This window comes from Rhamphochromis longiceps, linkage group LG12 (assembly GCF_057381845.1).
Source record: "Rhamphochromis longiceps isolate RC_006_pf linkage group LG12, R_longiceps_female_GT1.1, whole genome shotgun sequence".
Taxonomy (NCBI): Eukaryota; Metazoa; Chordata; class Actinopteri; order Cichliformes; family Cichlidae; genus Rhamphochromis; species Rhamphochromis longiceps.
The window spans coordinates 30,005,078-30,055,553 of NC_140568.1; the positions used below are offsets into that span (position 1 = coordinate 30,005,078).

The following is a 50,476-nucleotide window of genomic DNA, read 5'->3' on the forward strand; positions in this document are numbered from 1 at the left end:
ATGGAGCTGCTGTAGCACTTGTGTTAAGTGCAGCGTCCTTATCCACTTGGCTCATACTCAGACATCCAGATTTGGTTGATTATATACAGAATGATCGGCAGGGCCGGGTATGGAGCGAGAAGGATGAGTAATAAATGCTATCCTACAACACTCAGCGTCAGAGAAAAACAGCCTATGTGTATTAACACTCGACAGATCACTGATGTAACAAAGATGGAGCATCCAAATGCTTTCATAAATATTTAAGCATTAGATGTTTGGTTTTTTGTTTGCTTTTTTGTTTGCTTTTTTGCTCAAATTTGCTTTTCCTCTCATCACGCCTTTTCTTTAGGAAGTTCTACCAAACAGATAAACAACATAAAATGAGCTCTTGTAAACACATAAATCTTACCCCCGGGCTGTTTTCATAACAAAACATTCTCCCAGATGTTTAGTGACATATACCCTTCGGCATAGTCACATAAAACATATAAAATGAGCATTAATGGGAAGTTGATGCCGTATATTAAAATCTTACCGACAGAAGACAACATTTAAAGACTCCATCCCCATTAAATCAACTAAATGTCACCGCGTGTGGTCGTGAATTCAAATTGAAATCCCACAATACCTTGTTCCCAATCCACCTAGGCCTTTAAATTGGTTTATATAAGCTTTACACTGGTGATAATGTTCCTTTCTTCAGAAATCAGTAAACGAAAAAGAAGAAAAAGACCCCTGTTCACCCCCATAGGCACTGAAAAAAAAAGGCCCGTAACATTAAAAGCTTAGAGAAAGAAATAGCTTGATGTAGACTTTTTCTGGGTCATTTATAATTGATAAAATACACATACTGTACAAAAGGGATGCGGTTTCTTTTTATATATATATTTTTGTGTATTTCCCACAACATGAACAATAAAGTCACCTGTTAGTTAACTGATATTGCATAGAGTGAATATTAAATTGCACTGTGTTTCCCCCGACGTTTCACAGTCATGGCACTTAGTTAATATGTATCATAGTTTAACAGAAATCTTTCCAATCTGGCCAATAAGATTGAATCAGACAAGCCAGTGAGCAGCTTTTGCATTAAAAATCCCACCAGGAAGCCATCAAGGCTAGCAGTTAATATATATTGTAAACTTGCAAGATTTTTCACCCAGTCCGACTGAGCGTTAATCAATACAAACCACAGAGGGGGTTGGTGAGAGAGCAAAAGCGGGGCGAGGGAAAGGACTTGAAAGAAATCAGATTTGCAAAAGAATCAGGGATGCACTTAAATGGAAATGATGGCCGAGAGAGAGATGAAGCCAGAGAGAGAGAGATGGAGTGATATGGCATACAGCAGTAGTGGAGTGTGAAACAGATGCTGCTCAGTGGAGAGTAAGAGGCCAATGGAGCTTGTAGCTTCGAAAGGGCAGAGGCTGAATCGATTCAAGCACGCAAACACACACAACGATCTGCACTACATCTGCGTGTGTGTGTGTTTGTGCAAAGTGGGATTGTGGGGGTGAAGGAGAGTGAAAAATGGATGAAGAAAGGAGGGGTGGGTGTGTGGAGGGTACAGTGAGTGATAGCAGCAGGGGAGAGATAGAGGTGGAGATGGATCAGCAGAGAGATAGAGGCTGATTATCACTGAGCACTGACAGAGTAAAGGTCCTGTGGGTGTGTTACTAATACGCATACATCTACACACGCGCGCGCGCACCAACACACACACCCACACCAGGTCTTCAAGTAAACACATGAACTTACGCACTCAGCCACAAAGTGATGGAGATGAAGCAGCCAGTGTGTAATACAGTTAAACCCCCATTTCCACAGGCATCATTACTAAATGCCTGTACCCCCTCCTCTCAGCTCCGCCTCTTTCCTCCTGTTTTCCCCCTCCCTCCGACAGCCTTTCAGCTCCCCCAACCCAAATCATAATCAACTCTCAGTGTTCCTCTGTCTTCAGCATCCTACCTCTTTTCTCCTTCTTTACACGCACCCCTCTTCCTTCTCCCCTTTTCCCCCCACTCCTCTTCTGCTTACTTTATCATAGCTCCTCTCTACGTGAGGGGATTCTCTGGCCCCTCGGAGCAGAAAATGGAGGCTAGTCGAGGGAGACAGCAAGAGATAAAGAAAAGCAAATATGTTGCACTGACACACATGTAGACACAGAGACATACATGCCTCAGAAATGCTCCTGTTCAGTAGTACAAACATCCAGTTTCAGCCATATTCAGTTCAAATCAGTTTTCTGTATATAGTGCAAATTCACAATAAAGGTCACCTCAAAACGCTTTACGGTTAAGATCTTAAATGAATACAGAGAAAACACCAACAATTCGGCAAACCCCTGTGTGTAAGCACTCGGCGACAGTGGGAAGAAAAAAGTCCCTTTTAACAGGAAGAAACAAGCTCAAGGAGGGCAGGTCACATATTAGGAAAGAGACAAGAATACAGGTGAGAGACTCTCTTCTGTGACTCAGCTGAGAGGAGATGAAGGCAAGCAGGCAGCTCAGGGCTACTGTCACGTATGTCACAATCCACCCGTCCGTCAAGTAGCTGACACATGTACCTTTAACTAATCAGTTTTGATGAACATTATACGTTCTGCTTCTCTGTAATTTTTGGCCATTTTAACAAACTAATATGGATATAGCATTACGTGACTTGTTGGCTAGTGAAGTCTAATTATGAGGGCTCGAGCTGACCTTTGCTGAATTAGCCATTATGGTATTTTCAAACCAGGTGTGATGAGGAGGGGTGGATCTGATCTGGTAAAACCTGGGACAGTGCATTTGTATGCCCTGGATAATCCTATTCTAACCACATTTTACCAGTTTAACTTAATTTTGTATTCGATTAGGCCTAAAACTAGCAACTGAGCCCACAATGGATTTACTGGTGTCACAGAGCAAAGGAACTGAGGACTATTTTCAACCTCGAAGATTTTCTGAAACCAGAGGAGTTGCGCTCTGCTGGTTATTAATGTTAAATTCTGGTTTTAGACACTTCCATCTTTGCTTCACCCTTCTCTCATCTTTAATACAGTGGTCCCTCGCTATATTGCAGTTCACCTTTCACAGCCTCGCTGTTTCGCTGATTTTTTTTGTGCAATTTTGCATGTTTTTTTGTTTGCTTGTTTTTACAGCGCATTGTGTTCTGCATCCTGATTGGCTGTAGACCATTGTCAATCAATCTCGTGCTGGGTCTCCTGTACGGTAATGCCTCCAGCATGTCAAATTTACTTAAATCTTCGATCGCTAGCACTGTGACTCTGAAGTACCGAACTGTATGTTTGTAAGTTTTCTCCCCAATGTCGATGAAACGTTTTGCACCGGCAAAGGCACCTGGTTTCATTCTATAATACTGGACTTATTTTTCTGTTGTTCATACCTGTCTGAGAAAAGTGTGTAAAGTGTGTAGTGAGGGGGTTTTAGAGCCTTAAAACATCTATAATAATTGTAAAAAAATAAAAATAAAAATAGCGTTGGCTACTTCAAGGATTTCACCTATCGTGGGTTATTTTTATAACGTAACTCCGGCGATAAACGAGGGACCACTGTACACGTTATTTGATAGTGCCTCTAGTGGCCACCTGAAAAACTGTAGTTTCTTGGAACTTCCTGTTGGCTTCATTTTTCAGTGTGTTATGTTGTGAAATTGATTGTAATTCAACTACCCTTATCGTTAAAGGGATATCTGGCAATTACTTGGATAGAATTTCTAACTTATCCAAATGGAAGATAAATGTACACCTCCCCTTAGCTGGTCTGTCTTTTTCTGTGTTGATTAGAACCTTTGAAGTGGTGCTCAAACTTCAGGTCTTCTTTTGGGACCTCAGATTTCATGGCAGCATGTACTTTACACTGTGGTGGAAAGCTTACGTCACAACATTTAAAACTACAATTGTGTGGGTAAATGTTTTTCTTAAATAGCTAACAGATTGGACATTTGAGTGTTTGGTGTTCCATGTTTGATTCTGCACAGTACATAAACTACAATAATAGCCAAATAATGTCATTTTCAAATAAATAAGGACTTGCTTTGAGACCACAGTGAGAAGGATCCAAGCGTGCTTCATTTAACATGATACAGCAGCATCAGAGGTGACCTGTAGAATTAACAATGTCGACAGATTAAAAGGAAAAAAAACATAAAGCAATCAGAATCCAGTGTTTAATCTCCATTATGATTAGAATTTTGATCAAGTGAAGTCTAGCGGGAATGGAGAACATTACAACGCCCTTTTGTTCTGGATTTGACTGTGAGCATGAAACACCGAGTTTGTCGGAGTGCGAAGAATAACACCTTTAGAATCAGTGAAACAAATGGATGCTGTTTCACAGTCTGACAAAAAGGATGGGATGGGGGCGACAAACAGAGTTCTATCAGAAGAGGAGGATTATGGAAATCAGGTTGTGATCTCTGGTGCGGTAATCCTCGCCACAGCAAGCAATCCCATAAAAAGTGTTAGTGAGATTAACCAGCAGATTAGCCACGTAGCCACACACATGTTTAACTGATTAAAACCCTTAAAAATCCAGACTCTGGGGAAGACCCATTCCATTTAGCGTCTGTATTCAGAGTTTCCTCAAGCATAATTAAAGAAAATTTTCTGAGTTGCCCCCTGAGTGTGTGAGCAGTGGCAGAGGCAGGCTAAAATGAATGAAGATAGAGGATTAGTGTGACCCAGAGAGCGATAAAAGAATTTTAATTCCCTTTGTATCCTGATGATTGATGAGAAATCCCCTTTTCCCCTCCACTCTATTGCTGACTGAAAACATAACATTTTGAATTAAAAATGAAATAAAGAAAATGGAGATATGAACTACGAGGGGGTTTATGCATGTATGTTTAGTTGCTTGTGGTTAGCGATAGCTGAAATGAGTCACGCTAAAGGTAATCGATGTCTCTGATCGGCAGACTCCAGTTTATAGCTATTGACTGGGTGGTCAATACATGATGAGCTTTCAGCCTGCTGGGAAAAACAACCCTGGAGCCGTGTGTTTGAAAGCAGCTCGCCAATTTTCTGATCAATTCCCCAAAACTGGGTGAGTCAAGGGCTGAATGTCGAAAGTTGTTCCACTCATAGGAAAACAAGCTCAGTTAGACTCATAAATTAGAAATATTGAAGAAGCTTGTGCTGGTATATGCTGCAAGTTAAACGCACACACGCACACAAAATAAACAGCAGATAAGGTCAGTGTACTAGGATCAAAGAGCCAGTACATCAGAAGAAGTCTTGCACATATAGAAATGACCCTAAAATAAGACTGAAAGAAGAAGAAAATAAATGCAAGTGCAGTTTTTTCCTTAGTAAACTTTACTGAATATGACTTTTTATGTGGTGCTGTATTTTCAATCGGTCTCTACAGTGCATTATTGTGCAAAGGCCAAGTGAGGTAAATAAAGTCACCTCCCATTACCACCCAGGTAGGCCACGCAAGACATCTGGATGAGCTTACTGTAGTTCTTCTGTGGATTTAGGCTGTCTTAGTGACTTCCGCCTCGTCTAATCCCACATTTACTCAGTGATGCAGAGATCAGGGCTCCATCTGTTGCAGGACTCCTTGTTTTTGTTGTTGCTGAGGAAAGATCTCTGCGTATCTGGGATAAGTCAGACACTTCCCTGATGCTCCTGGATAATGGGCAACAAGTTAAACACCTACGCTGCCTAAAAGTTGAAGTACAGTATTGTGTTACTTCCCACCTTACCAGGATCGCAGATAGAGTGATTATTGTGATGCAGACAACTGTATCCTATAAGTGAATTCAGTGTTTAAACCTACAATGAGTGAGAAAATAGTAAATGTGCAAAGACCGAATCCTTGTGAATGCTATCATCTGTGCCAGTGGCTGAGGTTTCTTAGATACCTTAGCACTATTCACTTACACGGCACTCTAATCATTACCACATTTTCATAAACGATTTATTTTACAAGACTAATCCAAGTTACATTTCTCTGATTATGCAAGTCCAAGGTTAGGAAAACTCTGTGGCTTATTTAATCCTAAAACCTCAACTGACTCAAATATGAAAAACACATTCACATATAATGAATAACTACAATTACACACCCCTTCAACAAATTGCCACCCACAAACTCAATAAATGAAATTTGTGTGGCAGGAGTAGAGATCAGGCTGGAAAGGTGGAGGTATGATCTGGAGAGAAGAGGAATGAAAGTCAGTAGAAAAAAGATAGACTACATATGTGGGAATGAAAGAGAGACAGGTGTAATAGTGAAAATGGAATGAGCAGAGGTTGTGAAGGTGGATAAGTTTAAATCCAAAGCAACGGACAGTGCATATGAGAGGTGATAAAGAGAGTGTAGGCAGGGTGGCATGGGTGGAGATGAGAGTCAGGGGTGTTTTTTGACAGATGGAGTGAAAGGGAAGGTTTATAAGATAGTAGTGAGACCTGCTGCGAGGTATGATTTGGAGACGGTGACACTAACAAAAAGGCAGGACGCAGGATGTTCTTTGGCGTTCGTCTGCTTAACAATTAAGCTCCTAATTAAGACTTTATTGTAGATGACATTTCAGCAGCTGCAGTTCCTCTGGGTGGGGCCCAGGCTGAGGTTTAGCTGCTGGTGCGGACCGCTGTGGTGTGCTTCTTTTTTTTAAATTTTTTCAATAACTCTGACTGACAGTCAGCTTCAGGTGAGGATGCATATTAAAGATGGAAAAGCCTCACTCACATTCACACACACATACACACACAGATGCAAGTACACACCTTTATCTCTGTCCTATTGAATAACTCTCTGATGCTTTCCATATTCCATGCAAGGGATTATTACAGCTTACCCACAATCCCCAGCAGCTGATTATCCTGTGTGTTGACAGGACAGAGTTGTGCTATCGGCCCTGCGCAGCAGTCAGCTGTGTGTGTGTGTGTGTGTGTGTGTGTGTGTGTGTGTGTGTGTGTGTGGTTGAGAAAAACATACCGTGTTTGATGTGTGAATGAACATGAAAAGGAAAAGGAAAGATGTATTCTGCATTTATGTGTACGAGTGTAGCAGAGGAGGAAGAAGGAAATGATTTTATTCTCACGTGTCTGTGTTAATGTGAGTAAAATGGAATGAAAATTAGTGCGTGTGTGTGTGTGTATGTGTGTGTGTGTGTGTGTGTGTGTGTGTGTGTGTGTGTGTAGTAGTAGTAGTCCTGAAACAGGCAGGTGTTTGTGGTTGATACCTGCAGCTCCAGCAGTGCTGATCACCCCAGCATGGTACCTCACCTTGGGAGGGAGGCAACTCTAAGCTTATTAACACGCACACATGCATGCACAGAAACACACACACACACGGGGGGGGATTATTATAATAATGATAATAATAATAGTAGGAAATAGAAAAGTAAAAGGGAAAAATCGAATAAGCTCGGGGGAGAGCGAGGAGGAGAAACCATCGTATGTTTCCAAAGGAGAAGGAGACGTGTGGAAAACAAGTAGAGAAAGATGAAGGAAGGCGCACCAAGCAGGACCAAGCGGAACTATAAGAGAAGAGGAACCACAAAAGGCAAAAGCATCTTAGCTTTGAAAGAAGATAGAACAGAGGGAGGTGGGAAATAAAAATGAGAGTGAGGGCAGGAATAGAGAAAGGAGGAGAAAGAAAAGTAGAAGGAGGCTTGAAGACACAGCATAACAGCATGTAATAGTTTTAGAGGCCCCGGTTTTATTCATGCTGGCAGCACCCGCTCTCTCATTATCCCCTAGTCAGATTTGTGTGAATTTAATTTAATATAGGCATTTTGTAGCTTGTCTTTCTTCAGACTCTCTACTGTATGAGAGATGTCCTCAAACTCTGTGAGGAAAATGTAAACAGCATTAGAATAGAGTAACATAAAGCACACAAGTGATCCCGGAGTGACCATTAATAGTGTTGGAGTGCTTGTGTGACAACATTATAGCTCGTGCTATTATCATCTTTCACATCGAGGTGTCATTTTTCAACTTGAAGGGTTAATTCGACCTAAAAATCAATGTTTCCCCCAGCCTGCAGTGATACTTATTCACTAGATTGTTTGTGTGTGTGTATGTGTGTGCGTGCGTGCGTGCGTGCGTGTGTGTGTGCGTGCGTGCGTGCGTGCGTGCGTGCGTGCGTGCGTGTGTGTGTGTGTGTGTGTGTGTGTTGGCCAGGTTTAGCAGAATAACACAGAATTGGATGGCACTCGGTTTAAAGAGCAGATAAAACAAAATAACTTGAAAAACTATGCAGCAGGTAGACAAAGTTTCACCTCTCTAAAAGCAGAGGTTTGGGCAGGTTGCTGGTCTGGCGCAGTAAGGTGTCAGTGTATACAATTACCAAATAGGAAAGACATCAGCAAGGATCGTTATTGCTGTCTGCCAGTTTAGGAAGGGTTATAAGGTCATGTCCAAACACTTTGAAGTTCTACAGTCAAAAAAATTATTCATAGGTAGAAATCCTTCAGGCTGATGTTAGAAATGATAGTGCAAGAGACTGGCTGGGTTTAGGATTTTTTTTTTTTTTTTTTTATCAGTTTTCTTTCCTTCAGCAGCCTGAATGACGTGACTGCACCCACTTGATTTTTCTCGTTACCGACCAGACCAAATTGAAACAACCTAAGAACAGTTTTCCCATTGCACTACAATTATATGCAATTGTGTTGTTTTGCTGCTAGTTAATGTCCAGCTGCAGAAAGCTGCATATTCATACTGCATTGTAACCATTTCTCATGCCTGTGTGCACTGACATAGTATTGCTATATGATTTTAACTCCTGAAAATGTTGATTTTTGAGGAGAAATTATCCTTAAATACCCATGTGTGCCAACTTTGCTTCCAAGTGTTTAGTCAGGAAGAGTGTCAGATCAAGAGGAGCTTGTGTTTTTTTTTTTTAATCATTTCTTTGTGCCATGCAGCTTTTAACTCACTACAGCAATAACCAGTTTGAGTTGTTATGAAGCTTCCTGGTCCTCTGTCCCCAAGCTTTTCACCGTTACCTTCTCAAAATTATCCACAAAAACAAAACAAAACATGGTGACTCACGTTTGCATGCCAACTTTTTTTTCTTTTCCAGTTTTAGAGGTAGTTGAAGCCTATGATGTTCCTGTCTTTGCTCCTTCTGCCTGTGAGTTAGAATGTAAACCCTCCTCCCTTTGCTTATATCGCTGCTCTTTGACCTCCAGTGAACTCTGTCTAGCTAGCATTGCTATACGCTAACTCAGCATCTTATCTCTTGACCTTGACCGGTGTGCACAGTTCAAACTCCTAACCTTGTTTTGAATGTGATTATGACAATGAAGCAGAAAATACTAAGAAATACTTTGTACATAGTTCAAATTCAGTACTTGGGTAAGTGAGTATGTACGTAGCGTGAGCTAGAAGGTAAAGTTGGCTTTTTAAAAATGATAATTTATCAATAAAAAAATAAAAAATAAAAAAGAAATCCTTCAGGCATTTGCCAATCTTCCCGGGAGTGGACATGTCAGAGAAACTGCAAAAAACATAAAGGCTACATCTCAGACACTACAGGCCTCAGTTAGCATGTTCAATTTTTCATGACAGCACAGTTAGATAAAGACTGGACAAGCCTGGCCTGGGTTGCCAGGAGAAAACATCTTCTCTCTAGTGAGGATGTTTCGCTATAATGCACAGCATCACATTTGGAGGAAACCAAACACAGCATATCAGCACAAACAGCTCCCACCAGCTGTCAAGCACACTGGTGAAGGAGTGATGATTTAAACTTGCTTTGTAGCCACAGCACCTAGACGCCACGCAGTCATTCAGATGACATTCAACTGTATTCCAGTATAAGTAAATGTGTAACTTTTGTATAGGCGACTCCATCTGTCTGACACCTAAAGCTTCCCAAAGCTGGGCCATGCAAGAGGAGAACAACAAGCAAAACAGGAACAGAAAGACTGAAAAAGAAAAGAATCAAGGTGTTGCAGAGACGAGACCTCAACCCGATTTAAATGCTGTGGTGGGAACTTTAAGAGCGCTGTACACAAACAAATGCCCACAAACCTCAATGAACTGAATCAGCGCTGTAAGGAAGAGAGAGCTGAAATTCTTTCACAATGACAAGAGACTGATAAAGTCATACAGAAAGGATTATTGGGGAGTACTTAGTTGTTCACAGGAACTGCATAGTAGTGTCCAGTGAGAACTTTCTTTTTTGCATTGACTATGCATGCCTGAATAATATAAATATTAATCACAATGATGGAACTGACTGTATGAAGTATTTTAAGAGCTTTTTTGGTCGTTCTGATCTTCCAGTCTAAAACTTTACTGTTTAACGTTGAGTTTCTCTGATCTTAACTGAGATTTTGTCCACAGCCAACTGTTTTTAGGCACTCCAAAAATCTGCGATAAAGACAATAACCCACTGTGCACCACCTCGTAACATGAAATGGTCCGTGGCGTTAACAACCAGTAGGTACAGATATGGTGTCACATTTATCAGTTAAAGATTCATGTGTAGAAAACCAGAAAAGATAAAAGAAGAGTGAACATTAAATATTACTAAAAAGGTGGCTAGAAACAAAACTACAAAAGAAAACAAAGCTGTCCTTGTGTCTCTGTGTCATCCGGATAAACATGTTTGCTTTAACATTTAAAGCTGTAATATCTGAGTGCAACTCGTGTCACTTCCCTGAGAGATGGAAGACGCTGATTGTCGGCCTTAAAACACAATAAAGTCTGAATTATGCTGAATCCATGCATTATAGTTTGTGATAAGGTTGAACCCTGCACGTGCATGCATCAGTCGCGTTAACGGAACTTTTTCATTCATCAGTAGATCATTTCTTTCTGTCTCAGGCATGCTGAAGGAAGAAATATCTTGTACCATACATACGCACTTCACCGTATGGGGTTTTTGTATTTGTCTGTATGAACGCTGTAGGAACCCAAATCCAATCTCTACTTGTGTTTAAATCCTTCAACAGAAAGAGCACAGCCTGAAATATCTTATATCCCAAACCGGTCCTCATGAATGTAGAGATTCGTTTCTACATACTCACACCCGTACTGTACACATAAGCTGAGCAGCAGGAAGAGAGCACCTTTTTTATGTGGCGTTGAGATAAATAGGATTAGGGATTTGGGAGATTTAGGGGGAATAATCCGTCTGTGTATCGGAGAGAGGCAGCAGCGGTGATGATCAAAAGAGAACACTGTGATTCGGAGCTCAGACATCTCCGGATGGACTGAAAACTTGGAGTGACATTTTCTCCATTTTTTTCCTCCAAGGATCAGCTCTCATTTTGTCACTGTGAGTGCTGTAATTGCCACATAATCACCTCGTACTGTACGACAGTGTGTTTATGCAAGTGCCAGGAACGGATGGAGAATTATATATTCAAAGTAATTAATCAGATTTACAGTTTACATCGGGGGAAACAGCGAGCTAGTCTGCTTGTTGTTGGTGTTAGTATTAAGCAGGGGATTGGACTTAGTTATTTAACACACAGATGATTTGAACAGCTGCTTTGTTCAGCTGTTATCTATATGTCCACATCAGTACAATACAGACAAAAAATGTTTAAAAAACAACAACTTTTTTTTCCTGCGGACAGATTGTTAAGTGGGCCACCCAACAGCTCCATTCTTCATCTACCCATTTAATGCTACTCTTAGCCATGAGATTTACCCTCAAAGCAATGCACAGAAAGCAGGAAAACACTTCATAGATGGAGGTCAGGTGTTTCTTCTAGTCAAAATGAGTGGTAACACAGGAAGAGGTTAGACTTTAGTGAAATTCAGCAACTTGTTAGCAAGACGAAGGCAGTCAACTGAAGCAACAGGAGAAATGGACGCTGTCACGTACAGATGTGGTCAGAAGTTTACATACACTCATCATGGGTCGTTAATGTCATGGTGATTTGTGGATTTTAATGATTTCTTTGAACTGTTCTTAATTGTACAACATGCATCAGAATTTAAAAAAGATTTTTTCAAAGAGAGCTGGATGCAAAAGTAGGTGGTTATATTTTGTCAAACATCCCAGTATGCAGTTGGACATCCACCAGATGTTTTTGGTAGCCATCAACAAAATTGGTTGGTTTCCTGGCACGGACCCAGCTTTTAAGAATAGTCCACAGATTTTCAGTAGGGTTAAGGTTAGGTTGGTTTTGATGTGTGTTTGTTGAGACCATCGTCCTGTTGGAACACCCAGTTGTGTTTCAGTTTCAGCTATTGAAACTATTGATTTTATCGATTTACCTTAGCTGTTTACTTGAAGAATTTGGAGGTAGTCTTTCATTATTCCATCTACATGCAATGTACCAGTGCCCCTGGGACCAAAGCATGATGCTACCACCACCATGCTTGACATTTGATACAGGGTTCTTAGGTTTGAAAGCCTCCCCTTTACTGTCATTGAGGTCAGATAACTCCGTCTTTTATTGATCTGAAGATAAAAAAAAAACATTCCCCAGAAGGCACCTGACTTTCTCCTACAGACAGCTACAAATTTCAGTGGAGCCTGAAGGTGTCAATTTTGAAGCAGGGCCTTTTTTTTAGTCTGCACCCTCTCAGTTCATGGTGATTTAAAACTCTGAAAACCTTCTATGCCCTTTTGCTTTTAATCATTCAGTGCAGTCTAATACCAAAACATTTCGCTCACTGCTCTTCTTCTGTTTATTTGCTGATGTTGTGCGTTTTCCATTTAGCACCTATATATGTTTACATTTAAGACATCCCATGAGGTTATTCTCCAACTGTCAACACCAGCAGACCCAAACCCAATCCAGTCAGTAATTATGGTCAAAACATACTCATTAGGTGTCTTCCTGTTCAAACAACGTTCAACCCCAACCGGGACAGACTGTGTCACGCCTCCCTTTAGCAATAACCAACTGTAATATACCAGAGTGCTGTCATTAGTGAGTGAAACAGTTACACAACTGCGTTGCCTTAACGGCAGGTCTCACCATTCAGATGTTGTACTAGTGTTGCAATCTTGGATAAAGGTAAGGCCCTGAGGAAGTATTTTGGACAAAGCAAGCACCAGTACATCTCCCAAGTTATTCAGCTGACTTTTCTTGGCGACCCTCTCAAAGCTGCAGTCATCCCAGTTGCTCGTGAAACTTTTCCTGCCACACGTTTCCAGTTAACGTTCAATTTAAATGCTTTGATAAAGTTAATCTGTGAGCAGCCAGCTTTCTGTGGTGTACCCTCCTTGTGAAGAGTATCGATAATCATCATCTAAGCAACTGTCAAATCAGCAGTGTTCCCCATGATTGTGGTTGCATTTATTGAACTTTGTGTTCTGGATGTACTCAAACTTGAAATGATCTATTCTGATCATTTGAGGTGCTGATTTTATGATTTTTATGATCTGTAAAAAGCCTTCAAAGTTAAAACAAAAAAAAGGCTTGCAATATGCCATGTTCAGTAAAGAGTTTCTAAATTATGAAAAAACTATGTTCTCATAATATCTTTTTGTTGTTGTTGTTAGATGCACTGGCATGCTAGCTTCACTTAGGACTGTACAGGTTGGACCTTTCAGCTTATAAAGTAACAGAGGTGACAAAATCATAAGATTTTATCTCGTGTCAGCAGTTATGTGGGAAGCAGCGCACTCTAAATCTTCACTGGATGTTTTTCATGTGACTCCCAAAATAATTATCCTTGATCAGATGCAGTAGGCCAAGTCACAGCTATTCATTTCATGCAAGTTTATAGTGGTAAGATGGCCAATAGGAGCAGACAGGATGCAGCTTTTAGCTAAGAAAAGCAATGTGTTGTATGAGTTACATAATGACACTCAACTACAGTGCATTTTATTTTCATGATTCATCCACAAAAGCCAATAATTCCCTACATCTTCCTCCTTTAAAAACTTGAGTGTTGTTGTATCAAAGTGCAAAGTTAAAAGACACACGTTTTAAAAAAGAAACATTTATTGTCTAGACATTTCAATCATTTCAGACCCACTAGCATTAAGATCACTTAGTATTTCTCCCGATTAGACGTTTCTGCTTCATGTAAAAGACGTACAAAAAGTTTGTTTCTAAAGCAAATCTGGTAAGAAAAAAAAGAACATATGTACATTTATACAAACAGAAACAGATTTAAGAACAAGCTAAGCACAAGGTCGTGAAATTAATGAGCTGAAGTTAACCGACTCCTTCCTGAAGCTGAAGCGCGACTGCACCTTCTCTACCCTCGTCCTTAAGACGACGGTGAAAAATAACGATTTAATCTTTTCTTTAAAAAGTGACATCACATGTTTCATTTCAAAGCTAAACTTTGACCTAGTGTCCAAATTCAGAAATACAAGGTAAAGAAAGTATATAGCAAAAAAAAAAAAAAAAAAAAGTAATTTATTTAGTGAGTATAATCAGAAGTTTTGTTTTGTTTTTTTACCCATCCTAGTCACTTATGATTTTCCAAATACAAGAACATTAAATTACATGTTAAGCCTTAATTTGTTCCCATCCAGGAAATATAATCATCGATTCATACAATAAGACATGACGTGTTTCAAAGATTGGTAAAGGCAGGGTGGGGGTGACTTACAGCGGTAAAGACATGGTGATTCTGAGACATCATTTCAGATCCATTGAGCAAAGCCCTTTCCGACATGCATTTCTTTCCTTTAATCACACAGCTTCATGTCTGAATGCACGAAGCAGCCTGTCACACTAGAATGGAGCCGGAAACACTGAAGTGTCACTTTCAACACAGAACAAAGTCTATTTGTCATGCCACTGTATTAACGGATGCACAAAAACTACTGCTGTCTCTCTCTCTCTCTCTCTCTCTCACACACACACACACACACACCCCTACCTTTCAGTGACTGACAGGGAGTTTTAAACATCCAAATGTAACCACACTAGAGTTAACACTGCCAGTGCAATAAATCTTTTGCACGTATTGCAAAACTCAAATCGGACATCTGCATATATCACGTCTGAATGAATTCGTGTTTACTTTACCACTGCCCACACCCTACAAGTCAAAGAACATAAACCCCAAATATTTTTTTTAAAGTCATTATACTCACTTCACTACCCCAAAGTAGTCAACCTGGAAGAAACAAAAAGGGACCTACAGCACTTTACCAGTATGATGAAGCCATGGAGTATGATGTCTGAAAGGGACTTAACTGTGGGGTTACTCTAAGGAAACACCCACCAACATGCACTGATGGCATAGATTACTGCCATATTGTTATTATTGCCATGCCCCTGCCCCTTGCTTTTGTTAGAATAAAGCTCCATCTAAATATTTCTGTCAATATTGTGGAGATTTTACATTTGTGTAGGACAACTTTAGTGTGAAAATATATGAAACCTATGTAATAATAGAATTTGACAATTAGTTAATCAACTTTTTTGAAAACACCAGGTTTTCACTCTTGCTCTCACCTTTTCCCCTTTTCTTTTTTAAAATTAAGATCACAGAAAGAAGGTTTTTCAGAATAACCCAAGTTAAGCATTCTGTAACATATTACCATTTCCTGTTCTTGAAGCTTATCTGGATTGTTATGCTAATTTTTCTTCACATAGCTGAGTGCTTCACTTTTTCCATTTGAAACTGGTATGGATCTTTAAAAAAACAACAACAAAAAAAACCCTATCATGTTACATGAGGATCAAATAAACTCATGACAGATGTTCGTGGCAGCATAATGTGAGACAAGTCATCATAGCCTTCAGCGTGTTTTAAAAAAATGTACCATTTGGACATTTTAAGTAGTTAAGTACAGCGTGTAGGTGGAAAGCTACAACTACAGTGCAGTTAGTGAGGATAGGACTTAAGGTAAAGACAGAGAATGTACTTTTCAGACAGAGTAGGCGTATCAGAACAGTAAGCTGAGGTTTTAAGGTCAAACAGCCATAGCTAAGAGGAACGAAAGGCTGTGAGCGTCTTCTGAACCAAAATACAAATCAACATATTCCGCATTCACTGTTTGAAAATGTCCCTCCATTCTGTTGTTCCTCTTTTTCTACCATCTTTCCAACATGATGCCAATTCTTGTCCATTCTTCCTTTTCCATTTGTCGTTTTTTTTTTTTTTACACAGTCACCCTGCAGGCCTGAGAGGTTGTCCAAATGTAGTTGTGCTGACATTTAGTGTGTTTCAATATCTGATGTTCAGCAGTGTTGTCTGAAGAGCTCGTTTCAGAGTCCCCTTTGGTCCTTCTCTGATTCGTGTAAATGATCCCAGGTTAGCCCCCAGCAGTAAGCAGATATCTGAATATTTCCTGTGCTTCCATTATCATCCACTTGCTCCAGTTTATTCCCAGCTGAGTTGGAGTCATGTACACAGGCACAACAGATCAGTGCATATACAACATGGGTCTCCTTAATGTGTTTCTCTGAAGGTTTCTAACAGAATAAAGAATGTGCCATCAAGGTCCACCTTATCTGTGGTGTGTTTCTAGAAACACAGAGCATATTGGAAAAAGAAGAAATGTCCCAGCTTTCTTTCCATATATTTAGTAGATGACCTCATAAACAGTGGCCTTCTTGTCCCCTGAACCAGTAACAATGTACTTGTCATCCACAGATATGTCACAGCTTAGTACCGAGGATGATTCTTTAGACTGAGGAAAAAAGAGATAGGGGAAAAAAAAAAAAGTCAGTAATGAAACATTTTAAAAGAAAACTAGAAAATAAATTCATGTGTGTTTGTATGGAACACAGTGCTTAAAAGTTTTAAAGTTGTGCTTTTAAAATTTACTGAATAGTACTGAAAGTAATATAGGAGCGACTATGAGACTGCGAGGCTTTTACCTCAGTACTCATATTCAAAGTTTAAGCACGTTTTTCTGTATAATTCTCTTTAAACAACCTCCTTTGTTGGACAGCACTGACTGTTTCATAGCATTGACTCAGTTACTGCATGGATGCAAAACAGTGCTAGTGGATTTTGCAGGGTGGTTTATTAAAGCCAATGCAGCAACTTTCGAGGAGCACATTTTGTGTCATTTATGAAAATATATAATACAATGAATGTACTGATCAATTGCCACCAACCTGGAATATGCTCGCCCCATAAGGTGTCCTCCATGCATTCAGTAAGTTGTCCTTTCCTGTGCTCACAAACCATTTGCCTAGTAGAAGAGTAAATACAAGCATGCACAATATAAAAAATGAAAGCACTGTAGAATGGAACATACAACGTACAGACATAACTTCAGTGAAACCACTGGGCTGGGGGTGTCTTCACCTAACAATGGATTCCAAGCCCACGTTTTTTTTTTTCCACCTCTATTTTGCAGCTCATTTAATATGCAAGTTGCTTACCACAGTAGGCAAACTGCAGGGAGAGCACACAGCTCTCATGTAGATGAAGCTGGTATTTATCCGGTTTGGTTACATGAAGGACCTCAACATTGCTACTCTCCATTCCAACAGCGAGCCATTCTCCTGTCGGACAGTAGCCGAGCGAGAAGATCTGAACACAAGAGAAAATAAATATTAATAAGTCCTGTCAGGATTACAAATTTAACCAACTGATACACACAGATTTTGTTTTAGTGGGGATGCTACTTTAAAATAAAAACTGAAACTTGTGGATTTCTTTTTAAGTAAATGACTGAAATAATGTTCAAATGCCTGTATGATTGTGCACCTGTGATGTAAAGTCATGCTGCTGCAGCTGCCGTCCCTCCCTCAGATCCCAGGAGCGGACTGTGTTATCCAAGCCTCCGGTCCACAGCTTGGTGCCATCATTGGAGATGTCGATACAGCTGGCTCCATCTGTGTGGCCCTGGAACTGCCTGTGGGATACACACATACATTCTCAATTAAATAAAGACGGACATTTTGGAACAAGGCACCAACCATGAGCTGTGCAGGGCAGTTGGTATGCATCACATGTTACCATATGGAGAGTGCTTACAGCATTTCTCATCAGAAGCCACTTTTGTAGTACTAACACTACAGATTGTCTGCCTCTTGGTGCTACAATCATAAAGGTTAAATCAGTCAGGGGCTGAGACTGCAAATTAAAGGTCAAATCTGTTGCTTAGAGGAGATTAGAAAAGCCAAGCAGTGATTGTAGATGTCCTTAACATTTAGCAGAGGCATATATTTATTTGCAGCAATCTTCTGAAGAGTGACAGAAGTAAAAGCATACAGTTATCTTTTACCTAACGAGTGTCTGGTTGTGCAAGTCCCAGACTGCAATGTTTCCATCGCTGCAGCAAGAAAAGCAAACTTTGGAGTCTGGGCTAATTGCCAGAGCGTAGCATGCTGGTGCTGATGATGTTAACTCTGCTTTAATCCTGGGAGTAGGCGTGGCCAAATCCCAGATTGACAACGTGCTTGCCTCGCCTCCCACAATAAGCGTCCGACCATCAGGGAGAAGACGGCAAGACCGGATGTAGTTGTCTCGGTTCTAATTTGGTAGGCACAAAAAAAGTTAATATTTAGTACAATATACAACATTTTATTGTGTTGTATATTCACCACATACATTTCATTCACTATTCTGCAATCTAGAGCACAAATTCTAGTCTGATCATTTCTGACAAACAAGTGTTCCTCAAACTAATACTCAACTATATATTATAAGGCCATTACTGTAGTCCTATCCCGGAAGGAGTATAGTAAGTAAAGCTAATTTTTCATGGGGATTCGACAAATTTGGCCTGTCCAAACAGTCCAATACTTTTTGTTATATGGACTGATCACCATCAAAACACTGCCAAGTGGTCAAACCAAGTCTGGACAGGTAAAAGGGAAGCTGTTGTCACCACACGAATAACACAGACAGGCAGAATAACAACAAATTAGTGTTGTAGAACAGTTTTCTCCGCTATGCATGTTGATGGCAGCTGGCCAGTCTCCCCTCACAGCTTCTATGTTTGGCTTTGTTTTGTGCTCATGTTAATTTCCCTTTTACTTCTGCAAAATAAACTCATTGTTATATGTGGTCTCCTCTTTTGAGCTAGTCCAAAACCCTATTGTGGCAGGAAATATTTTCCACTTCTGCACCTCAACAGGCCTTGCAGCAAAAGTACATTAACTTTTGGGTGGTGCAATTTTGAGAGTCTCAAACTGGTAGGCCTGGGAAGACTTGTTTTGTTAGAATTCATTTGCTGCTACAACTCGCCTTGCTCTTGTGGCGGCTGATTCCTTTGCAAATTATCCCCTAAATTCTAACTTAAGCTATGTATATATAGAAAAATTCTCCTGTGTTTGTAAACTGCTATCCACTTTATGCAAACCATGAGCCAGCTCATAACAATACACCTCACTCACCAGACAGTCTAGCTGGGACACAGGACTCTTGTTTCCTGGGTGACTAATGTCCCACACCTTGACACAGCCCTTTCCTCCTGTGTACACATGTCGGGTGGGGTTACTGATGGTAACGGCACACACCACCTCTCCGTGGTTCAGTGTGTTGATCTGACGGGCATGGCGAGGGATCCCAGGCCCCACCAAAGCATCTGGAGGAAATGGAACTGGCTGCATCTGTCCGTCGGCCGCGACATGAAATGAATAAGCACTGATGACAGAGTGGAAAAAGGATCAAGAAAAAGAAATCATCATTGTCACCATCATCATGGGAATTATAAGACTAATTAGTTTTACAACTATACTTACGGTTTGCCACCAGGGATTCCTGTCAGACTAGGAGGCATTCCAGGAACTCGCATGTGAGGATGAGGATCAAAACCAACCTTTTGGACAGAAAACAGACATTTTATAAGCCCAGGACTAACAAATACCCATGAGAATTGGCAAAATGCTCACAGGTCAATACTAACCTGTGAAAAAGAGCATAAACACTCATGAGCGCAAAGCTAACACATACTCTCAAGCACACATTAAACTGCTTATTCTAAATGACAACTACAAGAGACAGCAAACACACACAGGCAGATCTGTAGGTATTTGTGACTGCCTCCCACCCCATCCTCATCCAACAAACAAACAAACACACACAGCTGCTAAGTACACAACCTGAGTTGCTATCAAGTGTTGCTCAGACACTGCTGTGTGACTACTAAAGATATTTAAACAGTGTAATGAACACTATGCAAATACAGCAAAGAGTAATGTGGCGAATGTACTGCACATAGGTATGCCATCTGTATAAATACTATCCAAAAGAAAGCAGGGACATGAAGCTTTGCAACTATTCACAATTTAATAGTAGGTTTTTGCTGTTGTTTTGATTCTTGTTTTAAAAGTATTCACATTGATTAATGTCACTTTCTTTAAAATAAAATTTCCATTCTTTTGAGTATTTAAATGCCCTTTTAAGTTACAATGCATGACACGGGAAACTACAACATAATGACTATTTCTTTAGAGGGGTGTAAGTTCAATGAATGTGGTAGAGATGAAAATCTGCCTGGAGCAGGTTACAGAGTTTTATGGCTGAGAGGTGACAACAACTGCTGCCCACCTGCTTCAGGTATAATAGCAAAGAGAAAGGCACAGTTGAAAAGTTTCATGTGAAGGGAGCAGAACTCAAAAATGCACTCTGTTCTTTTCACACACATTCACTGACATGAAAATTCATAAAACTAAAGAATCCAGAAGTGCAAACCTGACACCAGGCTAACATAACTCTAGCATCTGAGTTTCTGCCAAAGTTCTATCTTGGCATGCAATCCATAGACATACACAGATTTAAAGGGTCACCTCATTTTATCACGTTAGTCTTGTTCTTCTACTCACCATTGGTGACCGCCCGTATGCGGCCACTGCAGCTGCCGCTGCAGCACTCATCTGAGGTGACATGTTGTGCAGCCCAGCAGCATAGGCTGCAGCTCCAGCTGCACCAGCTAGCTCCCCGTTCATTCCTGCTGTGTGGGGCAACATGCCAAATGCACCTGGATATGGACCTGGTACAGCCAGGGGAGTTCGCAAACCTGCAGCTGGAAACAAGCACAAGAGGATTAATTAGTTAATGTCTAAGAATGCAAGTCTACGTCTTTTCACCATGCACTTACCAGACATTACTGCCAACGCTTGACTAGACTATCATGTAAAAGCAACTTAAGCCTAGGTAAACTGAGATTTCTAACCAGATATCTTGCAGTCACACTTCATATTAAGCTGTCTCTAGGATAAGGTTTTAAATATCTTCCATGAAACTGACTGAACGAGCAGACTTCTGCCTGAAGCAAGCAAACTCATTTTATTTGCCTCTAACAGAAAACTACATCATTTTTATAACCATTTATTAAGTAGTAAGTTTAAATGACCTACTAGGTGGATGTGGTATTTCCATTGAGGGGGGTTTTGAAAGATTTGGTCGGATTCCAGGTGTGGAGCTGGGCCCGGGGGTGGAGTCACCTCTAGGCGTGGGTGTGCTTGACTTCAGCCCAGGTGTACCTGCCTTATCTCGCTGCCAAACACCAAGGAATAATTATAAATATACAATAAATAAATAAATCACTCCATTTACTGGGTTTATTTATATAAAACAAATAAGTTTTTCTTTTCCATTCCTACCATTGCCATCTCTTTAGACTTTAAGGAGGAGGAGCTGGCTGATGATGCAGTAGAGGCTGGACTACAGGGGTCTTTCTTGAGAAGACGCGCTTTATCCAAACCATTTTCTCTAGGAGAAGGAAGAGGTGTGCCACGAGGGGAGGCTGGATCCTGGTGAAGTAACAAGAATTCTGTTAACTATTTGGGAGTTCAACTTAATACAATCCTTGAAAGAAGAAGACCACAGACGCCTGAATATGATGCACATCTTAAAAATGGACCATTGATGTAATGTAATTTAAGCATGTACCAGACAGCACAAAAACTAACATTTATAAAATATATTCAAATGTACTGACCTCATTTGAGACATCCACCACCAAATTGTCATCACTTTTCTCTGCGTCACTATCCTAGGGAAGAGGATCAGTTAGATAATCAAATTAGTCCATTGACTGGCTGTATAATTAATAAAATATGTTCAAATGAATGAAGACATTCCTTTTCCTTTGTCACGTTACATTAAAGACACAGGTACCAGAGAGATTCCTTACATAGTGACTTGAGTCCTTGTCATCCACCTTTCGCTTTTTGGTGTCATTTGAGAAGTCAGGTCCGTTGCGTCGCTTATCTGAATTCCTAAGACTTTCTGGCAGCAATGAGTTACTCTGCGAATGAAAGCAACGAGGAGGATGAGAAGGGCAGAACACTGCCGTTCATAAAAATATGAAAAAGAAAAAGGACAATTTGGAGGATAAAGACAAATTTTGCCATTTACGGTTCTGATTTCACTCAGTTGTGTATGCATCCTGCATGAGCTCACTAAAGTGTCTGATCCGTCTACCACTAATTACAAGAGCTATTCAGCTATGTAGAGCAGGTTAGAAAAACATACTCCTACTTGCAAATAGGTTAATAGTTCACAGAAGCATGAATTAAGCAGCACTAACACTTAAACAGCAACCTCTTTTCTCACTTGACCAAAGCCCGTCACAGCCACACACAAACACATGCCTCTGAAGTTGATGATTACATTAAGTGGCTCTCAAAATCTATCAGTGCTCCCTCTCCTGGCTCTGACAAGCTGCACTGGCTGTACTGAGAGTGTGGGTGAGAGTGTGTGTGTTTGTGTGCACAGTGTGTAATTGACTGTGAAAGCCTGTGTGTACGAACAAGTGTGTAACAGACTGTGAGTGTGTATTGCTTGCATAACACTCCTGTGTCCCTGCGTCCCAAGACTACACATACACACAGAGCTGCCTCCCCCTGGCCTCCTGACCAATGGATCCTATTGTTAATGGATTAAAGCTTCATGTTGAGTCCATTATAGTCTCAACCTGTCAATGAAATGTGCATCCAACATACACAAACACATGCGCATGCACAAATCAAGCAAGGGAGTGAGTGCTTGGGCTTTGAGGGGGGAAAAGGGTAAATGAAGGAGGAATGGAGGGAGGGTGTGAGAGTGTGGAGGAAAAGAAAGGGTGACAAGAGACGAGGGACGGAAAAGAGTTTCGGGGGGGGGGGGGGGGGGGGGGGGAATCTGTATTCTGCCAAAGGCCCCTTCCTTCATACCCCCCCAAACCTCCTTTCCTCCCCTCCTCTCTTTATTGAAAGGTTTTAGTGAGCTGAGCACAGAAGCACTGACCCGCAAAACGTAAGCAATTTCCCCCCTCCCTCACTCTCTGTTCGCTTTTAGCATGGTGCCTCTCTCTCCCATCTCTGAAATACACACATATACACACGATGTCACATGACTGCTGGTCCCTCACCCCCCACTCTTCCCCAAGCCCTCCCCTCTCAGTGGTGATGATATTAAACACAATGAGAGTCTTTAAGCGCGGGATAAGGGGCGGTGGGAGGGGGAGAAGGGGGTAATCTGCTCACTGAGGTGTTAAATAGGCACAACAATGCAGGCTAGGGTTGAGAAGTGTGTGTGTATGAAAAATGTGTGTGTGTCTGTGTGTGACCATGCTAAAAAGCTCATTTGGAGGAGAAAGGAAACCTAAGTTCAGAGCAGATCTAGGGCAGAACTAAAGAGGCAGGCCAAAGCCCTACCCAAAGAAATCCCACCACCCCTGCAGACACAGACACACACAGAGACACGGACACACACACACACAAGCTGAGAGTCAAAATGCACAACTTAAAAAGGTAAAAGCTACCTGGGTGTGAAACAGCACTAAAAACTACAAGGTGCTTTTATTCATAATGACATGTCATAAATTTTATTGATCCCTCAGGGGGAGTTACATAATAAAAGCAATTTCCATATAATGGGGACACACACACACACACACACACACACACACACACACACACACACACACACACACACACACACAGCAACAGGTGACATCTACTCGCATTATGAAATTCTGTCCTACAGCATTTGGATGGATTTGACATCAACCTTTAGCTACTGCATTTTCAATTAAGCCCTACACCTTCTAAGAACTGTATGAGTGGCCAAAAATAACCTTTTATATAAGTGCATTAGTAAAAACCAAGCAATTAGCATATCTCTTGAAATTATATAAATTAAATATGTATAATTAATGTGTGTGTAAATTTGCATTTGACCATGTTTAGGAGCAGTTTACTTACTCACAGCTATCTATTAACTAGAAGAACAAAGCAAATTTCCCGTAAACCTAAACTATCCCTCAAACAAAAGTAAGACAATAGTAGCTCACCAGAGCAGTAAACATTGCTGCAGAAAGAGGAAGTACTTACTGTGCTGGGCTCTCGCTCTGTTGTCATTGGAAAAGCATGTGTGTGGTTGAGGTCACAGGGGGTTTACCAGAGCAGAAAAAAAACCAAACAGATAAGGGAAGAAGAATGAGTTCAAACAGACTTCATTGCAACACAACTCATACATAAACAACCCCTTTCTATCAGAAGTGTTTCTGTGCTGGAAGGTGCATCTCCTTACCTCTCAGGTGTTCAGGTCCTGCAGGGTGAGAGTCTTGTCCAGACATGTGAGGTTTTTTCTCACCACTCTCTTTTCCTGCCAGATGAGGAGGAACAGCTCCGAGTGCTCCTGACAGAGCCAGAAGACTAGCTGAACCACCCAGCTGAGAAGGATGGAGGCCAGCAGGGTGAGGAGTGAGGGGCACAGGAGCACCACCATGGTTATGGGACAAGTGCTGCTGCTTTAAGAGAGGGGAAGGGGAAAAAAACAGAAGGCGAAAGAGGTGGTTAGTTGGGAAAAACATTTTTAAAAAAGTGACCTGCTACAAAGAGGCACCAGTCCATTTTTATTTAGTCTGTGGTATACACAGCTGGACCTGTAACAGACAGGTCAGACAGATGAATAAAAAGCAGTTTAAAAGAACCACACCTATGTGGGTATGGCTTAATTCAGCAGTTGTGATGTAGTGCAGTACATCACAATCATGGCTAAAACAAAAAACAAAAAAAAACAGAGAAGTTGAGTTCAACGAGAAGTCTCAAATTTCATAATACAACTACCATAAATGTTTAAAGCATCAGTATCCGACACCAAAAACCCAACATAAAAGCAAGCCAAAAACAGCTAAAACTTAACAATGCTCTGTAACCTAATCAAAAGAGACTTCTGTCCCTATTAAAGTCTTCAACAGATGGGACAGTTTCTCCACTGTCTGGGGTTTACACCACCTCAACAAGCTGCTGCGCTCTACAAGGTGGTGAACACAGCCTCTCCCCCCTACACACATCCTCCTCCCTCTAAGGTCAAACACTGAACAATACTGACAGCTGGGATCACAGCCCAAACCCTGAGGATGTGGAGGGGGTAGGAGGGAGGAATGACGAGAGCCCCAGCTGCTGCTTGCACTGTCAGATCTTGTGAGAGAGTGAGGCGACTGAGCAGAGAGGGGAGGAGAGAAGGAGAGAAGAGGGTCAGAGAGACAGAGAGAGAGGGAGAGCCAGTTTGGCTGGCAGCCCTGCTCTCTCTTTCACACCAAATCAGGCGCTCGTCTGAGCGTGAAATGCCTTTGTGTTCCAAAACATCATTATTGCCTCCTCAGACAGTAGCTGCGGGAATCCAAGCTCACTGATTCGCCGCAGGGAGGGGAGGAGGAAGGAGGGAGAGAAGAAGGGAAGGTGGGGCACAGGAGGCGACTCGGCGGGGTTGGAAGCAGTGCTGAAGGTCAAACCGACTTTTATCTCACCTAATTGACGCACCCACCCCCATCTCACTTTGGATCCCCCGCCTCCTTTTACCTCTCCATCTATCCTTTGCTCCCTGCATCCTCCCCCAAAGAATGGAGGTAAAACAACAAAACAGTCTTTTAGCATCAACCCCCATGCCTGCCTGCGCTCACACACTCAATTTCCAGAGTTAGCTCGCCTGCCAAACAATCAAACATAAACACACCCACACGTCACACTTGATCACACTTAACATGCATACGCATAGTCTAGATAAACAAAGCAGGCACACACATCCTCACTCAACCATCCTACCTCTGCCTGTTGTTTTCTGGGGATAACAGAAAAGCATGCTCTGCTACACACAAACGCACACACACACAAACAGATGCAAAGCACACACACGCACGCACACGGATACACAAACAGGACCCCTGATGGGAGTAAATGGAGGGGAAGTATTGGTAGAGGCAAGGGGAGCCTGGTTTGTCATGGGATGTTAGTGTGAACTGGTGTGTCTGCGTGCATTTGTGTGGGATGTGCATGCATGTGTGTGTGTGTGTGAGAGAGTGTGAAGGTAGGGGCAACATGCTTCATTACGCTCATTTAACTCACAAACGGGGTGAATGACAGGCTGGCGTGGGAGACGAGAGGAGATGGGAAGGGGGGGGTGTAAGGGCAACGCTGTGACCCCCCCTTTTACAAACACAAAAATCCTGCAATTAAGACTCAAACAGCAACTGCCAAATCCACCTCTCACACCAATCAGACACTAACAGAGACCCCCATCAGTTCACGCCAACTAACAAGCCCACCCCACATCACACCAAGCCCTCTCCAGACCCCTCCTCTTTCCCACATTCCCCTTGAACCAAAACCCATAGCGTCTCCTCCAGCCAGTCAAGCCCCTATGGCTCCTATAAGTCCGAGTAATAATGGTTCTCTAATCCCACCCAAAGAGTCATCACCACCAACAGCTAGACTCTCCATCTCAGTTTTACGTTGAGCATCACTGTCAAACCTCAAGGAAAAAAACTACTTTTTACTCTTAGTGTGCCAAATCATTTTCTACTTAAGTATGAATAGCTGGTCATGCCCCATCAGTCTTCCAAGTCTGTCAACATCTTTTCAATAAACACCTTTCATAATTCCTGAAGCATATCCTCTTTGTCAACTTACTCATAACGAAAGAGTCCAGTTCTATCAATCAAAATCAAAACCATAGTCTCAAAAGAGAAAACATATTTGCACAAGGGTTAATTTTCTTTCATTTCCCATAAAAATCACTCATATGCCCTACATCTAATTCTACAGTCTAAGTCCAGTGTTGGCTTATATCCTTGAGTTAAGTCTGGTGACAAAGGAATAAGGAATCTCATTTAAAAAAAAAAAAAAAAAAAAAAAAAAACAACACACAGTCTCAGGCATATTCCTAAAACTTTATATAGATATCTGTTATGATTTGGTAGCAGTTCTCAGGGTTTTAACTGAAATTCGAAGAGAGAAAAAAAAAGACAAGACAGGTGACCAAAATGAGGACTTTTACCTTGTGTTTGACTTTGACCCATTTGTGTTTGAGTAAACAGTAAGATGTGTATTTACAATCCGTTTTTACTATGTAAACAGTACAAATTGTTTCTTCAAATAGAACACAGACCTTTGATGACACAACAAGACTGTGGAAAATGTGGCTTCTATGTTAATCATTAAATGGTGCATATGCAATGTATTAGGTAATTTGCTATACTAATGTCCATGTCCTTATTATGGTTGCCCCCTAGGCAGCGACTAACACTAATCATACTTACTATGTTAATTACACACAAAGAACAACAAGAACAAACAAAGAAGATTACTGTGGTAGCCAACAACAACCTGAGAACTGAAATAATTTTATTACCAGAGCAAAATCAAACTGTGTTCCAAACTTGTTTGTGTAGGGAAAGAAATATTTCCTATGGAGTAAACACACACACTGCGATAGTTAATGCAAAGAGAAATTAAAGGAATACACACTGTAGGTGGAAGACCGGGCAGTCCACGTACCCCGATGACAGCATTGAGCTCTGCCATGGTCACCTGTTTGGCTCGCTCCACAGCCTGAACCACCTGCTGCTGATGCTGTAAAACAAAGATGCACAAACGTTTGCCAAAGCCTGAGAGTAATGGCAGATTTACCAGTAAAATTAGAGTGTATAAATGGGATACAAAGCACAGTCTGTAGCTCTAAGTCACACATACTTACCTCCTGTGAGAGGAAGGGAATGACTTGTGCACAGATGGTGTTTAGTCTCTTGGCAATCTCAGTCTGATGAAGTAAGAGACACACACAGATAGAAAGAGACTTAATTGTTGATAACATAATTACATTCATTTAGAAAAGACATCTGTTCAGTAACACCAATAAAGCAATAAACGTGCACACACACACACACACACACACACACAAGAAAGTGCTGCCACCACAGCAAGCAAGCAAAATACCCCCCCCCCCCCCCCCCAAAAAAAAAACCCTACCAGACAATGATACCAATGACACTCATCGACTTCTCTCCACACAGAAATCCAGTGTGTGCCATTTTCAGCACACACAGTGTAATGAGATTTTCCTCTCTAATTATAATTGTGGGCTCAGCTCAGGTTTCTCTCTTACCCGTTCTATTTCTTTTGCTCCCTCTCCGCCTGTCCTCTGTGTTCTTGTCCCTCTTCCCATCAGCACTTCAACATAATCTCATCAACTACTAACTTGGTTTGCTCTCCCTCGGTATCCATGCCAACACATCCGCCTGCCCCTTAAACCCCCGGAGGTGGTTACAATTGGCTGAAACCAGATACCCCCGTGGTGGCATCAAATCAGATAAGGGGACTCATATTACACATCATCCAATCAAATTGATACGAGGACGACCAGAGTGAAGTGGGAATCGGGGACCATGAAAGGTAGTAATGGCTCAGACGACACACACATAAATATATAGATACATAGAAACATGCATCATATCACCCTGTATTATTGTTGGGTGAATACTCAGGAAAAATGCGATGGTTGTCGTCACCGAAACAACAAATGGTTTTATGGAAACTTTTCAAAACTCAGCCAAAATTAAGTCATCAAGCTAGAAAGAAATGTAATATCCCACAGCACAAAGCAACCACCTGTGTGGGTTTAACTAACCCAAAAATGACTTCCCTTGCTATGCAACTGTTATGACTCACTTTACAGTAATAGCAAACAAGTAACTGTTCAAGAATTCATTGCCCTAATCTCCCATCTACATATAATTAATTTAACCTGACAATCTGCTATTGTTTACAAATTAGAAATTTGAAGAAATGGCCACAAAATCAGGGGATTAAAGCTATTACAGATCATCCAGAGAGTGATGGTAAAGCTAACATAGGCAAAACCTTTTTTATGCTGTCACCGAGCAAAAATTCAAGACTAATCTATGAGTAAAGTGTAATCAAAATGGTCCGAGAGGAAACCTGACTTCTGCATGTTCTCTTGGCTGTTTTAAAACTGTGAAAAAATGCAGAGAGGAAGACTTTGGGAAAACGCTTATATTTTTAAGAATAAAGGAGCTCCTGTTGGCTGTTCTACAAATGCAGATGTACATGAATGTCCCTTCAGATGGAAACCCTGATTGAGTCATGGGAAATCCCACTGGGAAACTTGCTCTTCAATCACTGGCATGAACTGGCCGCACAAAAAGGAAGATGGTCTTGTCAAACAAAGAGTCTAAAAGGGAGACAGCCAATAAACATATTAAAGCATGGTGTATGTTTCTTTTACAAGTTGGAGGATCGCTCATTAGGTAAAGGGGAGTGTTAGTAACGTTACACACCTAGCTAATGGCATGGTAAGTTCCCAGACATCAGCAACTGTTTGAAGGAGACATCAATATACAATATGTTATAGAGTTTTATTACCCGATGAAGGTACATCACAGCACGACCGTTTTGGAAGCATGACTGTCTGTTAAAACTTCATCTCAGTCCTTCCACTAGTCACTAAGATATTTCAGCCTGGGCCAAAGTCCAAAGGCTGACAGGCACTGCCATCTCTAAAACTTTAAAACCATGGCGTTGCTGCTCTAAATTATTTAATGATTTTAATGGGTCTGACAGCTCCTGAAAAACTGAAGTGGAGACGTCCTCTTTAGCTGGAGCATACTTGCGCTCAATTAGAGGTCTCTGTCACGCACACACCTGTCAGCTCGCCAAACAGCCACAGTTCAGCCAATTATGTACTTGGATGAGCTAAATCAAGTGCTACCGTTTTCACAATGAGTCTTGAACTACACACATAACTGCTTCAAAAATAATAGTACTTTCAGTTATATTTATAAAAATTATGAATATATTTATAAAGTAACACAACATACATCTTGACAAGTCAACAAATGATACTCCCCAGACAAATTTAAATAAGGTGGTTGAATAAATACTCCACGTAAAAGTAAGCAAAGTCAGAACAAATAGACGTAAGTATATATGGAACAGCTTCCCTCTGAGAAAACTAAACACCGAACAACTGACTCTTTATCCAGAATCAAAAGACATGTTAAGCCTTCAGAGTACGCATACCTCCGTGTCATAACTACATGAGCTCAGCAGCCTTGCCACAGTTTTAACATTGCTGTCTGTGTATGTGCACCTGATGGCTACAGGACACTTTCGACAAATAAGAAAGGGGGATCTTAAAAACCTGTATTCTGTCCAGTTTTAAAGTTTCAGACTTTCCTGTACTGCCAAAGTGCGTCAAAAATAACCAAGTCATTCCATACCAAGAAATTTTGAAATGAAAAGCTATTTCTGGCATACTATGTATATCCATTCTCAGAATTATGAGTTGTAAGCCTATAATTAGCTTTGTATACAGGGTCAATCATTAGGCTGCCTGAGAATAGTGTGACCAGATACTAGGGCAACCCAGCAAACCTAAGTCGAGAGACAAAGTCAAATGCTCAAATTTCCCAGGCTGCAGCCAAGACTTACAAGTTCATGGTGTTGGCCTCAAAAGTTTCTCCTCTCACTCACTTTGAACAGGGTAACGTTATATGTTATCTAACTGAATTATATTTGCTTGTGGGGAAAAGCTGCAAAAAGTTTTCAGGCAGCAGCTCAGGTGCTAACCAATCAAATTATGTTATGCAAATGTCCTGAGAGAGCAGAATGAAGATTGAGTACTCTGTCATTCATTTGAACTTTAGCAATAATCTCCAGAAAACAAACTAGACTTCTATCAGTGGAGGGACGAAGACTGTTTTGTGATTTTTGGCAATATTTATGATGAAAATGATCAAGTTAGAAGCAACAAAACATGTTTCTTTTTCCTCTACTTGGTGCCCAGCCTTTGTATAGGTGGTACAAAGGAAGGGAAATAAAGTATTGTTGTGTGCACTAAAGGAAAAAGCAATGTGACTGTGATATTACTAAACCTAAATGTCAAAACTGAAAGCTGAATATCCACCCAATAATCAAATATTAGTGTCCAGCTCGACCAGTTCTCTTGTATATGCTTACATTTAGACCCAACCAGCTACACTAAGCTCATAACTGCTAATCAAAGCTTTCTTTGCTTGCTTTGTGATTTTACACAATATGATCTGTTGTTACTCTACTACGCCTCTCCCCCAACATTGAGACATGTCTAATGTCAAGCATAAAAAAGTAACAAAATCCACAAAAACTCACAGCCCGTGCATCCAAACCCTTAAATTAACATTTCTATATAGTGAATGAATCGAACAATGACTCATAACTGAGACAGTGGGTGAACAGAAGTTGAGGATGCAGAGACAAGATGCAAGCATACACAGAAAATGTGCGAACAGAGAAGCAGCTTCCCATTACACATATAATTGGAGCATTATGCACCCCCCACAAACGTACATCCTCAGCAGGAGGTGAGTTGTTAGTCTATATCCTCCATACCCCCACCCACCCACAGAAGCTTGTTGCTCTGACAACTGCAGTCCCAAGCTAATGACCTCCCCTGGAGCTTTAGTGAGTGTAACTGTGTGTTTATGTGTGTGTGTGGACAATAGGAAGAGATGCATCTCCCTTACAATGAAAGAGCAGTAGCTTCACATGGACATAAAATGAAAGAGGAGCCAAAGAAGGGGGAATTTGGGGTGGGGGGTGGTTTGTAGCAAAAAGGAAGAAGAGATCCCATAACTGTTATTGGAGAGCAGAGGAAGGCAGAAAGAAAAGAAGAGGACTTGGGGTATAAAAAGGGAGAATAACACAAGAGGAGAAGGAAGGGGAAGGAGTGTGAGAGAGGCGGAGAAGTATCCCCACTCTTCACTGAAGCATCCAGCCAATCCACCTCCAATTTCCTCTGGTCTGACTGGTCGATAGCTGTGGTAATTACTGGTAAACGCTCTGAGCCCTGCACCACTCCTGTGGGGAAATGTGTGTTTGTGTGTAGCGAGAGGGTGAGTTTTTCCCCTGCTCATCATCCACATGTCTACACACTTAAAAGAAAATTTTTAACTTTCACATATGTATATGCATCAACAAGTTCTGTGCTTGTGTTCACTCTACCGTCTGTGAACTGAAACTGTCACTATCGTCGCGTTTTTGCATACATTACTTAGAGCTATGCAAAGTGCCCTTGCCTTTCTGCATGTGCACTGATTGGGTAATTGCCCTTGTTATTGTGCGCTTCATGTTTGAGTCTGCCTCATTACTGTGTTAACCTCCCAACTTCAAAAAAGGGAGAGCTCCACTGTATCTCCTCCGTCTGCCTCACCGTGATCGATTCCTCTGCCCTCACCAGCCCTACCCCTCTAATGTAATAAAGCAGGCCGCTCCCCTAGACAGCACCAATCAATCTACAGAGCCATTCATCCTGCCTCTGGGCTCAGCCGGCCGGCCCTAACTGGGGAAATGGAGACAGAGCCCCATCGATCACAAATAAACACACATCCACACACACATATACAAGCATACAGTAAAAGAGAGACACACACACACACACAAATGCACTCGTGCACACGCAAGGACACGTCAACAGGCCCACACTCCACATACATCAAAATCCATCCATGAGAGGAAGAGAGATAAACAAGAAGACCGACAGAGTAGACGAGCAGCCATACCTGTTTGTGCATTTCAATGTTGAGGCCATACGACATCTCATAGTACTGGGGGAGGGGAGGGAGGCAAAGAGTGAGAGGGTTAGAGGGGGTGAAACAAATCCTAAACCCCTGAAAGAAAAAGCCTGAATAACTTAAACAATAATTAGCTACACTGTAGATGTCTTTGAGGATATTTGCAGATCTTTTTAAATGAAGTGTTCCACAAAGAGGTCAAACTACTTTGAAAGTCAAAACATGCAAGTCAAATGCTTTTTAACTTGAACATGAGGCAATGCAACTTGCTCGCAAACAATCTGAACTGAACAGCATTCGTGTCCATGTTATGTTTGTTTCTGTGCTAGATTAGAAGCTTTTGACACACAGCCACATTGCTTTGTGTAAAAGAGGTAAAACTTCAGTGATTTAAGGTGAAAAGTAAGCTCTCATGTATATTTTATTTTCTGAAACAGTGAAACACATTTTAAATCAACATGAAAAGTCGTAACAGCACAGCATCTTTACGCAGTAAAAGCAGGTGACACTTGCATGTTGCTCTTCCTCTTCCCTTCATTTAGTATTTAACAATACATATATTTTGTATTACGAGTCTTCAGATAGGAATTTGTATTCTGCTTTATAAGATATGGACAACTTTCTCCTCTAGGAAACTTTAGAACTCAGGCATGTGATGTGTGACCCTGCAGGGCAAATGAATTGAGTATAGGGAGCTCACCATGACGTAGTGCCTCTGCATCTCTGTTTTTTCACTGGCCAGCTTCTCACACTCCAGTTTGAGACTTTAAAAAAAACAACAAGAAATACAATACACCATTTACTTTGAGTGGGACTCAACATTTCAAGTTAAACTAATCAGTTTTCATTCTTTCTCTCACCCCTCTTGCTTGATGATTTTAAACACCTTCTAAAACAGACCATGGAGATGTTTTTAAAAGAATTGATGCAAAAATGGAAAATACAATGATTGTTCCCGTCAAATAATGGGTATATGTTTATGACAATCCTCTTCTTTGAATATGTAAATCAGAAACATTATGTCTGCAGGTCTAGCTTTCACCTGTTGTGAATGACCCACACTGACAACATCTAGAGCAAAGTTAAAAAAAACAAAAAGAAAAAAAAGAAACACTCACATGTAGTACTTAAGCAAGCCTTTTCCCTACACAGCTACACACACAGGGGAAAATAAGGCGTGATTTATGAAACCCTCAGCCCACACGCCACCCCTCTGGCTCTCACCCATCAAGAAGATGTAGACCTACCGCAGTGCAAGCGCTAACACTGATGCCTGCTTGCATATGTGTGCACTTTTGTATGTGTATGTGAACCTAATCCAGGTTTATGGGTTAGTCTGAAGCCAGGGTTGAGGTTTTGTTCATTATGGTTATGAGGATGACTGTGGTTAGGGTGAAGTTTAGTGTTGGGAGGGCAGATGACAATAGAGGAAAATGTGAATTGAGTGTTTGTGTTATCCACCTGTGGTACTGTGCCTGAAGAAACTGAAACTCCTCCTTGATGCGGTCCAGTGACTCTGGGATGGTGAACTTGAAGGGCTGGCCTGGAGCCTGGTGGGGCACACACACACACAGACGGATTACCAACATCACACTGGTACATTACTTACACATTATTGGTTACATTATGAATCTGGTACTTTTCAGCACAAATACAATATCAACAACTTCGAAATATTAGTCGTTATTTAAAAAAAAAAAAAAACACAAAAAGCTAAAACGCAGTATAATCAATCCCACTGTAGAGCCCAATTAGTTAGAGGACTGAGCTTAATATAAACACACAGGCAGCCCGGAGGGGCGGGTCATATAACGAGGTAATGTTACCCGGTTAGCCCGGTGAAATGAGCGTCTGTTAATGCACAAAGAGCGTCTTACCGGGTGTCGCCCCTGGGGAAACATTGTTATCTCCGGGAGGATGAAACTGTTTCTTTCTTAAAACCCCGTCAAAGTGGGATCAAATGGGGATGAAAAGTAAGGTTGTGGGAAGCTCCCAATCACGGAGAGGAATCCATCCGCCGTTGTTATTAGGACCCCCGGTCGTTAATTACAAAAAAGCACCGCTTGTCCGCTTCGTCTGGGTTCACCGACCGTTTAACGTGAATTTCCGCTTCTCCCTGTCTCTCGGTCGTCTGTCCTCCGCTCCACAGGCAGCGCGACCGTAAATCAACCGGAAAAACACGGGAAACGGCTCATTAGTTGAAAGCAGCTGAAGGGGGAGGGAAGAGAAGGGCAGGAGAGCCAGGTGAGAAATGAAGAAAAAAAAAAAATAGGGCTGGAGCCACCTTCGCCACTCCGGCGTTTGTTTTGTGTGCGAACTGATGTATTCCGAGTACGGAGGGCCGACCAAACAAACAAACAAGATAAAATCAACCCCGTAGATCCTCAACAGACAGCCGCAAACTGCCGGCGCTCAGTCAGAGCATCAGAAACAAATCCACACAAGTTAATTGTAGAGAAGAGTTCCCACTTGACTCGCCGCAGTCGCTGGCTGGCGGTTGAACGGTCAACAAATACAGAAATATTTACTTCCTCGATCAGTGTGGAAGCAAGCCTTGCCTCCAAAATAGATTTCTCGTTTTTAAGACAAAAGATAAAAAACGAGGAAATATATCGTTAATTTTGATAACAACAACTCCCACAGCGGCGGGAACTGTTCACGGTCTTGCTCTGCTTTACCTCAATGGCAACTTTCTCACGCGGTTTCACGCTCACCCAGTTAACCGAAACTATAGGCCAGCCCACAAAACGCCTCCGAACCAATCAAAGTCTCCGCTCCACGTGGGGACAATAATGTGGGTTATGAAACTGGCCAATGGTCTCTCTGCGAAGTTCCTCGATTCCGTTGACCTCGTTGAGCTACGCAGATTTTGACCAATCAGCGCGTCGCAAGGAGCTGCCACTTCGGAAGCGCGCAGGGCGGGCAGTGCGGTGGGGAAAAAGGCAAGTCTCAGCTGTCAATCAAAGTAACGTGGGTTCCAAGAGCAGAGCTGTAAATGTGCGCGTCCACACATACACACACACGCACACATTAACAAGCACACGCAGGCACACACTCAAACAGAAAAACACAAATATTGTTTTTCTTAGCTGCCGTGAACCTTCCCAGCAAGTGTCGTGACAAATAACCCCAAATCTCTCTCTTCCTCTGCTTTCTCTCCCCTTCTATGTAATAATTTTCAGCGTGGGAATTGATTTAGTAGGACTTGAACGCGCTTTATGTTCTGCTCCTAAAAAAAATCTAATTATGCTGCTCATCTGTTGCAGTTTATTGCTATTTTCATACAGTCAGTCTACAGAAATCGCTCAGTTTGCCTGATCACGTTTCCTTCGCTGGCCAAGGACAAATCCAAAACTCCTTACTTGTACTGTGATGTCTTTATATCTCTTCAAAAACGTAGCTCGGCATTGTGCAAATGCGATTTTGACCCAAAGAAAGCAGAAAAATGCCAGGGGGGTTCCCGATTCGTTGTAATAAAGCTCACAGAATGGTATTTTATTATACCAGCAGTCAAAGCCAGACTGAAGCAGCTGTAAATAAAGACACACTAACAAGTGAGCAGCGCACACAAAGAAAAAAAGCAGATAACAAGTCAAGAGTAGCTGCTAAAGTAATGAATACAAAAATATAAATGATAAAGAGGCTTTTATTGAAAATGTGTGAAGAGATATGCCACCTTCATCAAAAACGAAGACCATATCTTTTGCACATAAAAGTTTCAGCAATGTTTTTAAAATAAAGACGTCACCATTTATTGCTCTTCTAACCAACAAGCACAAGTTATAGCTCCATTCCCAATAAAGGCTATTGCTAAGTTACACTCATGTGCCAGCTACCTGATGAAATACTGCATGGCTGAAGTCACCACGTTGTGACTGGCGAGGGGTGTTTGAAGCTGAGTCATAAAGGAGGCTCGCGGGATCTTCTCTACTCCTCTTATCCCATCTACGCACTGCTCACTTCACATTGGATGGCCCCTCAGAGACACACTGGCCTGTGATTGGCTTGGAGACCTCAACCCCCTGACCCACGTGACCTCTGACCTCTATGGTGGCTGATCCAGTCCATATGAGAGACTCCTGACTGTGACCAACAGTGACCTTTTTTTGCAGGTCTCACACATGCACAGACACGCAGGTGCTGTGGAGTGGGTGGTACGGTTACAAAGGCTTGCATGGCAGCTACACATTTGTGTGGGTGCTTAAACGCATTTTGTCTTTTATAAGTGTTGGTTCACATTTGTGTTAACCTTTGCTGCCTGTGACCCACACCCTCACCCCACCCCCGGTCCCTCTAAAATGAACAACCAGGATTTCCTTGAAGTGCAACTCAGCCACACTGTTTGGAATTCACAGGAAAATTTTGTGCTGCATCAACCTAATGGTTGGACCTTTTCATTTAGGCTGTTTATATTAATTTATTCGTTTTGGCTGTATGCGACTGGCTTCTGGAGCTACAGTTAATCACAGTTACTGCCTTTGAATATATGGTAAATTTCCACTAAAGAAAATCATCCTGAGTGTGTGTAATTTCTGAAATTTACAGCATGTTTTTAGAATCTTGGCTAGTTATGTTTGCTGCATAATGTTTTGTTTTTTATTGTTTTCCATTCTTAAACCTCTCTACGGTGCACTGAATTATGCACATTGCTACACTTTCATGGCCCCAGTTCCCCCATCTTCTCTTCTGTTCTTCTCAAATGCTTCAAGGCTTAATGTCATCATTTTTTTAGTGCAGATTCAGTTGTTCAGAATCAAGTGCAGTGTTGGCCTTATTGAGTGTACCTGAAACGTAATCTAAAATTTAGATCAATAACTTGTCCATACTGTGTGATAAGTTCCTACAAAAAAGAGGTACAATCCCAGTTCTGCAAAGTTGTGATGTGGTGAAAAATGTAAAAAATTAATAAATAAATAATCTCATAAACACATACTTTATTTACACATCAAATCTTTCTTTTTAAAGTATTGAATTGAATTCGGTGGCAGCAACATGTCTCAAAAGTTGGAGTACTGCCACATTTACACCTGTGTAGTATCCCCTCCTCTTTACCACTCTGTGTCTCGGAACTGTGGAGACCAGCGGCTGCCCCCCTTTAGAGCAATGTCATCCCATTCCCTGGGTCTTCTTTATCATATTTTCCATTTTATGATCTGCCAATTTCTTTTAGTTGTTGGAAGGAGTGGGCCGCAAGCAATCCAGTTCAGCATCTGAACTCTTCTACTACAAAGTCATGCTGTTGTAAAATAGATGGAACATGCAGTTTAGCATTGTCTTGCTGAGGTATGCAAGGTCTTCCAAGAAAAAGATGTCATCTTTTAGGATACGTTGTCTAAAGCCTCTGTATACCGTTCAGCATTGATGCCTTTCCAGATGTGGAAGCTGCCAGTTCTTTTCACTATTATATCGCCATAGCATCAGAGACTTTTGAACTGCAGACTTTTGAACTGAGTGCTGCAAACCAGATGGTCCCTGTCCTCTTTAGCCTAGAGGATGCAGCGTCCATGTTTTCCCAAGAGAATTTCAAATTTCGATTCATCTGATCACAAAACAGTTTCCCACTCTCCTCTGTCCATTTTAAATGAGCTTTGGCCCACAGAAGACACCAGCAGAATTTCAGGATCATGTTCACATATGACTTCTTCAGTGATTTGCATGACAGAATCATCCCTGTTTTTAATGCAATGTTGCCCAAGGGCCCAAAGATCAAGAGCATCCCAACTTTTGTGAAGCATGTTGCTGCCATCAAATTATATTTGAGCTGTTATTTTTCATGAAATAGTAAAAATTTAAATATTTGATGTTTTTCATGTTCTTATGTGGATAAAAAATATGGTTCAGTGCAAATCACTGCATTCTATTTTGATCTACTCTTTACAGAGAATCCCAACCTTTTCAAAACTGGGGTTGTAATCATTAACATTTTTAGTGCTCTATTAGTTCTACAAACACAGCAAAACAAGAAGAAGCACAAGGCAATATGCTCCTTTTTTCCTTACCTTAACTCACCTCAATGCAAAGATCCTAACAGCCCATCAAGTAATAGTTAAGAGGTCACACACCAGTCAAAACTAAACCTTTTTAATACACAACACAACATCTATAGTTAAACTATACATTGTATTAATAAAGATCCATGTTTTCTGTTGGTGTCTTTTCTGCACTATAGTATTTTATTTAACACTGTATTTTGAATATGCTAATCATCCAGTATCCCCAAATAAACAGGATGATTAGCATTTTATTATTACTTTATGAGAGATTTGCATTTGAGGTTATAGACACAAGACACCACAAAGTGTTGAGTAATGATGAAAGTGATGAGTGAGACAAATTGCTTCTACCTAATGTTAACCACAGGTTACTGGAGAAAAAAGTAAAAATACAGAAAAACACATGTCCTGTATAATAGAACGCTGCATTTTTTCTTAAAAGAAACACTGGCGGTTTTTTAAATACAGTTCAGTTTAATTTAAATTATATGGCATCAACTCACAAGAACAGTTTCCTCAAGGTACTCTAATGTAGAAACCTCCATATCGTGCACTTGGTGTCACAGTCTGGCGAGGGCAGACTGTATGAATTGAAAAAGGACCCAAAATGCAGACTCCAAGGAACAGGGAACAAAACTTGAATGTTAACAAAAAGCGAGCCGTTTAATATGGCTGGGAAAAAAGGTACAAACAAAGGGCAAGGCAAACTGAAGCAAAATTAACACAAACCTAAACTGGGAAATCTAAACAAACAATAAGAAAAACCTAGACAAGAAACTTGGAAGCATGGCATAGGAAACATGGCGTGGACAACAGACGACCTGACAATCACACACTGAAAACAGAGGACTTAAATACACAGGAGGTGATTAGGGGAAGTGGAGACACATGAGGAAACAGCTGGCACACATGAACATAATGACGTCACAGTGGGAGAGTAAAACTGAACATGATGAACACAGAACACCAGACCTCTTCACAATAAAACAGGAAACATAATGAGACATAGACATGACAACCCGAACTTGACAACGTAAGACACAGACATGAAACGCATGAAGAGCAGGGGAGATTTAACATGGTTGGAAACACGAGGGGAAAATAATAACTAGAAACACTTAGGCATAATAATACAAACTTGATAACATAAGACACGCAGCATGAAACACGAAGGGTGAGGGGAAGCTTAAATACAGGGGAAGAAAACACAAGGAGTCTAATAACCAAATGAACTTAGATAACCTAATGAACAAAATAAACTCAAACTTAAAACGCTGGGTCAAGAGACCCAGGACCATGACACTTGGCGAAAGTAGGAAGGAAGAACTGCCTTTTAACAGGAAGATGCAACCAGAGAGGGGCAGCTATGTGCTGTGATTGGTTACGGGGTGAAGGGAAATATAAGAAAAATAGAAAGCATGAGGAGATAAGGACACATCACAAATTATGTTAGAAGTAAAACACGGAAAGTGAAAAGAGTAGTGTGGAGAAGAAATGCTCAGTGCAGCAGGGGAAGTCCCCCAACACCCTACTTGGCTCGATTCGACTCAAATCTACTCTACCCGGTTTCCATCATTTTCCATTACAACTAAGTATCACCTCAATGTGGGTGGGGTCATTATAGAAAGACTGCCAGAAAGTATGTTCATATTATTTGTATACAACACAAACACAGCACAACGAAGCGATGGTATACCTGCTGCTCGGTCCATGGCTTTCTGTCAGACTCAGGGTAAAAGAAGAGCACCGGAAAAGAGTGAAGTTGGCAAGACAAAACACTCCAGACCACGATGTTGGTTTGCGTGTTGCCATTTCCCTCAGTTTCAAAAATCACAGGCTTTATTCTTGTGAAGGAGTTGCTCTCATGACTCATCCAGTGACATCACTTCCTGGCCAATTAATGACATGCAGTCTGTTAACGTTACATTTTTGGTTCAACTCACCTTACTTGGAAACCCATAAGTAATAAAACCCATTATTACGGGTAGATTCGATCTGACCCAAGTATGTACTATTGAAAAAGAGGCATAATAGATAAGTCAGTTGATCTAGCTCTAACTATAAGCTTTACCAAAAATGGTTTGACCTTAACCCCAAAACTAGATAGGATGTCTTCTTATTTATATATATTAAATTTATAGTGCTGGTTTAAATCTGCGCCATAACAGCCCCCAGCTATTGTGATCGGCCGCTGTGTGTACCCGCTGTGCGTGTTCAGCTAGTTTTTCACTTCAGTTTTTGAATTTATCAGTGCGATGATAACAGTCATCACCTCAATATAAGTACTCAAAGACGTCAGCAAATCTCTAGACTGGGACTGCAGAATCAGATTAAGGGAAGGAAGGCACAAATTAGTGGAAAAACTTAAGGGATACATATGATAAAAATGCAAAACACAACCTCTTTGCCTTTACTTGTCATTTTGTATTCTATTTGCATTCTATTCATTTTATATTCTATTCTATTTGTATTCTATCTTGATGTAAGTACATTAATCAATGTATCATGACAGGATTAATCATGATTTCTGGGACTAGTATCAAAAGAATCTCTAATTCACTCATGAGCGTTGATAAAAATCTAAAGGTCATCAGTGGATCAGTAGCGGATGTTTGAAAGTCTGTATCCTGTGCAGTGAACATAAAAAAGAGGTATCCATACTTGGTAAATCTAGACCTCTATAAATATATTTAAGCAGGTCTTCTAAAGCAGGGGTATCAAACTTAAGGTCCAGGGGCCAGAATTGGCCTGGCAAAGACTCCAGTCCAGCCATCTGATGGCTTTGGAAAATGTGAAGGAGCGCATAAAGGTTTTTAACTTTAGTTCAATTGCAGCTTTTTCTTGTGATAAAGATGCCCCCCTTCTCTCCCATACCATTTTATTACACCAAAGTAATTAAGAAATGAATGAACAATTAAATGACACAAAAGTTCGCGTTTTTCAACTATCTGCTATAGAAATGTCTCTTCTGTTTGTTTGGTTTTTGTTACAGTGATTTCACTGGTGCAGCCCACTTGGGCTGAATGTGGTTCTCAATGTAAAAAGAGTTTGACATCCCTGGTATGAAGCGTTCATTTCTACTGCCACATGCCTCAGATATCCTCAGGAAGATTCAAGGGAGCAGGTCCAATGCCCACAATGATACCTTGAGTTCCACTCCAGTGATTAGACGGCAACAGCGATTAGACGGCGACAGTGAAGATGGCGCATGAGCTCACTGGCCTCATGCTTTCCCTAACAAATGCCCTTCCCTTCATTCACTTCTAAAGTCTCTCCCTCTCTGTGTCCCAGTCATTTGTTTAGAGTGGGCAAGCACACAATTAGCCTCTGCTTTCGATGGGGTACAAGAACCTACCATACAGGCCTCATTTGGTTTGCAAATGCCCAATTTCTTTCTGATTTTAGTAGCTAAAACAAATGCTTGAGCTTTGTTTATAAAAGAGGAGGGAGAGAGAGTGGGGTAGAGCGAGAGAGTGAGAGGAGCGAGGAGGCAGAAGTGGCTATTTTAACTGTGACCCGGTCATCTTGCCTGTAGAGGAGAGAAGAGGCTCTCCCAGATAATGACTGAACAAGCAGCTTTGTGTGGGATGACAAATGGAGTGATCCCACTCTCATCCCACTTACCACAAGAAGAGCTTTGGCGCAGTGTGTGTGTCTTTGTGCGCGATCTTATATGCAAACATATGTGTTTTGTTGGGCTGTGTGTCATTTGAATGTGTGCATATGCATACATCGGGTTAGTTTGGTTAGTGTCATTGTGTGTGTGTGTGTGTGTGTGTGTGTGTGTGTGTGTGTGTGTGTGTGTGTGTGTGTGTGTGTGTGTGTGTGTGTGTGTGTGTGTGTGTGTGTGTCAGGAGAGGGTGTTAAAGAGTGTATTCATGGTCAGGAGGTGGTGTGTGTCAACAGCAGATGATTTGCGTGAGGGTTCTGGCCAAGCTGTCCTACGGAGGCCTTTTGTTTTGTTTTGACTCTTCTGTTTTTAATAGACAACCAAGGGCGTAATTTGAATACCACCGACCCCGCCTGTGTGCCACTTTCTCTGTATTCTGGCTGTGGAAGTTCTAGGCACCGGTCAGCTCCTTCTCTGGAAAAACGCAACTCCCTTTGTGCCAAATCCAGTCATCCTGTGCACACTTTGGGATGAGGTTCTGCATGAAGAAGAGCAAAGGATATAATACTGTATATATGTTCCAAAACAGGTAGGAGGCCAAAGTCTTTGGGCAGATGTCTGAATCTGTTCACTGGTTCAATATTTGTCAGGATCAACTGAAAGATCAAAACCATCTCTAATCTGTAGAGTCAACATAAACTGCTGCCAGTGAAGAGCCATGACGCAAACATACAGAAATGTATTTGCTTTGCTTGTTTCACTGTACCCTTTCAGAACTTCACTCTTGATGCCTTCTCAGTTAACACAACCCTTTTTTTTTTGTCATTTTCCATTTTTCTTCAAGAGCAAATATAAAATCTTTTACATATTTATCAGATTTCACCTTTCCAATCAAAAACATGCTTTTTTATTGTGACTCTGGAAGTCTGTTTTGGCATCCGCCTGGATCACTTGTATCACCCTCTTGCTCAAGTTCAATCTCAGTCTAAGGAGTGCCCATATACAAACAGGATTTTGAGATGTAGCAACTAGTTTGGAAGCCAGTTGCGATCCAATATGCAACTTACGCAAGTGTGATGTGGAAAGCTGAAACCACAGGTACACATATACTGACAATGGATGTTTGAGCGAGAGGTATCTTGGATCTACAAAGCTAAAGTTTGTGAATTGATTTCATTAGTTTTAATTAATCATTTTAATCATTTTCACTAGTACATGCGCATGCTGCTGTATTATTTGGTGTGTTTCAGGTGTTGGCAAGCTGACGTGTTTAACCACACTGGGAAAAGTAAAAAAAAAAAAAAAAAATCCGGAGTGGTAGATGGTTTTTTAAATAAACAGAAGAAAAGTATGCAATTCACTGTGTTTACAGTGCTTAACGAATTTATTACACCATCACACAATACATCCAATGTAAGGTTTATGCAGCATCTTACCTAAATTAACAGTACTGGTAATTACCCAAATCATTATTTGTGTTTCTGTAATATTAATCCACAAGTATGTACAATCTCTTTAATCAAAATCACAGGTTTAATACTAAAATGTGATTATTGTTGTTATCCATGAATGTTCAAATGTACTATTTTACAAAAAGGCAGAAAAAAACAGCAACACACGTTATTACAGTCAAATTACAGTTATTTACTTGGATTGACTCATTTCCAGTGTGTCACCTCAAATTTGTGTATAAAAATGTGAATTCAGTTTCTCATTTCAGAGTCAGAATACTTTGTTAGTCCCAGAGGAAATTATGTGATCACAGTTGCTCTGAGAACAATAATAAACAAGTTAATGTACTAAAATAAAATAATACAATATATTACAAAATTCCATATAGCTTAATAATACAAATATCTTTAATATAAAAGTATCCTGATTTGTTACACAAATTATAATATTAATAAAGTTGTATAATAAATAGCAATATTTAATAATAATTTTTAGTTTTAAATAAGATTTTGAGAGCTTTATAAGATATTTGTGTTTTCTTGTTTTTATGACAGGTGGTTTAATAAATTTGTTTAGCACTAATATATATATATACGGGTCCAGGTCAACATATAACTTCATTCATCAGACACTGTCAACCCCTGTAAAGTGTAAAGGGAAAAAAATTGGTATCCTGAATTTGCATTAGTATTTATTTATTTTTCAGTGGCCATGTACAAAAATTAGTCTCCTAAGCGACTCACTGAACCAGATTTAGATATTTGCTAATTTCCATCTGCAGTCTCTGGGTGGGTCAAACTGTAATAAAAATACACAAAAAAACATCATCAAGGAACAAATGATACTAATATACAACCTACTCACAGTTCCCACATGATAACCCAAAGCTCAGCTCAGGTGGTAGATCAGGTCACCTACTAATTGGAAGGTTTGTGGGTTGATCCCGTCTACTCGAGTTGCTCTCTGATGCAGCCACTGGAGTATGAATGTGTGTGAATCATACTGAAATATCAAAGACACCTAAATGGCCCTCTTAAATCTTCATATTTAAAAGAAACAAAAGGACTACAAACTCTCTGTTTTTGACAGATTCTCAAAATCCACCTTTTGATATCACATGAGACAGACTAGAGATGTATTCCAGATTTCAAGCATTCAGGAAGATAATAGTTTTAAAAGAAGATGCAGGTTGGGAGAAAGCAGAGTATCTCAAAGCTCCAGAATAAATATATTCTTAGCAGCTGAATAAAGTTTTTTGCAACGTTATTTTTTAAAAAACTGTTAACAATAGTTAATGTAAGAAAAAATAAACATTCTGTTTCTTTCATGAGTAAATTGTGAACTTGTCCAAAGGTAATATTGTGTGTTTCCTGTCATTTTAAAACTTTTAAAACTAAGTTTAGGTTTCCCTTAATGTTTAACTTCACCAATGTTGCTTATTGTGATCATTTCATTTAAGAAAAGAGGATTTAGTACAACAACAAGTTGTTTATATCCCTGCTGTTATTTGCACAGTTTTCCCATTTTCTGTAAATAGTCGGTTGTTTGTTTGTTTTTTAAGCGCAAATCATTTTAAATGCACTTTTTCTACATTAAAAAAAATCTTATTCAGTTGCACATTTCTTTCAATGTGAGCCTGCTGTCTTTAATAACCGTACAGTTTGATATTCTCTACTTTTGTGCGAATCTGCGTGCTCCATCTTCCTGTCACTTTGCTGCCGGAACACCTGCATTTTCCCAATGAGGGACAATAAAGGACAATTCTATTCTATTCTATTAACTTCACCAAGGTTGATTATATTAGGAATAGAGAATTTCAGTGATGGTATATTGAGGTGCTTTGTGGTTGAAAAACACGTATAAAAGATTTTTTTATATAATGGATGGAAATATCAAAATTAATATATTCAGTATTTGTTAAATTAGATCATACTACCTGGAAATGAAATTTATATGATGCTTTTATGAGGTGGTATTGGTGTCTAACTGCTGAAATGGGTTATTTTAGCCTGTTGCTTGGTTGCTAGACAACACAATTATGTCATAATATCTGATAACAACCTTCAGGTGCCTCAGATATACCTGAGAACCAAATCTAGTTTCTCAACTTCTGATTGTGTAGGATTAGTTTGCTGACAAGGAAACAGAAAGACAGACGGATAGAGCTTCCTTATGTTATAGTGAGATATTTTGATATGCAACAGATTTCTTTCTTTCTTTCTTTCTTTTTGAAAAAAGACTGACTCTTAAGTGCTTCAGTCATGTCCATCTCAGAGGACAGCCTCAAGCAGGACCAGATCACACTGGAGAGGTTTTGTTTTTTTTATCAGGCTTGGAAAAAATTGCAATATCTCTCCAGGAGACTTATATACAGCAATAGGGAAATGTGGGTAGCTCTGATTAGGCTCCTGACCTGATTGACAAAGACCTGGTTAAGTATTAAATACTGGATTGATGGATGTCTTGAGCTAATACTTCACCACGAGCATCACCTCATCCTTCCTTGCCATTTACACTTGATACATGGCACAGAGTGAACTGTTGTGTGCGCACTGAAATCTGAGTAGCAGTGAACACACTACTGCAGTCTTGTCTTATTTTTACTGCTATGCCTACAGGAATGAGCATCTTCAACTGAACCTCCACCCATGCCTTTGGTAAATCACTCGTTTGCAGTTTCCCATCATCTCCAGTCGCTCTGGTGTCGTGTTGTCATGCAGAGAGTGATTCTCTTTCCACAGACTTTTGTTTTGTAATGCTGGATCAGCGCTATTCGTTTTAACACTGTGTATACATTCTTATAGACACATAGCTGAAATCAGAGAAGGGGAAAGTCCTATGTAAATATGGAATGCAAATATGTAAATGGTATTGAAAGCAGCCTGAGTGTGGTTCTGTTTATTCAGACTATAAGTTCGTGTTTCATCTTTATATAGGTCAGAAAACCTGGCTGCAATGTTTTCATTGTATTTTACTGATGTATAGAGTAAGCACTTTTTCTTTATATATCATCTATGCACTTAAATTCTGATTGGGCCCTGGGTTAAATTGGTTCCCGGCACTCTTACTTGTTACTTGAAGGGTTAACTCCACCTAAAGGTCAAGAGTCTATAAATTGCCACACTTAAACAACAAAATATACTGTAAAATTGGACTAATTCATTAACAGTTTGTGTGTTCAGATCATAAAAAAACTGATTAATTGATTAATATTTTATGTACAGTGACTAAAGCAGCATGAAGCGTGCACAGACAAGATCATAATTTCTTTAAATTTAAATCACGTTACAGTGAAATAATCAATTATACGTGGCTGATCTACTTTTCAAAAGTCTTTATGAATCACGTGGAGATTTTTTTTTTTATTCCAGGTTGAATGTAAGACTTCCCATTTCACTCTTCAAGAGTCCTTTTTACTTAAAGGGCGTCACAGATTTAAACTGAACCTGTGAAACAGGTTTTTGGCATTTCTTGAAGTTGCAGTATTGTGTTCATTCCCAGTACGCTGAGCTCGTGTATAATTTATGACGGCGCATTAAACAGCCAAGCACCAGGCTGCCTATCATGTAAACAGATCAGGATTTTACAGCCCTCTTGCCGGCTGTTTAAACAGACGAAAGGAAAAGGAGGGAAATTAAAATCCAAATGGAAAACATGTGTGGCACTGCACGTGCACGTGTGTGTGTGTGTGGAGGGTTCACTGCAAGATAATGTGGAAGTGACGCAGCGTGAGGCAAAAATCCACACATTAAAAACTTTCAAACACACACACATACTCACATATGGACACACACACACACATTAACCAAAGTTCCACAAAACCTCCAATTTTATCAAGTGCAGCTGTGAGCAGAGTCGTATCAAAGGCAACATGTGGAGCAGGGCTGTGGTGCTGCAGAGAAGATCAGGTCCAGATGGGTTTAGTCTGTCAGACAGATCTGCTCACCTCTGCCATCATATCCGACTTAGTTACGTTACTGTATATATTGCTCCAGCCGCCAGACTGATCGTTTCTCCTCTGTTCTGGCCCTTTGTTTTATTTTATGGCTTTCCTGTTTTAGCAAACCCAAATAGTAACCACAGGGGTGACATGCAACAAAAGCGACGAACCGGTTCAGGCTCGTATCGTGTGTGTGGGTTGTGTAACTTGGCTTCGAGCCACCAGGACGTCCGTCTGTGTTTCTGATCACAAAGATAGCCAACCAAGCCAGAACTGCATATTGTCAGTGGGGAGAATAAAGAGTCTCTAACTGTGCGGATCGTGTGGATGTGTTTTTAAGAGGTTACTTTGTGTGTCCTAACATGTGTAGTTGCAGTCAAAGGCATGATCTACAGCAGATGGGTTAGAAAAAGACACATCCACACATGCAAGTTCAAAGAGTGGGTAAGACTTGTGCCATATATATGCCACAGACTGGAAAAAAAAAAACAGCTAATCATACTCAATGCTGAAAATGAATTCTAAAGAAGACATCATAGAACATATTATACAGCAATTAGCACAGACCACATCTGGTCACAGTGGTAGGAGATTATACTACTGTCAGAATAACTAACACTGTCGTGGACAAACATGTGTGTGCTTTAGCAACAAAGCTGTAATTAAGGATGCTGTGAACTTTCTTGTATGTTTCTTGTATGTGATCATCACACTGGTTTTATCATCCAGCTACATTTTCCCTCATTCCTTCCCGTGTGGTATAAAACAGCACACGTGGCTGCAAGAGGTTGCGTGCTGACATATTGTATATGACGACACTTTGAGTTATCATGCTCAAGTTAGTCTCCGTACACAATGCCTTACCTCTCCCTGGAAGTCTCCTTCGAAACAGCTGCACTTGGATCACCTTCAGTGTGTCACAAAGGTGACCCTTCAATTTAAATTTCATCGCAGAAGAAGGCAGAAAGCCGGCCTACTCGGGGAAAATGGCAACCATGTTAGACAGACATGTGAGACAAATGCATGCAGCTCTGTAAATACTGAAATAAGCATGCTTAAAGTCACACTCTTGACCTCATACCCTGCCAGTGGGCTTCAACAATGTGGACTCACAGCCTGCTCTCCTAATCAGTGATACTCCTTGACGTGAAGGTTGGATCAGTTTGGATGAGAACATGATGTTTGCTCCATGATAAAATCACACACATCCATACATTCATTATCAGAGCTACACTTCAAGGTTGCATCAGTAGCTGCACTGGAAACCATCCAGACGTACACAAGAACTTTGAAGAGAAAAATTCACATCGGGCATCTTTTGTGCATGCAACATTTTCACCACACAACCTTCAGTTTAAACCATAAACTTTGTCATGCATATTTACAAAATTTGCTGTTTGCATTGGGGGGTTTTTTGGTTCAGAAAACATATGAATTTTGTAGAATTCATTTTCACTTGCATTTTGTCTTATTGTGCACCAGAATGATGGCTTTAGTCGTGCTGAAATATAAAATAAAGAAAGGCTGAGAGAAAATTCTCCAGAAACCAGCTAAGCAAGTAAAAAAGAAAAGAAAAGAAAAGAAAAGAAAAGAAAAGAAAAGAAAAGAAAAGAAGAGCACAGTATGGCTTATTTTCTTGCTTTTATTATTCACTGGGCTGACCAAAGTCAGGGGAAACCTGGGGTGGAATGAAGCTGATCAAGAGAAGAGACAACTGCTCTTTGTATTCCAAAGTTCTACATTTTTCCATGTACATATCAGTAAAATCTACTTTCATCCTCTTCACCTAACATGCCCTATTGCTGCAGGAGGTTTTGTTTTGTTTTTCTTGCTCATCATGTGGGATAACTATTTGTCCTCTGTAGCTCAGAAATAAGTCAGTCGAGGCTTACAAATCCCCCAAGGAATAGCCCATAATTAAAACTTGTATTAAATACTGACAATAAAGTGCTCCACTGTGTTGTGTAAGAGCTCGAGGACATGAGCTCAAAATCCAAGGCTCCCACTTTTGTCTTGAAGTCCTATCTGAAAGCTTTGTAGGGTTTTTGCATGTCCATGTTCACATAATGGTATTCCGCATAGCATCTCATGATTTTACAGCGAGCTAGAAATGTTCAAAGTCTAACGCTGAGAGTCAAACTTTATACCACTAGGGTATTTTGATCTGTCTTTTTGATCTGCGCGTTTGATCTGGCTATTCTTTTTGAAGCACTCTCCTTTTAGTTTTCCTCTTCACTTTAACAAGGATAAAACAGAATTGTAGATGCCAAGTCGCTCAGGAACCAAAAAAAAAACTTTTTTGTTGAGCGTGGAATGAAAGATGAAGTCTACTTCTACTTCTGCAGCCTCTTAACTGGAGACAATATTGCCAGTTTATATGCATTCTTTTTGTTGTTATTGTTATTGTAGGGTGTGTGGGTGTGCATGTTGCCCTGCAAATACACTCGAACATACTGTATTGCATTTATAATCTCTGTGGCTGCTCAGAGCTTCCACCACATTTGTTTGTTTTTGTCCACGCACGGCCGTGTATCTGTAGGTGTGGGTCAGGAAGTAGGTGCCAAGGAGTGGATTCAAGGTCAACAGGTGTGTGTTTTCTGACTAAGCACTATCAAACAATTATGCGTGCATGTGTGCGCTATTCATGGCTGGCCCTTTGTGTGAAGAAGGAACAAAGATGCCTCTCTTGATACACCAACACCCAGTTTGTTTAACAGCCATGCAAACAGGCTTTTGGGAAATACCCACCATGAGTGATAATCAAAGGCTTGTTATGGTCATGGGAATGCAAATAACAGTGTGTGTGTGTGTGTGCGTTTGCATGTGTATCACTGTGCTTTATGTGTATGGCAAAGTCATGTGCAGT

The 50,476-nt window shown here is 40.7% G+C and overlaps 1 protein-coding gene across 5 annotated transcripts; it reads right to left on the reverse strand.

Annotated features, from left to right (window-relative positions):
- Positions 1–13,833: 13,833 nt before the first annotated feature.
- On the reverse strand, positions 13,834–35,313 carry LOC146657565 (transducin-like enhancer protein 1). 5 transcript variants are annotated; one of them, XM_085425747.1, is made up of 20 exons: positions 34,493–35,313; positions 34,077–34,165; positions 33,316–33,379; positions 32,604–32,648; positions 27,743–27,805; positions 27,544–27,618; positions 24,296–24,512; positions 24,097–24,113; positions 21,915–22,028; positions 21,720–21,773; positions 21,382–21,531; positions 21,136–21,274; positions 20,602–20,801; positions 19,519–19,595; positions 19,171–19,420; positions 18,057–18,304; positions 17,537–17,684; positions 17,209–17,359; positions 16,939–17,015; positions 13,834–16,505 (listed from the first exon to the last, which is right to left on the reverse strand). In XM_085425747.1, exons 1-20 carry the CDS (start codon positions 34,514–34,516, stop codon positions 16,398–16,400), a joined length of 2,310 nt encoding a protein of 769 aa, XP_085281873.1. In that variant the 5' UTR covers positions 34,517–35,313; the 3' UTR covers positions 13,834–16,397. The 5 variants fall into 5 exon arrangements, with proteins under 5 accessions (XP_085281873.1, XP_085281872.1, XP_085281871.1 ...); XM_085425746.1 differs by having other exon boundaries at positions 24,296–24,515; XM_085425745.1 differs by having other exon boundaries at positions 27,514–27,618.
- Positions 35,314–50,476: the final 15,163 nt, after the last annotated feature.

What these genes read in the sequence shown, in the direction of transcription:
- LOC146657565 (XM_085425744.1), bottom strand. Translation starts at nt 34,516, where the DNA reads ATGTTTCCCCAGGGGCGACACCCG. An exon ending in TGCCCGGTCTTCCACCTACA is followed by an intron (nt 24,516 to 27,513) that starts GTGTGTATTCCT and finishes CCTCTCTTAAAG; the next exon opens with CAGCAGCACTTGTCCCATAA. An exon ending in TGGTGGATGTCTCAAATGAG is followed by an intron (nt 21,532 to 21,719) that starts GTCAGTACATTT and finishes TTACTTCACCAG; the next exon opens with GATCCAGCCTCCCCTCGTGG.